General features: G+C 33.9%; 1 protein-coding gene and 1 non-coding gene across 2 annotated transcripts; one reads left to right on the forward strand and one right to left on the reverse strand.

The window, feature by feature from the left end:
• Positions 1 to 12,659: 12,659 nt before the first annotated feature.
• On the reverse strand, positions 12,660 to 29,184 carry LOC105785350 (insulin-degrading enzyme-like 1, peroxisomal). Its single transcript, XM_012611407.2, has 26 exons — positions 28,914 to 29,184; positions 28,725 to 28,800; positions 28,209 to 28,276; positions 27,397 to 27,488; positions 27,225 to 27,298; positions 27,094 to 27,137; positions 26,108 to 26,159; positions 25,172 to 25,294; positions 24,942 to 25,054; positions 24,622 to 24,784; positions 23,813 to 23,905; positions 23,561 to 23,646; positions 22,226 to 22,312; positions 19,793 to 19,896; positions 19,201 to 19,303; positions 18,977 to 19,072; positions 18,702 to 18,891; positions 18,425 to 18,486; positions 17,491 to 17,595; positions 15,794 to 15,995; positions 15,473 to 15,681; positions 14,273 to 14,397; positions 14,141 to 14,192; positions 13,977 to 14,063; positions 13,360 to 13,482; positions 12,660 to 13,255 (listed from the first exon to the last, which is right to left on the reverse strand). Exons 1-26 carry the CDS (start codon positions 29,034 to 29,036, stop codon positions 13,004 to 13,006), a joined length of 2,904 nt encoding a protein of 967 aa, XP_012466861.1. The 5' UTR covers positions 29,037 to 29,184; the 3' UTR covers positions 12,660 to 13,003.
• Positions 29,185 to 69,116: 39,932 nt separating this feature from the next.
• Positions 69,117 to 69,223, forward strand: LOC128033549 (small nucleolar RNA R71). The gene has a single exon (XR_008189564.1). It is a non-coding gene; the product is annotated as a small nucleolar RNA R71 (small nucleolar RNA).
• The last annotated feature ends 2,866 nt before the right edge of the window (positions 69,224 to 72,089 follow it).

A 72,089-nucleotide genomic window follows, 5' to 3' on the forward strand; every position in this document is an offset into this window, starting at 1 on the left:
TGGACCGTAACTGACATCCAATGAATTAGCCCAACTTTGTGTTTGCACAAGATCATATTAGAAGATGGCGAGAGAGGAACAATTAAAGGACAAAGAAGGTTGAACCCAATTATGAAGGAGGTGGTCAAAAAGGAAATTATAAAATGGTTAGATGAAGGTATCATTTACCCCATCTCGGATAGTTCATGCGTAATTCTGGTCCAGTGCGTGCCAAAATAAGGAGACATTAAGGCTATGGAGAATGAGAATAATGAATTGATACTGACTAGAATGGTTACAGGACGGAGATTTTCTGTGGACTATCCAAAGTTGAACAAGGAAACTTGGAAAGACCATATTTCGTTGTTGTTCTTAGACCAAATGCTAGATAGACTTGCAGGGCAAGATAATTATTGTTTCCTAGACAGATATTCGGGTTACAACCAAATCACAGTAGCCCTGAAAGATCAACACAAAACAATATTCACCTGCTTGTACGATATGTTTGCTTTTAGGCTTATGCCTTTTGATTTGTGTAATGCACTTGCTACTTTTCTATGATGTTTCAGGAGTTTCTTTAGACATGTTGAGTTTTATCAGAGGTTCATCAAGGACTTCTCCAAGATTTCCAAACCCTTATGCAAACTATTGGAGAAAGACACAACATTCAACTTTACTGAAGAATGCTTACAGGCTTTCGATGAGTTGAAGAGTCAATTAGTCTCAGCTCCAATTATCATCACACCAGATTGAGAGTCCCCTTTTGAGTTAATGTGCAACGGAACTTTACGGTAGGAGCCGTAATGGGACGGCGGAGGAACAAGATTTTTCATCTCATCTACTATACGAGACAGACCTTAAGAAGAGCACAACTGAATTATACAGTAATAGAAAAAGAATTACTTTCTATTTTTTTTTGTTTTTGACAAGTTTCATGCTATCTTATAGCTACTAAGGTGGGTTTATATGGATCATTCCAAAATCAAGTATTTCTTTCGAAGAAATATGCTAAGCTAAGGCTGATCGGTAGGTACTTTTACTTCAAGAATTCAATCTTGAGATCCAAGGTCGAAAAGGGGTAGAAAACCAAGTAGCAAATCACCTATCTAGATTGGAACATCAAGGACAAACTAACTCTCTTGCTCTCACTAACGAGAATTTTTTAGACGAACACCTTTTTAGTATAAGTCTTCATAATAATCTTTAGTTTGCTGATTATGGTGACTTTTTGGTTTGTGGTTTGATGCTGCCTAAGATGTCGTACCAACAAAGGAGGAAGTTCCTTCATGATGTAAGGTACTACTTTTGGGAGGAGCCATACCTATTCAAACAATGCGCAGACCAAATGATCAAGAGATGCATGACAGAAAATGAGGTAACTAATATTTTGTATCATTTTAATTCATCCCCAAGTGGGGGACATATTGGAGGTTCACATACTGCAGCCAAGGTATTACAAACCAAATTCTTTTGGCCAACCTTATTCAAAGACGCGCACGCCAACGTGAACAACAGTGATCCTTGCCAGCGGGTTGGAAACATATCAAGAAGGAATGAGATACCACTAATAAACATACTTAAGGTATAATTATTTAACATTTAGGGTATTGACTTTCTTGGTGCTTTTCCTCCTTATGGTAACAAGTATATATTAGTGGTGATTAACTACGTGTCTAAATGGGTGAAGGCCAAGGCATTTTTGACAAATGATGCCAAGGTGGTAATATGATTCTTACAGAAGCATATATTCATGAGGTTTGGGATTTCTAAGGCCGTCATCAGTGATGAAGGGTCTCATTTTGTGAATAAATGGTTAAAGTGGTTACTCGATAAGTATGGCGTGAGGCGTGGGATTGCCATAACTTACCATTCCCAAGCGAATGGGCAAGCTGAGTTGGAAAATAAAGAGATAAAAGGTGTACTTGAGAAGTTGGTCCATCCAAATCGGTGGGATTGGTCTAGGAGGTCTGATGATACGCTATGGGCCCACCGAATAACTTTTCAAAACTATTTTAGGGATGTCTCCCTATCAGCTAGTGTTTGGTAAAGCTTGTCATCTAGCTCTAAAGTTGGAGCATAAAGCTTATTGGGCTTTCAAGGAACTCAACTTGGATCTAGAGCTTGCTAGAGAGAAACAGATGCTACAGCTCATTGAGTTAGATTAATTTTGGATGTTTTTCTATGAGAATGCCAAGTTGTTTAAAGAGAAAACAAAAAGATGGAACGACAACCACATCCGACTCTATGAGTTCGAGACAGGTCAACAAGTATTACTGTTCAACTCCAGACTAAGGTTGTTTCCCAAAAAGTTAAAGGCTCGACTGGTATGGGTCATTTACTATTCACCAAGTCTTTCCTTATGAGGTGGTCAAACTTCAGGACGATAAGGGAAGTGAGTTCAAGGTAAATGGTCAACACCTTCAACATTATTGGCTAGTGTAGTCAAATGGAATAAATGGCTGTAATTTTTTGTAAATATTTTGAGTAGCCAATAAAAAATAAAATAAATAATTATATATCTATATACATATATACATTTATGCATATATTTACGTATATATATTTATTTTTATTTTTATAGTAAATAATAGTTTTTTTGTTTTAACCTAACTTCCTTTGTATTAAGTTGTGTTTCCTTAGGTTAAAATTTAACCTAGTTTCATCCTTATAAATTCACTACCTTTATGCCCTAACATATCATATACCACCAACCTTCCTCTCCTAAAATCACCCATCACTGCCGACCTTATCCTTTCAATAAACCTTTTTTCGTTTCCTCCTCCTTAAATAACCATCACTCTTGGCCAAACATCCCTCCACAACCAAAGTCGAACATTACCACACCACCTTACCTGTACCCTTCATTGTTGCAACCCTCCACTGCTAGTTACCTCTCACTGTCACACACCCTCGTTGTTGCACCACCAAATGCCACCCTTTGCAACCCCAAAGAACCACACTCCCAATCACCCTAACCAACGCCATCACACGACCACTTTGTCGTCACTACCACCATTATTGAACACCCTATTGACTCGAATCCCATCAATTTTCCACAACTCCCAACCCTGCACACTAATTATTCGTATGATGTCTCGAAAAAGAAAAAATTTATACATCCTAATCCGATAAGCTCCAAAGCTGATTCCATACCGAAGAAGCAAGGGAGAGGTTCGAATTTATCTTCAAAATTCAACCGATGCTTCTGGACAAAGGGTTTAGCTTGACGAATGTTGACTGCACAATAGTGCTACCAATCTTTGAAAGACAATATATGTATTGAGGTGGAATTTATTTTGTGATGTCAAACCACCTCCGAAAGAAGATTTAGTTTAGGAATTCTATGTGAACCTGACTTTATCCACTGCAACAAAGGTATATGTTCGAGGAGAGATGTAAGAGTATGCCCAAAGATCAATCATGAGATGGTTGTAATAACATACTTGATTTACCATGTTTATTAATATAAGGCGTTGCCATTATTATTTTAGTTTCTTTTCTATGTGTATAAATAAATTATTTTATAATAATGTCCTGAGAATAATATTATTATTCTTTAAAGATCCTTAGTCAAGTATTATTATTGACTAGGACAACAATAATGCATTAAGACTAACATGTAGTTGATTGATGATAAAGAGTTGTCATTGATATGGAGTGTCAAAATCAATGCATGAATATGTGTGTTAGAGAACAACATATCGGACTAACCCGCTATGAGTATGTTTCTTGGATTATTATGTAATTGTCACAACATTACTCATAGTGATTAATATGTATATGATCCTCAGACTTAAGATCATCATTATCCCAACATCGTGAGTTGTATATTTTGATATAGTCAAACGTACACCGTAACTGGTTGTTCTATAAAGGCTGATGTTGTATATACCACAACCTATGTAGAGGGATATGGTTGATCAATATAGGATAAGTCCCTCCTACATAATGGGAGTAATATCTTAGGCCACTTGATTGAGTGAGACTAGAAATGTATGACCATGCTCAAATAAGTTGATATAAGATGTCATACTTATTTATATATATCATAATCTACTCAAGATATCAAGGAACATGGGATGGACTATGCAAGTGTGACTATTCCATGACTTGTGTCCATTCCAGAGATAAAGAACTTAAGGATTAATGCATGAAAGGTTAATCACAAAAAGGTTATGTCGAATCATGACTTCTTGTAACTTAGGTAGCAATGATGCATTACTAGATGTCACTCATTGTTTGTAACATTAGAATTGTTCTAGAATTACTGCTAACGTTACAAGAACCTACAGGGTCACACCCTATAGTTGAAATGAATGGAATAAAACATAGTTGATATTGTGTTTGGTTGTCACATGAATTAAATTAATTATAGAATTAATTTAATTGGGCAATCAAATATCGAACATATTATATGTACAAGGATGTTGTACACATAATGAGAACATAGTTCTATTAATATATGAATTTGGTTCAGTATATAAATTTAAATAAATATAGTTTATCAAATCCTTATTATAATTAATGTAATTATAATTTTAGTTAAAACATTATTATATTTATTTATTTTTAATTATGATTATTATGTTCGGATAAAAATTTTATGAATTATGATTCATTATATATATATCAATTATAAAAGGGTGAGATATAGAGAGTTTTAAAAAAACCCTAAAAAATAAAAAAATTTTGCTTGTGAGGTCTAGCAGCCGTTAAGCAAAGAATTCTCCCAAAAATAGTTTTGGAGATTTCTTCCGTTCATTGTCAAACTGGGTGGATTATGTAGAGGTCGGAATCATAAAAGGTTGCGGCTTGGTTCGATAGTAGATCAGAATTCTCATTGCCGAGGTGTCGCTGTCTACTCAGATTGAAGTTTCAATAATTTTGAAACCATTATTTCACCCTGATTCGTTCCTCGCACATGGATCCATAGGTTGGATCGCCAAATTTTTTTTTATTAATTTTTGCTGCACCATAGGGGTACCGACATTTCAACAAAAGAAAGTAACCCTAACCTCGACTTATATTAATGATCTACTTGAACTACCTAACATCGATAATGATGATTATACTACTATGTTGAAAAATGTTGATTGGGAGATGCTTAGGGAAGTTCTAGAAGAAGTTTTCGTTCCTAGAACCAAATGGATAACTTCAAAATTTGGTAATAATATTTGCTGAAAGGAGTTCCTGAAACCAATAGTATGTAATGACCCAAAATTTACAAGCACCGGAAAAGTGAGTTATAGGGCTTCCGTCTTAGTAAACCGAGTTCATAAATAGTTATTAGGAGTAATCATGAGTCTAGTTGAGTGTTTAATTAGGTTCAAATTGGGTGAATTTAGCTTAGTTAATAGATATTAGGAAAAAGGATTGAATTGAATGAGGTGTGAAAGTCTAATTATAGATTAAAAGAAGATAAGGGGGACTAAATAGGCAATTAAGCCTATTCTAATGAATGCGGCGGCAAAGCATAAAAATCTTTGATTTTTATGATTGTTGAATTATAAAATATTTTATTATTTTATTATTTTATCATATTATAAATTAAATTGGTTATAGTATTATATTATGAAATAAATTAAGAAAAGACAAGTGTAAGGTAAAAATAAAATACAAGTGTATTAATTTAATTACTTTTGTATTATTTATAAATAATTAGTAAAAAAGAAGAAACAAGAAAAAATATTTTATTATTTATTACTAATTGGTAAAAGATTTTATATGATAAATAAATTGAAATTATGACAAGTGGATGGTGATGATAAAATAAAATGTAAAAATATATATCTGTACATTTGTAATATTTATATTGGTCATTAAATAAATATTTATTATTATAATAATAATTATTGTTATTATTATTTAATTGATATTATATTATTAAATTAATGAACAAATTAGTAAGTTGACAAATGTATGGTGATAGTAAAGTACAAGTGTAATAAATCATATACATACAATTGTAAAATACATATTTACTTAATATTTAAGAAATAATAATTATTATTATTAAGTTAATATAATAATATAATATACTAAAGTACAATAAAAGAAAAGAAAAAGGAATTGAAAAAGAAACAGAGAATAGAACGTAACAGAGAAGGGAAAGAAGAAAAGAAAGAAAATGGAGAAATAGGATTTTTAAAGCTTAGGGTTTAATTTGCTAACAAAAAACCCGAGACAACGGCACCGAAAGGAAAGGAAAAAGTTATCGAGGAGTAATTGCGAAATTCGGGTTTGTATTACTATAATTTAAGTTATTCATTATTAAATATTAATTTTAAATTTATTTAATTTATGGTAAGTAAATATTGAGGTAAGTAATTTTATTAAATTGAATTTAGAAAATTGAATTGAATGAGAAATATGTGTTAGTATTGAATTGAATTTTGATTAGTGAATGAAAAAGTGAATTTGATATTGAAAGTAAATTTTGAAATGAAAGTGAGTTTGAATTGAGAATTAGAAACCCTATTAACTAGTCGGGTTGAGTCGAATATAGTTGGCATGCCATAGGATTGGAAGAGTTCAGGGATACTTCGACCTCGAGTCGATGAAACACTGGGTGTCACTATTTTACTTCGGATAGATTCGATGAGATATTGGGTATCACTTTACTTCGGCTAGGTCGATGAGACACTGGGTGTCAACTTTGCTTCGAACTATCCGATGAGGCACTGTGTGCCAATCTGGTGTGTTTTGTTGGATCTGTGTATCCGCCAAAGTCCAAGTCTGTTAATAGGGGTAATTAATTGAAAAGTTAAATCGAATGAAATGAATCAATTGAGCCATTGAAAAGAAACGTGATTGTGGAATATAATTTGAAAATGTGAATTGAATATGAAAATGTGAATAGAAAGCATGAACTAAATGTTCATGAGATAAATAATGGCTCAATGTGATAGTATAAGATATTAACTAATGAAAGCCAAATTGAATTGTAGATATTGAAAAATGAAAGTTAAAAATGAATTAGTTTAGTAATTTTTTTAAAGTTTAATGATTAAATTTACTTGGTTATTATATTATAATTTGAATTATAGTAATACCATTGAGTATGATATACTCAGTGTACGATTGTTTTCATGTGCAGGTTAGTAGAAATTAAGGTTTTGGCTCAGCATTCAGAGCGATCCCGACTCCAGTGCAAAATTTGGTGATGTAATCTTTCTTTTGGTAAAATGGCATGTACTTAGGTGTTATATTGGTCACTTGAAAGTGTCTTATGCTTTTGGTTGGAAATGATACTAAAATAATATTTTGATACTTGATGTAATGAAATGGAAATAGAATTATCATAACATATTTGATATATTTGGTAACTAGTTGAAATAGAATGAATGAAGTTTATTAATTTAAACAATATATGCAAATATTTATTTAGTAAATTACTAAGTTGATGTTTAAGATATGTTTAGGTGTATTTGAATATGAAATTGTATGGATTGTGATTTGGTTTTGAATTGGTTGCGGTTTGAAATTGCAAGGAAGGTTAAATATTTATAAAGGGTTATATTGAATTTTTTTTAAGAAAAAAATGAAGTCAATTAGTAATAAATATATTTATATGAAATTATGATTATATTATAATAAGTTTATTATTTGTTCAAGAATTATTTGTAGATTGTCTGATATGTCTAGTAATGTCTCGTAACCCTATTCCGGCGACGATTTAGGGTTAGGGGGTGTTACATAGTAAATGTTTGGTTCTATTTCCTCTAACTTAGTTTTATGTTTGTCTCACATAGTTCTACTATCTCGATGGAACATATGCTCTTGTTGTATGTTATTATGACAGAAAGGTTCATTGATGTTGAAAGAATCATCCTCAAGGAAATTCAGAAGTGTACTGCAAAGCGAGCTAGTTCTGCATGTTTCCCATTATTAATCACTTTACTATGTCTACAATCTCACATCCCTCTGAAGATAGACCTTAAAGCAAGATACAACCAAGGATGCATAATGGATGCTGATATAGCCAGAATAGTAGGTGATGATGCTAGGTAGAAGCAAGCAGAACTAGTTGATGAACCAACCAGAGTAGAAACGCCCAATTATCCAGATGTGCCAGAATCAGTTCTTGAACTAGAACCAACTACCTATCTTGACTTTGCAACACCAACTGAACCTGTTAATCCTGGGTGGACCGAACTGACACCTACCTTTCCATCATTGAGCATTGTTGCATAGTTGGATCAATCTAGAATCATGGACATGCTACAACACATGCATCCACAACAATAAACATATTGGAGATATGCGAAAATACGGGATGACTCAATAAGGGGTGCATTTAGAATACTCTCACGTAACTCGTTTGACTTTATGCCTGATTTCCAGATTTTATCTTTGATCCTTGGACTCTAACTCCGGATACCAGGCGTGATGATTTCACCACTCTGGAAAGACGAACTAGGCACAAAGACGGTTGTGAAGAAATGGAAACAATATCGAAAAATGAGGATGCTACTAAATAAATAAAGTGGTTTTTTTTCTTTATTATTTTAGGATATTTTAGGTTTAATTAATTTTTAGATATTTTTATTTGTATTTTTCCGTTTTTTGCATAATAAAATTAAGTTAAATTCATGAATAATAAAGAGTTGGATTATAGTATGCTTATCATAAAATAAGAAGTGTGGCAATGTGAATGTGCATGTCTAGGATTGACTCTGTCAAGGAAAGTCTTGGCATTTAAGCAAACAAATAAGACTCACCTCTATTTCCTAGAACCTTACCTGGTGCACAGTTCTCATTCACTTCTTTATTTTTGCCCTTCCGATTGATGCTTTCAAACAATGAGTACATTTTCTCTTTAGTGGGGGGAGGAATATTGTAATATGAGTTAATTAAAATTTTTCATGAAAGTATGTTTTAAGTGAAATTTGCTCAAATTTTAAATTTTTGAACAATAATACTAGCTTTAGTGTATGCATAAGTCCTTATTATTTCAAGTATTTTTATTCTAATTAAAATTATCATATGTATGTTGGTCTTAGTGATTGTGTATAAGGGCTTCCATGAAAAATTTCAATTCCTTAGAAAAACTAAGCATGCATGAAAGTTTAAGTCTTTAGAATTGATTTAGTAATTTTCTTAAGGCGAAATCCTAAGAGGCATGGTAATTTAAAAATGATTAGGCAAATTTTGTTTGGCCCGTTTGAGCCTTTCAAGCTAACCTTAGTAAATATTTATCCATTGAACCCTACTTTGAGCTATATGGCCTGATTTTTCTTCTAAAGCTTAAATTAATGAGTCATCCATTCTTTAATATTTATCTCTATTTGTCCCAAACCTTAGATTTAGTTCATTTAGAATATTTTTGTGATTAAGTTAAAGTGAGTTAGAGAGAAGTACAGGATTCTCAAGATCAAAATGTTAAGTTGTATGCTCAAGAAAGCATCTGTTTATGTTTAAAAAAATCTAGTTGTTGAATAAAGATGTACAAAGAGCATGTGTATTCGAATTGAAAAGAAGTTGGTGCTTTTGGGGATAATTGCATTTAGAAGGTCCAAGGTAAGCTAAGTTTAAGGTTCTAGCCTAAACATTATCTATATTTTTCCTACCTTGACCTAAGCCAAATTACAACCATAATAAAAACCTATTGATTTAGATTTTTGTGCCTACTACATTACTGGAGAGGACTTATTGAACTTAACATATGAAGACATAATTTAAACTTTAGGATTGTTGCTTAACATTACCCGAGGGAAACAAAAATTAATTGGAAAGAACTTAGTGCACATTCATAAAGGGAAGGCATTCTATTCATAAATTTTATAGCACTCTAGTACTTGAGAAATTTTGGAAAATGTACATACTTGAGTTGCATATTTGTAAAATTTAATTCGAGTATGATTTCATTGATGCATTACCAAATGAAGAATTAATTATGCTTAGTGTGTTACAATTATGTGTTTTTGCCTTTTTAAAGTGTCATTACTCTGTACGAACAATGAATTAAGTTTGGGGGTGTGATAACTTAAAAATATAGAGTTATCTTCAACACTTTTAAACTAGTAATTTAAGCAAAATTTAAGTGTTTGATAACAAATTTTGGATTTTTTGTTATAATTTTGTCTTATTGGTTGATACTAAGATGTGTATTCTAATTTCATCATTTTATACACTAAAACACATTATTTTTGTAGTTTTTTAGTTAGCCAATACACTAGAAGAAAATGCAGTCTTGAAGCTCACGTTTTGATGCTCAATGCTGTAGCATTTTCAGAGCATAATCCATAAAGAAGAGGGTTGATTTATGATCAGCTTTGCACGCCCTATTAAAGAATTATTAGACGTTGAAATTTTTCTTGACCCAACTCAAGAATTGGGTCAGCAAAATAGACAGTCTGCTAATGAGATAGAAGCCCAACTGTCTATGGAGGTGCCCAAATTAGCCACCCAAGACTTGGTAAAATATTTAAAATCAGCCACAAAAATCCCACATGTGACTGTCCAAATCCCCTCCTATTTTCAAGCTTTCTCTTCCGTTGATAAAGAATTAATCAAGCTAAAATAGCAAAGTTATCCACCCACTTTCCTTAAAGCAAGGGCCAGCCATGTAAAGAGAGATTTTCAAGACTCTCATTTGCTAAAAATAGACAACCTCTACAAGTATAAATAGCCCCTAGCCATTCACTCATTTCACTCATCATCTCTTCTCTCATTCTCTCTTCTTTCACTTCCCATTTCAGAGAGCAACACAAGAGTTGTAAGGAACATTTCAGAAGTTCTTGTAAGTAGCAAAAATTTGACATCTTGAAGGCAATTGTGCGAAGGAGCAAAGCAAAAGGAAGGAGGAAAAACAATACACGTTGTGCAATGGAGAAACACCAAAATTTTCTTCTAGTTTCTTTCCCTCAATTGTTTTTTATTTTGTTCTAAATTTATGAACATGATTGTTAAATATATTTCTGATTTAGATTTAATTATAATGACTCAACTCTATATATGTTAGATTGATTGCATTCTTTTAACTTAGATTATTAAAATTATGTTAATGATGTTATGTTTTATTTTGTTCTAAATTTATGAACATGATTGTTAAATATATTTCTACTTTAGATTTAATTATAATGACTCAACACTATTTATGTTAGATTGATTGCATTCTTTTAACTTAGATTATTAAAATTATGTTAATGATGTTATTTTTGTGGTTGATTTAATTATAAATATGTTATTCATGCATTATAAATGTAGGGATGCAATTGATTTAATTATTAAATTAGAACCATATTGTAATTAATTGAATTAAAAACTATCTATCTTTTTCCCACCTTGACCTAATCTACATTACAACCATAATAAAGACCTATTGGTTTAGAATTTTGTGCCCACTACACTAGTGGAGAGGATTTACTGAGCTCAACATGTGAACATATAATTTAAACTTTAGGATTGTTACTTAGCATTACTCGAAGAAAACAAAAATTGATTGGAAAAAACTTAGTGCACATTCATGAGGAGAAGGCATTGAATCAATAAATTTTATAGCACTCTAGTGCTTCAAATTTTTTGGATAATGTACAACTTAAGTTACATATTTGCGAAATTTAATTTGAGTACGATTTCCCTGATGCATGACCAAATGAAGAATTAATTATGCTTAGTGTGTTACAATTATGTGTTTTTGCCTATATAGTGTCATTACTCGGGACGAGCAATGAATTAAGTTTGAGGTGTGATAACTTTAAAATATAGAGTTATCTTTAGCACTTTTAAATTAGTAATTCATGCAAATTTTGAATGTTTGATAACAAATTTTGGAGCTTTTGTTACAATTTTGTCTTATTAGTTGATACTAAGATGAATTTGTTAATTTGGTCATTTTATACACTAAAACAATCTTGAAGCTCGCCTTTTGATGCTCAATACTACAACAATCGAGTCAGTAAAAGGAAAAGATCGCTAAGGAGATAAAAGCCCAAACAGTCCACTAAGGAGGAAGAGACTCAACCATATGTTGAGGTGCCCAAATCAATCACCCAAGACCTGGTAAAATATTTAAAATCAACCACAAAAATCCCACGTGTGACCGTCCAACTCTCCTCTTTTCAAGTTTTCTCTTCCATGATTCAAACATGAATCAAGCTAAAAATAGAAAAGTTATCAACTCACCTTCCTTAAAGCAAAAGCCAATCATATAAAGAGATTTTCAAGGCTCTTATTTACTAAAAATAGTCAGCCTCTACAAGTATAAATAGCCCCTAGTAATTCACTCATTTCACTCATTTCACTCATCCTTCACTCACCAGGAAAAGAAAAGACAACTAATCTTAACTCTTTTGTGTCAGTAATTAAAACTAGCGAATTATTACTCATTACTCTTTGTTCACACTATCATTAAATTTTTAGCATACTTGGTTGATTTTTAGTTAAGTTAATTAGTTAGTTCAAACTTCTCTTTGTTTACACTGTGATAAATCTCACAATAATTATCTATACAATCCCGATACTTTTACTTACTACTTTATTGTGTACATTTACACGTCATTCAACATTTTCGTGACAATTATACCGAAATAAGGTGACTTTCCGATCCAAACACTACCTCGGTAGTCTTAATCATAGTCTATGCCATGCAAGCGCCATATAGAGGCGTTGCATTGCATCCATTTGTAATTTAGGCTAATGATAACTAATCCAATTTAAACAAAACTAATTCGCAAAAGTACAAAATGTATATGAACTTTTATTTTTATAAGAATAATTCGAATAAACCTTGCATCAGACGCATGTCCCTATGAGACACATTTTGTGAATCTGAAGCAACATAGAATTGCACGTTCAATTATATCAGTGGATTCGAACCAGAGCTTAAATTTGTTCAATATTCGGGCGACATGAATTCTGTTTCTGAACCAAGGGAATTATTTTTCATAACTAAGTGAGATACAACAATAAATTAACAGACAAGAGGGATTCTCTGTTTTTCTCCAATGTAGAACTTTTATATGAAAACTTACCGGAAAAATAAATGTTCCTCCGATTTTCCAACAAGAGATGAGCCTTTATGCTACAGCTTCACATGACCAATGCCTCCTCTAAATGAACCATAAAGAGGTTGAGATCTTCTAAAGCTGAAGATATCATTGATTTGGATGGTATTTGGTTGAACTGCTTCGCTTTTCTGCGAGTGGTATTCGGCCAAATGTTGGTTCCCATGCACTCGCACGCTAAGTGTTTTCTTTCGAGTTGCACCGACTTTCACATTTTCATTGAAGAATTCTATCAGTTCTTGTTGTGTAAGTTTCTTTAATGCTGCAACCTGTTAGAAACAGATAGTAAAACATTCATCATAGATTAATATTAAACTAAAATGTAGATGAATTTTCTTTCAGTGATTAGAAAATATCGGAAGGATTAACATACCTCAGCTTCTCTCCGATCAAACTTGAGCGTCCCGTCAGTGATCTCTCGCCAGTAAAACCGAGATTCTTCCCTTAAATTCTTGTGCTTCTCGAGCTTCATATCAATCAATGCATTTACATTGCTCTGTGTAACAGATTGGAAATTTACGGTTAGAGGACAAACTCTCACTCAAATCCAACCACAAATGAAAACAATCGAATCTTGAAAAGAAGAAAAAAAGGAAAACCCCAAAGTCATGAACGTACGAGCTAGCATCAAATGTTACAATGGAATTATAGGAAATAGTTTGAAATCCCTTCATCTACTAAATGCAAAAATATTATCAAATGATGTTCATCAGAAAGGGCTTCTGAATTGTCAAAAGAAGGGAGATCATGGATCACTCTATCACAAATTCTCCAGTAACTCAAACATTATCTAGCAATAAAAAGAAAAAACGAGGAAAAAACAATACTAACCATCTTTCTCAGACTAGGATACCAAAAATGGTAGAATTATGAAAAGATCAATATTATACTATGAAACACTACTACAAAACCCTACAATCTCAATTAAAAACAAAATACATAAAAACCAGAAAAAAAAATTACTTCCAGCAGAAGAACTCTCCATCTTACCTTAAATTCATCATTTGTCATTTCATATAGTTTATTCTCAAACATTTTAAGGAATGCCTCAACTCTCGAATCAATATGTGCAGGACCCTGTTAAGAGAGATTGCCTTCTTAAGTTACAGGTACAAGGCAGGAGGTATATACAAAAGAAAGAACCTGCTATTCACCTTTACTGTAGACTGGATAATGAACTGCACGCCGCAGATGCCAGAATCATTCCTAATGAGAAAAAAATTTAAAAACCCTTAGATTTGGCAGACCAATTGAAGAATAAATTAGGGAGAATTTTCCTTTCATACCTCTGCATGAGGACAGTAATGTATCCTAGTTGCTCTACGGATCTAAGCTGATGGAAGGCAGGTTGCTTTGCAACAAGAGCAAAAAGCTGAAGTTTCACATTCAGTATAAAATCATCCTGATGAACCTGACCATTCAAACGTGATATCATCAGAACCAAATAAAACCTAGATAATCAAGATGCAGCCATAAGCTCATCCACCACAAGCAAACAAGAGAAACAACCTCTAAAATAGAAAGAAAAGATATAAGAAGAAGGCTCTTTTTCTTATGTGGGGCAGGGAAGGGAATAACTACATTGTAGCAAAAATCTGGAGTTCCACCTTCCAAGTGCGCAGAAACCACTTTAACCCCTAGACATCCTTTCATTTACAAACAGAAAACACCCAACCATTTTACTTATTCAGAGATGCGTAAATGCAGCCAGAACATTCAACAGGTGCTTGAACAACCAGAGCCTTATGTCACGGGCCGCGGATGACACTTACAGTTACATCTTCTAGAAAGTTATAAAATTTTTAAAAATAAAAATCATGTTAGTGTCTTACTTTCAAAAGAACAAAAAAAATCATGTTAGTGTGATGAATGGAAAGACCATGTGTTTTTTCCTAACATGTTTCACTGGCTGCATATCACAGAATCAGCAGTAGAGGCCAACAGTATTTTCCATAAGAATAGCCTTAAAAGCATATCATCCTCCAGATAATCATACACTGCTTTGAGGAATATCAATGTTATTTCCAAAATAACAACATATATTTGTTTTCTATTCAACACAAATATGTTTCCTTTTAACGCCTATGTTCATGAAGTTTGACACCACCATAGGAGCCAATAGACAAACATACAAGATTTTTATTTCTTGTGTCCAGCACTTGGTCTCCGGAAAAGTTAAAAGTCATAACAGGTTGAGTTGAATAAATGAGCAATATAACATCTCAGAACAAAAAAAAAATCTTCATAAACAAGAAAAAGCTAAACATCAACACCATGTCATTTCAGAACAAGCTAATAGTTATCTGAACTAAAGCACCAATTATTTAGCAGCAAATATTTTCTTAAATCAAAATGGCATCAATTGGTTAATTCCGAACATGTGGCATTGGTTTCCGAATTTAAGGAAGATCATTGTCTTTATGGAAGATAAAGTGATTCCTGAATGAAAATGCATTAAAGATGGAGTCACCAACAAGCACAATTACCTGAATATAGTGGACTAAGGCAGAATTCTCATCACTTGGATTAAGTCCTTCCTTACTGTAGCAGTAATTCATGCCTCTTTCAAGTTTGACAACTCTATTTGTTAGAAACTGTGATGGAAACAGCGGTCGGCATATAGGGTTTGGACCCTTAAAGAACACATCTTCAACATGCTGAACCATTGATTCCGCCTCCTCGCGTTCAATGTTCCCTGGGGGAGAAATAAATAAAAGAAAAGAATGGCAATTTTTAGAACCAAGCAAGTATGGCTAGATGCAACAAAAATGCAACTGAGGTAGGGAGGGAAGAAAGATATGACAAACCTGCTATGTAACACTCTAGGAAGGCCTGTGAGAGCATCATTGGAGCAAAATTTGTAAGGTCTTCCACATTAAGACGAGGCAAAACATCAAGTCGTTCCACCCAAGGCCTTGTCTGGTCCTTTAGTATTAATGAGCAATAGTACATAGCCTGTTGATAGGGTTGCTGAAACTTGAAATTTTGATAGTCTTTAATTTCCATTTCCTGATAGAAAACAAACAGAATGCAAAGGCAGAACATATGGTTATTAGCAAATTTATTAATTAACAGGAGAAATATAAGAGGGAAAAAAAAAAGGTATTTCTAAGCCACATATGCTCAATTTGATGAAGCAATAAATTCAACTCCAAATAAAAAGGTTTAACTAAAAACATTTAGCAGTCCTATCTTGCAACTTGACAATTAACTACATGTCAGGAGCCTACTCATATACATTTTTTATTTCGATAGAGAGAAGCCAGGCTGCCAAATAAAATTTCTTCTCTTTTTTCTCGTCTTTTTTTCCCCAAAACTGACAGAAAATGATTAAATTTGGATGAACAATGCACCATAACATGGATTATACCTTTAGCTGCTCATTATTTTGGAACGTGAGTAAACTGATCAATGAAGTTCTATTTTAAAACAGAGGTCATAGGTACTAAAGAAACATAAAAAGCTGCAAAAGGACCTTAGGAAACCCTCATCTTCCCTTCAAAGGCATGCTTACAAAGCACCGCATTTGACAGACATGTAGTTGCCTAAGCTGTGGCTACATTTATGCCACTAGTAGCTGTGAAAATTACACAAGTGATACATTATTAAATTGTCCTCATCTATTCGTCAGGGAAAAAATCTTCTACCCTCCTAACACAAATAAAATTTATTGACAGTTAATGGTAAAGATTACAAAGCCCCTTGCCATGCTACTCACACTGCCTTCTCACTGGTGGCATAAGAATCCCACACGTCTTGAATATATCAAGCCTATGTCTATAAGAGGCTAACTGGAGACTTTCCCATCACCTATTGCTTTCAAAATGGAACCACAATCCAATGTTACAAAATTTTGGCATCTTCTAAGCAAAATTTTCTTCGATGGAAATTATTCCAAGAAATAAGCCTACACTGTAGCAAACAGAAATGTACTTTGAAACTCTACAGGTGATTCCAGGTCTAGGGGCATCAATGATGCCTTACTTTTTAATCATCTTCGAACATGGCTATATATATATTAAACTTAACCAAACAGTATGTAACAAATTCTTCTCCTGCCTATCAAATTTAGACACGACAATGTGATGAATGGACAATGGATGAAACAAATTGTAAACGGCCACAGGACATCTACACTAGATATAAACATCAGAATGATTGAGAGCTCGAAAGGACAAAGTCAAGAAAACCCAAAAACATACATAGCTAATTTGACAAGAGAGGAACAACAAAAGCATTCATTTGGACCTAAATTAAATTTGATTGTTAGTGCCAATTTAGAGGAGAAATAAAAGGTTGCAATATATAAATATCTTATGTAATTAATCTTCAGGCATATTCATTACTTTTTTTTTTTTAATTCTTATTTAAATCAATAAGTAACAAATGATTAAGGCATACAGGAAGGAGAAGAGCATGGAAAAGACAACAGCATACTGACAGTAAATGGCAGTTCTTATTTCTGAAGTGAAAATAGCAAATTATATTGTCTCTTAGTCATTACCTTGATTACTGAAAACCTGTCAGGTTTCACTTCAAATTTAACAATTTTGTCGATTATAGTTTCCAGCAAGATCCTCAGTTTATGATTATAACCAACCAACGTCACCTAAAAGTGAAAACAAAATAAAATGATACCATTTAATTGAGAAATAAAAGAAATGATAAATAAAATACACCACTATGAAGTGTGCACACATGCATATAGAGAAAATGGTTACCACGAAAGAAAAATTTTTTCCTAGGATCTTTCCAAATTATGTATTAGAGCATCCATATCAGGCCAATTACATCTTTAATCTAACTTTAGACAAGGCAAACTACAGAAAGGCAGAATTTAGGGTGTGGCACTGTAAATTAATGGTTTATTATGCATGTCAGTACACTTCTCAAGAGTAATAGCATAGAAGCATCTTTCACCAAACAAAGAGATAACAGAGTAGAGAAACATTTGGGTTTTCTTGAATTGGTAGTCCAATGATCTCAATTACCTACTAGCATTCAAAAATTATTTTGCTTCTTTGCCAAAAGAAGAAACATATAAATTTTTTTGGAAGCTAGAAGGTAACTGGTATCATTTTGTCCAAGACAATTTATAAACTGACCCACCAAACCAATTCAATGTGGACAAGTTAGGATCATGTCAGGCACAGGTTAAAATGACCCCAGCAACCCTCCTTAGAAAATTGGCCAAACTCGAGCAACATGGAGCTTTAACATAAAACCCCACCATTCAACTTCTTGGGATAGAAATCTAAATTCTGTCTCTGTTAATATTCTTCGCAAAGATATAATCTTTTTCAATAAGTAATACTTTTAAGACATGTATGTGTCATAAAAATTCATCACCTTATCCATAGATAATTCCCATTTAATTCAAAGAAAAAAAATTATCAGATAGAATCACATCAATGCCACAAAAAGAAAAGAACAAGTACCTCAAAACCACTATCTGTGTGGCTTATGCCATAAAGAAGACCAGCAACCTGAGCATAATAAGCTGAAGAATGCCACAAAAAAAAAAAAAAAAGAAGGCATCAAGAAAGAAGATAATCCTATTCAAAGGATAAGAACAATCTACTGTCACTATAGAAGGCTTTGCATATCAAATGCTCAACAAAGAGAAAAACAAAAGATGGGGAAGGAGGAAAGCGTAGAATCATACAGGCAAATCACATTAAACCACTATGGCAAAAGCATTGGCATTTGTCATACCATACTCATTCAAGTAATCCAGCAATAACCGTGCAAAAAGATCTCCAAGAACCTCAGTTTCGGGAGAGTTTCCAGCATGGGGACAGTTGAAGTCTATCTTAACATATGCCTTTGGAGTAGAGAACACTGTATCTGGCTTGTACCATAATTTGGAATAGGATGACTTTCTCAATAAAACAGGAAACTTGACCTGTTCCGAAGGATAATCATATGAGAAGTCAGAATGTCTGTAAAAAGAAGGTGATTATACTAAAATCAAATAAGACTCATCAAACCTCCTCTTGTGCATTCTTAATAGATAAGTCTTTTGGTATGAAGACATTAGGTGCAGGTAGATGCAGGTTCTCATTAGGAGCTGAGGACATCCATGCCTGCAGTCAAAGAAGGGTGATGAAGCACCTTTTTTTTTCAGTAGAATCAAATGACTAGTTCATCCATAGACAACAAACTTATTTTACAAATGTAATTAACATATCATCAGCAAGATCTGACTACAGACCTGAATTTTTGAGGAGCTAACTTTCTCAATGGAATATGCAGTACCATACCATGGCTCAACCTTGTCAGTCAGTCCCTCAAATTTCTTCGACTCCCAGAAGATTCTGTCAAAAAAAAAAGTAGGCTTATCAGAAATAAACTGTATCAGAGCAAAACAGTAACTTCTCGAAACTGATAAGATACAAAAACATTCCTTCTATTGAGAGGGAAAAAAAAGACCACTGGAAAAGTTTCCAGATAGCTCCCAGAAACAGTTTGTAATGAGATAAATAAGATTAATAGTAATTGTGTTTAGGAGGAGCTCAGATGACTTAAGGCAAATTCATTTGATAACTTGGTAACCCATTTATTTAGTAACATGTATAATATAATTCACACAAGCACAGAAAAGAAATTTTGGATGCCAAATTTAAGGAAAAGCCTCAAACTAATTAGAGAGAATGATCGTGTTTGAAAATTTATAAGAGTTACAAATGGAGGGCCAAACAAGTCAAGTAGATTTACTTGCATTAAAATGAAGGTAAATAGTGTTGTATCTAATGGGATAATTGAATGCTTCAAATCTTCCAGTTTAACCTTACTCAAACATATACCTGACATTCTCAGGAGAAAGCTCATTTAGTATCTTCTGTATGATGGCTGGATTGAAATCCGAAGGCAATAATGACCCAACCAACCAATCTTTTGGAGGATATATCTGAAAATCACTTTTCAAAATATCAGAGTCAAACCTTCAACAAGGGATCATCAATATTGAAGGAAATGCACGAACAGAGTGAACAACTTATAGATGGGGGCAGTTGAGGCATAGAATGACAGTTTAAAGCAAGTCCTAAAGGCCAAGCTAAACACATGCTAGTTAAATGATCAGCAATTTTCCTTAAAGAAAGCTCTAAAAGGAACTTGACAAGGAACTTAACAAGCATTTAAGAGAGCTACCAAATGAGCTTGAGAAAGATATTGCTTCTGAAACAATCCTTCAGTATCAGGTTTCACACATACAGAACCTCAGGAGTGTCCATCAAGTAATTTGAATTGGTGACCTTTCTATTTCCATAATTGCTTCTAGGTCAATCACAAGTTGCATTACACTTCTTCTAAGGGAAGACTAACATCATCTAGCATAAGGAAAAGCTGTTCCAAATAAGCATAACCATATAATAACATTGAATATCCAGCATATTTTGCCAAAATATACAACATAAGAACACTCAATGGAAAAATAGCCAACTCCTTTTAGCCAGAAGAGACAAGCATATATCTCTCCTAGAGCATGGTAAAACCTAATTATACATATTATGCAACTTCAGGACCAGAGGGATAAGTCACCATGGTCAAACACACGTTTAAGAAATCTCTCAGTAGTCAAACAGCTCTTTTCCATAGAAAACCCTCTCAAAACACCATACAAGTTAGGACATTCATGAACAGTTGTTTAGTTTTGCTCAGTAGGAATGACGTGAAGAGGAAAGATGGAATGATGGATTAATTTTTTTCTTTTGGATTGGAAAACTTCAAAGCTAAGGTCAAAATACCATAACCAGAGGTGTTTTACAGCATAGATCTGATTAAAAAAAACTTTCCCTTCCATCTCCCACCAAGTGAAGCCTAGAAGGGATATTTCTAGTTAATTGCCACGATCCAAGAAACATCTAAACAACTCAGCTTCATCCAGGTTTTCTCTATTTGGACAGAAGAGCTAGATTAAGTCTAATGTAGCATCCTTAACCCTACACCCAGTCCTTAGGCCACCAGCTATGGTTGAGTTACCTGATATTACACCATGCTAACCTTTAAAAGAAGAAATGTATTTGGAGAAGAAAAAAGTGTAAAACTGTATGATAAAAATGCAGAAATTTACTCCAAAATCTGAAGAACCCAAGTGAGAGAAAACTATAACATCATATGGCCAATGTGTTTTGGTGAATTTAAGGCAATTCAATAGGCCATACAAGTTTCGGACAAATAACTGGAACTTTCAAAACAGAAATGGTACAAAATAGTACCTTTATAATCCTAAACAGCTCCAAATGTTTAGTAAAACCACAAGGCAAAACTTTTGGGCCAATTTATACATCTGTTTTTACCAGAAAAAGATAACTACACGACACTTTGAATTTTCATAAGCTGAATTCTTCAAGTTTTGTGGAGTTTTTGAGCCAATTTATTATTCTATTTTTACCAGAAAAAGATGACTAAACATCATTTTGAATTTTCATAAGCTGAATTTTTCAAGTTTTGTGGGGTACATTATCAGCCTATCTGTCTTGTCTCTTCCATTTGATTCTTGACCACAGCCATATTCTTCTTTTGAAGGATAATAATGGTTTAATTCATAGAACAACATTTAAATAGTGCACTCTCTTCAGTCCTATGAAACTTTTAATAAAATCTCAGTATCTTGTAGTGTCTGTTTTCATTGTGTTCTTCCTAATTCCTCTACTTCCACGCTAAACACCTATTCCCGCATGTACCTCAAATGTGTATGTTATGGATTAAACAAAGTCCTCATGAATAGATTTGGATTTAACATACGACCACTTCAAGTTGCAATAGACTCTTCAATTCCATTTTGCAAGTGGTACATAAAATAGAAAGCTGTGATATTATTAGATGATCGTTATTCCAAGTTCCGTTAACATCAAGTGGTAAAAGCCATTCAAATAATCAAAGTAAATTTACCATTCAAAGACATTGAGTTGCCTCTGTTACCTCTATTACACACCAAATATATAACAGAACATGTAAAAACATGTTTCATTTCATGTCATCAAATATACAAAATAATCCTTTCTTTCCATTCATTGTAATTAAAGTAGCAAAACCAAGAGTAGCTTTAGTGGCTTATCCCTCGTGGAAAAGTTCTAATTTAGATAGGACTTTTCATAAAACTATGGCATGAAACAAAAGAATACAGAACTATATGTGAAAATGACATCAAAACACTAACGGTAAAACCCTTAAAGAAAAAATTTCAAGCAATAAATGGGGGTTAAAAAGAGATGAAAGGGATGTAATTGAATTACCTGCATGTTTGATGAAATATTTACAACATAGTCGATAGGAGAGATTTTGTCCTGATAGTGAAATCCTGTCTCGCAAACAGCTGATAGCTTCATTCACAAATTAAAGTATCTTAGAATCATTAATATAAAGAGATACCGCCCACCACTAAATCAAACCATTGGTGCACATAAACATAAATTGACACATTGAGCAAACTCTCCACATGAATTCTGAAATCACCTTGCCCAACGTGCCTATGGATATGAAAGCTGATCAAGTCTTCTTACACTTGTTCATATGTTTTTATAAAAAAGGGGGAGGGGGGTGGGTGGGAGAAAACCCCACAAAGAGATCCAAAATGATAAACATGAAAGTTTTCACTTCTATTACCCAAAAATTAACCAAATTAGTCATAGGGTAATCAACTGATTTTTGACTGCAAAAGAATTGCAATAGAATAAATTTCCCCCAAAAAGAGTGCCAATCTGATCTTGTATTATTATTTTATAAATTTAGGTTGCTTTCATGTCAAAGGCAAAACCGTAGTTCCTTAATTTTAGTGCACTAGGTTTAAGCTGTTGAGAGTAGATTATTTGAGTTACATTTATTTTCTTGGAGACCAAGCTGGTTACATGGTTCTTTTATCAGAAATGGTTTAAATTAGTTCAGAAATCATTGAAACACCACTCATTTAGATTTCACTGTGCTTTCAATTAGTAAAGTTATGATTCCTAGCTAAAGATACTTTCCCAATCTCAATCTTCATGGTCACAAACACATTTCCCCCATATTCTGATATTAACTCCCTCCCTTTCTCCTGACTTCTCTCCTTTTCTAGCTTACCCATATATTTAAATCAAATCCCATAGAAAAAAAAAAACCCCCACTCTCTCACTACAATCTTCTTGGGATACTGTTACTGCTCATAGCATAAAACCTCTGCCTCTAAACTGTAATTAACTTTCTTCTTAGTAGCCTTAGTCACGTTCCTTTCTATTGCCCATCAACCCTTATCCTTGCCATAGTTTAACATAATTCCCATAAGCCAAAAAGTCAATGACAAAATAAATCCAAATCTTCTTTTTCCCCCCTGCCAAACAAGTTAAATCTAAGACAGCAACATTTCCTCTAAAGAGGTTATAAACAAGCCAATAATCACAAATCAAGACATTTGTTTTTTACAAGATCTAATAAACAGCAGTATATTATCAATCAAAAAGCAGTCTTTGTGGGTAAGTTAAAATAGACATATGATCACACACAAGCAACAAAGACATATTCAAATGATGATAAACAGTCACAATGAATGGTCAACAACTCCTAAAAGAATTAATTTAAGTATAATATATGCATACCTCATCGAATATCCATTTACAAACGCCAGATTGCTGCAACAACTGAATATATTTAAATAGTAACCCAACTATGTCTTGCATGTTATCTGAAATTTACTCAATGGAAAACAATATTAGTCAAGTTAAAAGACATAATTTTTTCCCACACAAACTTTACAAGCCTTTGTAATATTTACCATTAAATAAGGCCCCAATGATCATATCAAACACCATATGATATAAGAGAGGATGTTTATGAAAATAAAAACTAACCCTGGCCAGCATCAGTAAGATCAATTACAACGTTGAAGAAAGAAAACTCTGAAGTCCATTCACCTTCACCAGCAGACAATCCAGTAGCCCATCCTAAAAGGTTCCATACATATGCATATACAAAATTCACTAAATATACACATGATAAAGACATATGATGTCCTTAGACATATATAAATAAATATGCATATGCAAATATACATTATGTATTCCTTCCTCAATCATCGAGATGAAATGAACCTTTAAAGAGAAGTGAAGCATATGGAATAAACTAAATATTCAAGTAAAGAAGCACATTACTTTTAGGAACAAGTAAAAGATAAACAAATACTCCGATAAAATTTGTCGTAATGATATAAGATCAAAAGGCCAGTCTAAGACTAATAACAAGGCCAATGATTGAGTTCGGTGTAACAAATGCAGTAACGCCAATGAATTGAAAACACAATCATAAAATGAAAAAAGAAATTGTACTAATAAAACCATTTATTATTTACTTTTCCTATGAAGTAGGGTCAGAGTCCATAAACCCATTTACATGACAACTTCTTCCGACTAGGTTCTTTTACACACGTGTACTCCATCAGACCGACTTCTATCTTTCACATTTTAAGATGCCTCAAATTCTTTAATATTTCATGTTGTTTAATATTATCTACTTTACCCATATAATGGATAAGCATGAACTGGGATTTTTGTATATGAGAACCAAACTGCATTTAACCTGGATTTTAAGAGGACGCATCCTAAATATTAGGGAGGCATGAATTTTGAGATTTCTAAAGCATATAATGACATGTGCAACCTACCCGATTTTTTCAAGACATAAAATAAAGATCCTTCTCCTTCATGGCCAATAAGATGACCAAGATACCTGCATGGTCCTTCTTTGTAATGAAGAATGCTGGGAGTTATTGGCCATACAATCCTTAATTTATGGCCTTGTTTTATTGGAACAGCTCTGACAAGAATCTGCAAATTGAAGAGAAAAAAAACAAACAGAAAAGAAACCAGCCAAAAAAAGAAGTCTCTTAGAACATTGAACCTTGCAGAAGAGTATTCTCTCTTTGCTTAAAACTGTGACAAACATAAGATGATGATGCATAGGCAACATCACAGCACTGTATACCTCAAGGTGTTCCGATGTGCAAGGCTGACCAGGAAACTGGAAACGGCTTCTATCAGAGTTTTGAATTTCCTGGAACTTGTCCTCCACCAGACACTGAATTTTATCAAGGCTTTCTGAAATTACAGAACAAAGAAATTATAATTTTGATGATTCAAAGAAAAATAGCAACAGCTTCTTTTCTTCTTACCAAAATCAGAGCCCTTAAGTTACTGGAAAATTTAGTTACCAACCTTTTGAATAAACAACCAGATGCATGAGGTTGGCTGAATATTTGTCTTCATAGAATTTAAGGAGTTCTTGCCTTGTGTCTACTCCCTTCGCTTTTGGTCTAACATCCAAAGTATCCCAATTCCCTATACAGGAACAAGTTACTGATAAGCATAAGAATATAGTTATAGAGTAGTATCAATTCTTTCTTTACAAGTTCAAAACACAAAGGAAGATGCCAAAAGGAGAAGAGGCAAACTGTGATAGAGATAAGGGAAATAAAATTCATACACACCCAATAGAATAAAAGAAGAAAGAAGAGAAAGCCAAAGAAATTATTTGAGAAAGAAACAGATGCATATGTATCTCAAAATTAAGATCCAGTACAAGAACCGATCCTTGCATATTTAAGGAATACTGAAAAACAGGAGCATACGCAAAAAGGAAGTAAAGTAAGTAAATTGAGCACTTAAATCTAATCCATCCAAGTCCAGATAAGAGTAGGAAGATATTAGCATCTGTCAGGGGAATAAGTATCTCAGAATCAAAGACATCCAGACAGAACTGTTGGCAAAATAAAAAATGTAGAAATGCTAAATTAAACATCATCAACTTCAGAATTGGGTTTTTATTGCAGAACTTCTCATTCAATTTTTTAATAATTAATATCCAATATCACCAGCCAACAAAGCCCCAGTTCTAGTGGCAAGGTTGTTGTTTTAATTGGTACCAATGGCCAGGGTTTAAAACTCCGCAACCCATCTCCCTCCCACAAAATTTGAAATGATCCAAAAGGAAATATATATCCAATATCCAATATCAGTAGGTTAATTGATTGACTATAAAGCAGAAAGTATGCCGTATAACCTGCTTAGGCAAGAATTCAATTTAACAGAAGAGGGGAGAGAGAAAAGATAAAGGGAAGAAGGAAGGAAGATCAACTAGGAAAGGTTTTTAACCTGTGCTGAATTTATGATATGGATGACTTTCCAAGCTTAGATGTTTCTGAAGCTGCATAGAAGGAAAAATTAAAACCAGATAGGAATACATCTAAAAGGTTCACCATTGAAGAATATTAACATGAACTCAAATGAGATGGATTAGGTAGTAAGTGCAAACTAGTACAAAATAAAAGTTCTGAATCAATTTGATCACCACCAATACCCATAATCCATCAAAATTTTCTTTTACTCAACTAAAAGCAAGAAACACATTCTCATTTATTTTCAAGAAAGACAAAGATTGGGAAGTTTCTAAAAGTTTGCTAATTTTTCCAACAATCATCAATTCTTAATTAATTTTAATAGCATAAATCAACCACTTGAGATGATTAGATTGCATTCAAACTCACAAACAATTGCTCAAATACGAACTGCAACCCAGTGTGCTTAGTAATCACAAGTCTCTCTCTCTCTCTCAAAATAGCAATGAAACCACAATAACCATGCACACCATAAACCCTTAACAGGACAAGAGGAAACAATTGATGAATAGCCCTTAATGACAGGGTATATCCAATCATCCTCATCTATCAATATCAAAGGATGAAAGAACACTTCCACACATAAGCTCAGTTCCCCACTTTGAGGAATCAATCATGTTAGTAAGTGACTTGTTTCTCTGTGAATTCCAGCCAAAGACCAAATTAGTATTAAATGAGAATCTAAACTTGACAAGCACATACAGATATGGAATTTTCAACAGTAATTTATGGAAAACATTACAAGATGTTCCTAAGACAATAGTTTTTGGGCTTTGGTTTTGATCATTAAAGCAAAAGTGATAAAAATTAACACCATAAAAAGCATTGACGGGAGAGGACTCACAAACAATATTAAAGTTGCAATTGAGGAATAGGGGATCAATTCCAGGTTCCATTTCTTCCAGAAAAAATTGATTAACATTTTTAAATAGCAAGGGTGATTCAAAAAAAAGAAAATAATACCTGGTTCATTCTCCATGCATCGGACAGTAAATTTTTCTGGTTCTCTAGAAAGAGAGAGAATAGTGTTGATTAATTATAGATTTAAATAGAGGAAATCCATGTGTAAAGTAAACCAAGAACCAAAAGCTAACCAGAATCGACAGCTTTAATTTCCCTCATGGTAGCATCAGCTGACATCAATGGTTTGATGAAGAACTGTGCAAACCTAGAGAGCAAGTGACAGGAAAACACCCAATCTCACATACATTAAATGAACATTGATGAAAATAAGAGCTAAAGAAAGACCGCACAAACAACATCTACCGGTCCAAAGCCTCTTCAAAGCAATCAGTGTTGACATCAAAATAATAGTTGGTCATCTCAGAAGCTGTGAAGGCGTTTGTGCTGCCTCCATGCTGTAAATCAGGAAAAAAGAACTTCGTAAATTTAAATCAAAGGAATACTATTGAAAACAAGTCATACAAATAATTTTACTTCACTATAAGCCTCTTGTTTTATGGCATCTCTTCAAAAATTTTGAAGTTAATTTTATTCAAAGTTAGCTAACAATAATCAGTTATTAGATCACATACATCTTACAGGAATCCTTTCAAATTTGATGTTCAATTGGTTTAAGATTAAGATTTCTGATCTATTATATGTATTTCTGTGATTATAGTATTATTGAAATATTTTGGCAAAAAAAGATACCAAGAATTTGTAATCACCCCTTTTATTTATGCTACAAAAATAATATTGATGCTTTTATAGTTTAAAAGGTTTGTATCAATAAAACATCTTTTGATGTGCTTATCTATTATACAGTTTTATACATCAATAACGCCCAATAACTGATCCAAATACCTGACCTAATAAAGGCACAGTAATTGTAATGGCATGACTATTTAGGTGTGATGCAAGGTGACTATGCACTTAGTAAGCAATACTAGAGATACTAAGAACCCTAACCCCTCTCAAACTTGGGATTTTTCTTTTTCCTTTCTTTACAATTTCAATCTACATACTTATATAGCAAGTTAGTAATAAAAACATGAAGAACTTTAACTTTATTAAAAGTAACCATTTAAACTGCACGCATCAATAGATGACCATACTGCATTTAAGAAGAGCAATACCTCTGTTATATACTTTGAGTAGCTATCTTCCAAGGGATACTTCTCACTAGCATAAAACAGCATGTGCTCTGCAAGGAAGGACGACATGTTAAACATAAAAAAACTAAGTAAAAATCATAACTATCCCACTACCATGCAATTCTTGTTCATTTGCTGGAGCAGAGTTATTTCAACAATTAAATCAATGCACAGAAACAATAATACCACCAAAAATAATCATAAATTCGATAAGATCATTTTGAATTATTTACGAAAAGGGAAGTTGAACCCAGAAATAATAAGCTTACTTTTACTGACCAAAAGAATTTTTGTAATCAGCATTAATGGCATATATTAGTGAGCTATACAGATTACAAAATTTTAGCCCGTTCAGATTATTTAATAACACTATGAGGAACAGAATTACTAAAGTCACATACTGTTAAAATTTAAACTATAAAAGGAACAAAAAATTTCCAGACAGTTCACAAATACAAATGGAAGATAAAATAAACGGATGAAAAGGATAAGCAATACCAAGAAAATGGGCAAGGCCTTCGAGGCCGTCAGGGTCACAAAAGGAACCGACACCCACATTCATAGAAGCAGCACACTGTAACATCAAAAAACAAAGAAATTAGAAAGAAAGAAAAAAAGAAAGGTTCATAATAGTAATGGAATTGCTAATGAAATGAAAGTGAAGAAGGAATTGAAAAATTAATTTGCCTTGTCGGTATCGAGATCGCTGATAAGAAGAACTTGAAGGGAATTTCTAAGGACGATCCTCCGATACTCTCTTTTGTCAATTCTGGGCTTTAAAATCTCCACATCTTCTCTCCCGACCGCCATTTCTCAGTTCTCTGCTTTTCTATGTTTGGATTTTTTTTGTTTTGGATGATTTTGAGTTTGGTTATGGAAAGTGGAAGAGAAGATAGACTTACTGTTTTGTTATTTCCAGGCTTGATAAAGACGTTTTTAAGGACAGAAAGAGGAAGATTCCTAGTTCCTTTCTATATATTTTTTCCGAGAAAATTAAAATATATCCAGTTCTTTTTTCGGCCATCAATATATCCAATTCTTTGTTCTTTTGGGCCTTCTATATATTTATCCTCCTTAAATTTGAGATGCTTTGTGTGATTGGGCCAAATTGAGTTTATGGATTAGGTTTTAGATTTGGTCCGGGCATATCAATCAATTCATTATTTTAATTATATTCGAATTTCAAATAGAGTTAGAAGCGTATACACTTGTTTTTGGTTACTAACTATTACGGCCACAATACTAGAATGTAGTAGCATTCCTAGCATCAATTTCTAAACGCGCTATTTTTATTACAATTACACTTTGAGAATAACATTCCATATTGAGAAAGTTATGGAGCTAATTTTGGGAACAACATTCCATGTTGTAAAGGTTGAGGAGTTAACCTTGGAAACGACCTTCCATGTTAGAAAGGTTGTAAAGTTCACATTAGGAACTACATTTCATATTGAGAATGTTGTGGTGCTAACCTTAGGAAGATTGATAGGATCTTTACGTTTGCTCCACCATTAGGATGTTGAAAAGCACATTTTGGAGGACTCAAATATGAACATTGTTAAGAAGCATGTTTCTTAACCTTTCAATGAAACATATGTGCTCCTCTCCCCTCTCATTGTTGAACAAATAGTGCTCTTGCACTTAATAGTGCAAGTAGCACTCTCCTTTTAACACTCCTTACCCAACTTGATCGCCTAGTCCAAACTACAGGATTCTAAAGTTGCCGTCGGAGTAACTACAATCATTTAACATTCAATCCAAAGCATAATACATGCAAACATAAGCATTTCAAGAAATAGATATGATATACAACCTTTCTCGAGTCTTATACAAGCCTATGTATGCTCTTAAAGTTAGCCCGAGATCGAACGAGGATCAATTTGTAAAAGTTACAAAACTTTGAGTCAACATGGCGACATGACATACTGACTTGGCCTCGTCATGACAATGAGGTTCCTCGTCACGTCATGACCTGAAGTCCAAAGCTCGTCACGACGACCATCACCTACATCGCAACGTGGACTTTGATTTAGGTAAGATTTAAAGCCATTTGGTACCTATTTCATAACTACCACACAATCTATAAATTTTGTGCACAAAACACTTAACTTTAAATGCACCAAAACATTCCAATTACATACCAAAACAATCCATTTAATCATTTACAAGTTTTGCAAGTTGGCAATCTACAAGGAAATGGGAGATAACGGAGTAAGCATATTGAATGCTTAGTAAGTCTATAGAAATTTACTTACCTTGTGTCGCAAAATTTTCGAATGATGTGCAAGTGTACACAGTCGTCAACAAGTAATAAAGTAGTAAGTAAAAGTATCGTCTCCACAAGGACTGTATAGACAATTATTGTGAAATTTATCACTTAACAAGTTGGTGATTAAAATTAATTAAGAGAAGTTTGAACTAACTAATTAACTTAACTAAAATCAACTATGTATGCTAAAAATTAACGACTAGTGTAAACATAGAGTAATAAGCAATAATCCACAAGTTTTAATTACTATGGCATAAAAGATTTGTCTTCTTTAACTTAGAATTACTTAAACAATGGTAATGATGTTACGAAAGAATTCCATGGCAACTCGGCTATTTATTAACCCATGAAGTCACACTTATTTAATTATTAAGTTTTTTAGCATATGTCTATGTTCAATCAACTTAGTAATTTTCATAAGTAGACATCAAATTATGTGAGGTAACAATAATATTTCTATCTTGAAACAATTTAATCACACTAATACTAAGGTTATACAAGGTAATAAATTTCATTCGGTATTATGACTAATTTTACCTAATTTTATCATAAAAGATCAAACATGCACCGTTCAAATATTGTGTAATTAATTACAATATGGTTTTTATTTAATAATGAATTCAATTGCATCCCTACATTTATAATTCATGAATAATATGTTCATGATTTTATCTGAATGAATAAGCAACTAAGCCACATAACATCATTAACAAAATTTTAATAATCTAAGCTAAAAGAATGCAATCAATCTAACATAAACAGAGTTAAGCCATTATAATCAAATCTAAAGTAGAAATATATTTAGCAATCATGTTCATAAATTTAGAACAAAATAAAAAGAATTGAGGGAAAGAAACTAGAAGAGAAATCCAGTGTTTCTCCGTTGCACAACTTGTATTACTTTTCCTCATTCCTTCTGCTTTGCTCTTTTGCACAAGTGCCTTTAAGATATCGAATTTTGCTGCTCACAAGAACTTCTGAAATACTCCTTATAACTATTGAGTTGCTTTCTCAAATGGGAAGTGAAAAAAGAGAATGGGAGAAGAGATGATGAGTGAGGGATGAGTGAAATGAGTGAATGACTAGAGGCTATTTATACTTGTAGAGGCTGGCTATTTTTAGCAAATGAAAGCCTTGAAAATCTCTCTTTACATGACTGGCCCTTGCTTTAAGGAAAGTGGGTAGATGACTTTTCTATTTTTAGCTTGATTCATTGGAAAGAAAACTTGAAAAGAGGAGGAGAGTTGGATGGTCACATGTGGGATTTCTGTGGCTGATTTTAAATATTCTACCAAATCTTGGCTGGTTGATTTGGGCACCTCTATGGACGATTGGGTCTTCTCCTCCTTAGTGGACAATTTGGGCTTCTATCTCCTTAGTAGGCTTTTCCTTTTGCTAACCCAATTTTAAGTTGGGTCAAGAAAATTTCCAATGTAACACCCCTTACCCGAGACTATTACCGGAGTTGAGCATGGGGCGTTACTTGACTTAACTTATTAGTTCGGGGCATAAAAATTTGCTTTTAAAATTTATTTACATTCACCATAATCTTGTGCACTGCTTGCAGATCACTAATTAACTATAACTCGAGTTACAAAACTCAAAATTTAGATCCGTAAATTTTCCCTGAACCTAGACTCATATATTATCTTACCATAAAATTTTTAGAATTTTTGGTTTAGCCAATTAGTACAGTTTATTCATTAAATTCTCCCCTGTTTCACTGCCTGATGGTTCTAACCTTTATTCACTAAAAATCAATTTTCTCATCGTATGATTTTCATATGGTGTTCTCACTTATTTCTACAGAAACTAGACTCACTAAGGAATCTATAAATATAAATTATAACTCATAATTATTTTTTATAATTTTTAATGATTTTCTAAAGTCAAAATAGGGGACTCCAAAAACCATTCTGACCCTGTCTATCCAAAATTCAAATATCTCAGAATATAAAACTCATTTACCCACACCGTTATTTTTCTATGAAAATAGACTCGATAAGATTAATCCTATATATTATTCACTTTCTAATTCATTTTATACTATCCCTGGTGATTTTTCAAAGTCACATCACTACTGCTGCCCCAAAACTGTTTCATTGCAAATTTTTACTCTTTCATAATTTCTAGGTATAAACTATCACCTAGGCATTCATAATACCAAACATATTCTTACTTAGCCATTTTAATAGCTAAACATTATCACATATTTACACATCATCCTTTAGCAATATCAAAAGGACATACATTCAAAATGACTAAGTCCCTATACATGCCATAGCTCAAACATTGATCATCATAAAATACCGAGTTGTTGTTGTTGATAGTGTGAGTGCTCTCCGACGTCTTTAAGATCCCCAAATTAGCTTTGAAATACTATAAAAGAAGGAAAATAAAAGAATAAGCATAAAGCTTAGTAAGTTTAAAAGAAAATAAATAACAACATTTAACACAAATAATTATACTCAAATGTCATGATCTTTAATTTCCTCTTTACTTACTCTCTTACTCGTTCACTTACTTGTTTACTTAGATAACTCATGATTATAACTTACTCTTCTCTTGCTGAAATGTTGGTACTCAATTGATAATATAATATGTTCTTAACTCTTATAACTCACCTGAATTTGCTATTTATGCTTTTACCTGAATTTTCATGGAGCATAATTTGTTTACTAGCTCGTTGAGCCACATTGGAATAATAAGGATACTTGGGTCTCTTTTCTGATAATAACATGCCAAATCCATGTCCCAAACATGGTCTTACATGGGATGTTTCTTGTACTGCCAATGCCATATCCCAGATATGGTCTTACATGGGAGTTCTCATATTGGTGCCCATGCCATGTCCCAGACATGGTCTTATGGGGGACCTCTCATCTCGGTGCAAATGCCATTTCCCAGAAATGGTATTACATGGGACCCTCTCATAACCTCAATGATGCCAATGCCATGTCCCAGACATGGTCTTACATGGGATCTCTTTACCCAAATGTCATGACATTTGTATTCGATACATTCCTAATGTTTCAACGGGACTTTTTAATACTAATTCTCTATCGTCTCATACTTGAGTCAACATTAAATAATTTCATAAAATAAATACATAATTGCTGGAAAATAGCAGCATTAATAATAATTATTGAAATATTGTATTTATTTACCGTAAACTTACCTCGGTACAAAATATGGCCAAATCTATCAACTTAGTCTTCAACCTTTTTTCTTTCCTCTATCTAACCCCGAATTTCGTTCTTCTTGATCTATAATATCAAATTTAGTTTATTTAATACTCACATTTATCAAAACAGCCCTTGACTCTAACTTTGGCAAAATTACGATTTTACCTCTAAACTTTTACATATTTACACTTTTTCCCCAAAGCTCGGAAATTAAACTTCATCCCGTATTCTTATGTTTTATAACATTCTGAACATTTTTCTCTTCTATGGTAACATCAAAATTCCCATTCTAACACTTACTTATGAACATTAGGTATTTTTACCGATTATGTCGTTTTACTTGTTTTCACTTAAAATCGCTTAGCACAAATCGTTTAACATAATTTAAGACTTCATATTCTACCATAAAACATCAAAATGAACACATTTCATCTATGGGTATTTTTCCAAATATGAGCCCTAGGTTAAATTATTGCTAGAATAAGCTAAATTAAGTGACCGGGGCTTCAAAAACGTAAAGAATATTAAAAACGGGGCTTGGAATCACTTACTATGGAGCTTAGAAGCTTGAAAACCCTAACTATCACTACACCAAAACAGGCTTTTAGCGGCACTTTTTAGGCCTTTAGCGGCGCTAAGTATTTGCAGCGCTTTCACTACAAACGCCATTAAAGACCAGGACCTTTAGCGGCGCTTTTCCTACAAACGCCGCTAAAGACCAGGACCTTTAGCGGCGCTTTTCCCACAAACGCCGCTAAAGACCAAGACCTTTAGCGGCGCTTTTCCCACAAATGCCGCTAAAAGATCATGACCTCTAGCGGCGCTTTTCCAACAACGCCGCTAAAAGACCATGACCTCTAGCGGCGCTTTTCCCTATATGGCTCCCCCTTGTGAAATTCGACCAAGGCTTGAAAATGAGCACAATTTGCCATCTTTTTCCCTTTTAATTCATTTTAATTACCAAATTACCAAAATACCCCTAATTTAAAAATTTCCTATTTCACTTATCTCATCTCCATTTTTGTCCATAACTTAACCAATAGTCTAATTACCATAAAAACACCTCCATTTAAAATTTCATAACAATTGGACACCTCTAACATGTAGAACTCAACTTTTGCACTTTTTACAATTTAGTCCTTTTGACTAAATTGAGTGCCCAAACGTCGGAATTTTTGAACCAAATTTTCACAAAATCATTCCGTGGAATTGTAGGCCATAAAAATATAGTAAAAATAAATTTTTCCTCATCAGATTTGTGGTCCCGAAACCACTGTTCTGGCTAGGCCCAAAATCAGGATGTTACATCCAAGGTCCAATATTTCTTTAATTGGGCATCCAAAGCTGATCATAAATCAACCCTCTTCTACATGGCTTATGTTGTGAAAATGGTGCAGCGTTGAGCATTAAAAGGTAAGCTTCAAGACCGACTTTTCTTCTAGTGTATCATCTAACTCAAAAATTGCAAAAATAATGTGTTTTGGTGTATAAAATGATCAAATTAGCAAATTCATCTTAGTATAAGCTAATAAGACAAAATTATAACAAAAACTCCAAAATTTGTTATCAAACACTGAAATTTGCATGAATTACTAGTTTAAAAGTGCTGAAGATAACTCTATATTTTAGAGTTATCACACCCCTAAACTTAATTCATTGCTTATCCCGGGTAATGGAACTTTATAGAGGCAAAAACACATAATTGTAACACACTAAGCATAATTAATTCTTCATTTGGTCATGCATCAGTGAAATCATACTCAAATTAAATTTCTCAAATATGCAACTCAAGTATGTACATTTTCCAAATTTTCTTAAGTATTCGAGTGTTATAAAATTTATGGATTGAATTCATTCTCCTCGTGAATGTACACTAATTTCTTTCCAATCAATTTTTGTTTCCTTCAAGTAATGTTAAGCAACAATGCTAAAGTTTAAATTATGTCTTCATATGTTGAGCTCAGTAAGTCCTCTCCACTAATGTAGTAGGCACAAAAATCTAAATCAATAGGTCATTATTATGGTTGTAATGTGGTTTAGGCCAAGGTAGGAAAAAGATATATAATTTTTAGACTAAAACCTTAGACTTAGCTTACCTCGGACCTTCCAAATGCAATTATCCACAAGAACACCAATTTCTTTTCAATTTGTGTACACATTCTCTTTGTACATCTTTTATCAACAACTGAATTTTTTAAACATATATATATTTTTGCTTAATCGATATAAAAATGACAAATATAGAAATACGTTAGAAAATACCAATCTCTTTCAATGACAAAAACATTACAAAAACTCTTAGAGTAATCTTTCACTTTGAAATACACTCGACCTGTGACAATCAACATCAACTCAAACCAAAACTAATTAACTCGGATTACAATATGGCCCCCCACTTAATATGTGACACCCCAAACCCAACCGAGACAGCCGTCCCAAATTCGAAGCGTTACATTAGTCATTGAAGTGAATCTCCAGCTAACAACCACCTGACGCACACCCCAACCTTATAACACCTCATTTATGACTAATTGACTATCATTTATTAATGCAGAAGAAATTTGTGAACCATTTTAAACTTTTTCTAAGTATTTAAACCTAAGGGTATTTTGGTCACTTTATCACCTAAGGTTAAACTATCCCAATTTTATTTCTAAATAGTTACCGACCTTCTTTGAGTCAAATTATTCAAACCCTAAAAATTTTAGCTTAACTCGAGTTCATTTACTATGTCTAATTCAAGTTTTATTATTAGGGACTAAATCGTAACTTTTACAAACTTTTAGTACATTTTCTAAATTAAAAAAATTAAAAGTGTTCCTACCAATATTAGCAATTTCAAGTTTAATACTAAAACATTACCAAGTTTTCCTATCATTAAAGGCTTCAATTAATCTAATCAAGTTTTATGACTAAATTATAAATTAAGCAAATTAGAATAATAGATTACAAAAACCAAAAATCAAACCCCTAAAAACCCGCACGCCCATGTGAAAAGACACACACCCATGTGCAAACCACTGTAACTTTTTTTGTCAAAAATTCGTTTTAATCATTCGATTTTACATAATTTACTTACCCATTAAACTTGAAATATCTACAATTAATTACCACAAACATCCACACATCTCCAATTTAATTTATTTACAACAAATATGCAACAATTAATCAAAATTTAACACCCAATTACACGCTTAGCAAACACCAATTAATTCACACAAGCTACATACCTTAGTTGCAAGCAATCCACTCCATGGTAAGCTTCAATTAAACATTGTTAGTATAAAATACATGCTTCATACATCGTATTATCAACCACCGCACGAACACTTATCAACATACCATAAATCAAAAATCAATTAGACATAAAATCATGTATTAAAGCAATTATAGAATCACCAAAATTAAAGTCCAAAATTTAATGTCCAAAGTCCATTACAAGTAAAATAACACTAGTCCCAAAAGCATTACAATGCCCCTATATAGTCTCTAAAGTAAATTTCTTAAGCCCCTACTGAGCCTTATTCTTGGATCGCCTTTGCAGTCGCTTCTCGACTCCTTACGCCCCAAAATTCTCTGCACGAAATGTGAAGGTGTGAGCATAAAAATCTCTTATGAATGATAGTAAAAACATCAAGTAATTTGCACCCAATCATGCATAAATCAAAGCAATTAAGCATTAAAATTTCAGTCACAACATGTTAACATTTCACCAAAACATCACATGCTATTTCAAGAATTAAGAATCAATTTTTCCATGGAATGTAAAATCATCTTTTAACACATAAACATTCAATTATATTGGCACAATCAATCAATTATATTGGCATAATACATCCATGGCAATAAGTAAACGTGTGATAAACATTAGATAAATGGATCTCCAAACTCCCACAAATCAAATACAATCCTCTGAATTGAGCGGGCCAAAGACATACGCTCCCTTATAAAGCCTCAAATAACCCAATGAGTAGAGACTCAAGCTCAACACTCCCTTATCTACTCCAAAAAAATCAGTCCACCAAGAGCCATATGCTCATAGTATCACAAATAATGGTGAGTACTCACAAATCCTATGGCATGCCAACTATATCCAATGAATCCACCATGCGATGTTGCCAATATAATCATACATACAAGGCATAAAATCTGTTGTTTAATCACTTAATTGAAGATGTTAAAATGCAAGCAAACGAAAGTTTCTAAGCAATTTTAACATCAATAAAATTAAGCATAGCAAATATCATTTTCCCAATATTCATATACAAATTAAAACATCTTTATCAAATGTTCAATAAATCAACAATTCATGCTCCAAATATCAATTTATTCCATACAATTTAATCATGCTAAAAGCATAATACACAACTTACCAAACCAATTGCCATTTTGCTCTTTTATAAAATAAAACCTACTTTTGCAAATCCAACCATCCAATATACAATTAAGTCATTAATAACAACAATTAAACCTTTAAAAACCTATTTTTGCAAATCCAACCATCCAATATACAATTAATTCATTAATAACAACAATTAAACCTTTAATTTAACACATAATCAGACCAATTTACCAAATTGCTCTTAATATCACCCACCTCCACTTAGCTCTTTAAGCAAAAACGTATTCAAACAAGAAAGTTTGAGCTTCAATTTTGATTTGCACGTTCCTCCTCTTGATGTGGAGCTTTAACAGAGATAAAGTATGCATTACAAACTAACAATATCAACAAGAAACATGAAATTTGATAGAGCATATGAATCTAAATCATTGCTCTAAACTACCTTACCAATGTTGTAAACTAAGCCGAAATATGAAATTCCTCAACTAAACTACCTTTTCAGCACCTCAAACCACTTCTAATCTTCATTCCTAGTCCAATAACATGAATTCTAAGTATTAATTTCATCATTTAATCCATTTCATAATTTTCCAGAAAAATCATCCATGTTCTTGATCAAATTTGAATTTCTTAAAATTGTTCCATAAAATGTGTTTGATCTTTTGGTTTAAGATTAAAAAACTCTTATTAGACCTATTTTGAGCTTAGATATCCATTAATATTTGGATTCCAACTCAAAATTAAAGATTCACCATTGTTGATTTGCAAGTTCAAGAAAAAAGAAATTAAAGTTGAAAATCCATTATAATCACTTTAATTAACAAATAATGATTGAAATCAACTTAAAAAGAAGTTCGGAGATGAGGATTACCTTCAATTGAACTCAAATAATTGATTTGGAAGTTTGAATCAAAATGCTTGAAGAAATTCAGATGACTTTTTGCCCAACTTTGAAAATTATTTCAAGAGATTTTAGAGAGAATTTTGGGAGAGAAAAGGTTTAGATCTATTCTCTTATATTTGGTTTATGAAAACAAGCAAGAGAGAGAGAGAGAGAGAGAGAGAGAGAGAGAAAGCTCTCAATTCGAGTGAAAAATGAGTGAAAAGTGAAGTAGTTGTAGAGTTTTTAAAACTGAAAACCCCCACCTGATTTTCAAAATTTGGAGAATTTGCCATCAGACCACTCCCCCTTTTCCCTTGTTTTATAATTTGCTCATTTTCCTCCAAAATTCTGAAAATATGGTTTATTTGATATAAAACCTTATACGCATTTCCCTTGCTTTTCAAATTAGTCCCATTTAATTAATATTTTAAATCACCAAATTAAACCCCCATTTTAAATTATTTTTAAATTCCAATTTAACCCAAAATATTTATTTTACCCAAAAATTATTTAAAATCATAAAATTAATTTTTCTAAAATATTTTTATTTTCTAGAATATTATTTACCGATTTTTAGATGAAATTAACCTAACTAATTAAGAATATAAATTGCTAATTAACCCGATTAATTCCCAATTTCACTTGAAACCCGATAAACTTACCCAAAACTACTAGACCTATTTTCGGGGCCTTACAAAAGAGAAACAATATCCTTATTGTTTAAAAGCATTAATCAGAAGGGCAAAAAAAAAGTTAATGAGAACTGTGCACTAGGTAGGGTCCTAGGGAAGGGAGGTGAGTCTTATTTGACTGCTTAAATACCAAGCTTTTCATTGGTAGAACCAATCCTATACATGCACATTCACATTGACAGAACCAATCTTATTTTTATTTTATTATGGGAAAAAGGGGAAAATAAAAATAAAATATTTAAAAAGTAATTAAACCTAAAATATCCTAAAACATTAAAGAAAAAGAAACCCCCTTATTTATTTGGTAGCATCCTCGCTATTCGATAGTCTCCACTTCTTCATGACCATATTTATGCCTAGTTCCTCTTTCTGGAGTGGTGAAATCATCGCACCTAGTATCTGAAGTTAGAGTCCAAGGATTGAAGATAAAATCTAGAAATTCAGGCACAAAGTCAAATGAGTTATGTGAGAGTTTTCTAAATGAACATCTTATTGAGTCATCTCGTATTTTGGTATATCTTCAATAAGCTTGCTGCTGTCAATGCATGTGTTGTAGCATGTCCATGAGTACCGATTGATCCAATTGTGCAACAATGCTAGATGATGAAAAGGTAGGTGTTAGTTCGGTCCACCCGGGGTTAATAGGCCAATTGGTGTTTCAAAGTCAGGATAGGTAGTTGGTTTTGGTTTAGGAATCGGTTCCAACATATCTAGATAATCGAGCAGTTCTACTCTAGTTGGTTCATTCATCAACTGGTTTTGTTTGCTTTTGTCTAGCAACATCACCCACTGTTCTGGCTATATCAACATCCATGATACATCCTTGTTTGTATCTTGCTCTAATGTCTATCTTTAGAGGGATGTGAGATTGTATACAGAGTAAAGTGATTAATGAGAGAAAATAGGTAAAACCAGCTCACTTTGCAGCACACTCTCGAATTTCCTTAAGGATGATGTTTCAGACATCAATGGACCTTTCTGTCATAATAGCATACAATAAGAGCTGGTTTTACCTATTTATTAAAGTAAATAAAATAAATAAACAATTCATGGGTCTAGTAAAGTGAGCGAAGTTTTATTCCTCTTGACTTCACTACCACAATAATGTTTAAGGCGTTGACCATTTACCTTGAACTTACCTCTCTTACCAAACTAAAGTTCAACTACTCCATATGGAAAGACTTGGTGAATAGTGAATGGATCGGACCATCGAGACTTTAACTTTTCGGGAAAAACTTTAGTCTAGAGTTGAATAGTAAGCTTGCCTATTTATTTGTGGATGGTAAGCTGTGGCAACCTTATGCCTCACGTCATGCTTGTCGAGACATTAACCATTTATTCACAAAGTGGAACCCCTCATCACTGATGATGGCCCTCGGAGTCCCAAACCTCGTGAATATATGCTTCTATAAGAATCACATAACTACCTTGGCATCATTTATTGGATATGCCTCGACTTCCCCCAATTTAGACACGTACTCAACCGCCACTAATGTATACATGTTACCATAAGAAGGGGAAAATGACAAAGAAATACAATACCCCAAACTTTAAATAATTCTACCTCAAGTATGTTCATCAGTGACATCTTGTTTCTTCTTGATATGTTTCCAACCCACGGTCACAATTTCTCAGATAGGCGTACACGTCTTTAAATAAGGTTGGACAAAATAATTCGACTTGCAATACCTTCGTTGCGGTACGAGAACCTCTAAAATGTCCCCACTTGGGGATGAATGACAATGATACAAAATATTAGCTACCTTATTTTCTGCCACACATCTCTTGATCATTTGGTTTGTGCATTGTTTGAATAGGTATGGCTCATTCCAAAAGTACTAACTTTCATCATGAAGGAACTTCATCCTTTGTTGGTACGTCATCTCAGGTGGCATCAAACTACAAACCAAAAAGTAAACATAATCAACAAATCAAGGAGTATTGTGAAGACTTACCCTAAAAATGTGCTCGTTTGGTTTAGTAAACTATCAATACCTGATCAACTTTCATTTCAAATACTCTGGAATCTAAGATATAAGTTAAAAATGCATCACAGCCATTTCAGATAAATTTCTATGCGGATATTGTTGAAATCATATTTGAAACACAATCAGACTTAATAGATTCAACAAAAATCAATTCACCCTTTTGGTAATCTAAAATCAATTCATTTTTATCAACAATTAACTACAGCATCGTGAACAGTCAGCCAATCCATTCTCAGAACAATATCAAATTCTTTAAATGGTAATAACATCTAATCAGCAAGAAAGTTATAGCCTTGAATTTTTAGTGAATAGTTTTTGCAAACCAGGTCAACTATGACACTATGGCCTAAAAAGTTCATTACTTTAACAACATAATCAGTTGACTTAATTGATAAACTCTTTTCCGTTACTAACGTAGTGCATATATATGAGTATGTTGACCCAGGGTTAATTAGTGATTATTCAGTAACATCAAAGATAGAAAATGTACCAACAATAACATCAGGACCTGAGGACTCCTCACGTGCATAGATCGGATAAGCTCTGGCATGAGCTCGAGCTTCAGATCGAACCACTGTATCCTTGGTCCCACTTTTGTTGACTCCAGCCATACCACTATTCCCTGGCTGTCTAGCTCTAGTAGTAGTAACAATTGGTTTTGCATTCTGATCTTATTTTTACTCAATTCGATTTGGGAAATCTTTCTAGAAATGATCAGAAGATCCATAATTAAAGCATAAATCGTCTTTCAACCTACACACTCCAAAGTGATACCAGCCACATTGACTGCATTCAGCTTGTTTACATTTCAAACACTACCTACGTTGGCTATTTAAGGTGTCGATGATCTTACGTTGTTCTATTTCGATTGATCTTTGCTTGAAAACCTAGATAACTCTGAAAAATGGCTACTCAATTCTTTTGTGGGGGAGCAAAAAAATGTTCCGATTGAGTTAAGTTTATTGAAGTCACGAGCTTTCATCTCATTTTGTTTCTTGTGGCTATAAACTTCATTCATTTTTTGAGTTTGGTTAGACAATACTAGAAATTCTCTAATTTCCATCGCACAAACTAACAACTTTATTTCGTCACTGAAGCCGTTTTCAAAACGAATACACATTTCTTCCTCAATAGACACAACTTCACAAGCATATTTACTGAGCTAAATAAACTCACACTCATACTTCGCAAATGATCTATTGCCCTATTTCAATTTGAGAAATTCCTTTTTCTTCTTATCAATATACTTTTTACTACGTATTTATTTCAAAACTCAATTTTGAAAAATTCCTAGTTAACCCGTTCTTTGGGTACAACTACAATCAAAGTCGTCCACCAGTAAAAAGCTTGCTCTATTAACAACGATACCACACATCTCAGACATTTTTCCGGAGGACACAACATTTCATCCAACACTCTGTGTGTGTGCTCTAACCAATATTTAGCCCTGGTCGAATCATCACCCACCTTACCATGGAGCTCTTCAGCTTCGTACTTTCAGACTTTATCAATTGAAATTCTATGAGTATTCGGTTGTATAGTGCTTTGAAGACCAGGGGGTGGAGGTTTTTGAGCCACGTATTTGGTTATCATATACGTGTTAAACATGTCGTACATCATATTGAAAAAGGTATTGAGAGCCTCTTCTTTAGGCTCTTGAAATTGGGGTATGTTATTAGTAGCCCATTGATCGATGGTTGGAGTATTACTCTAAGCATCATCAGAATTTGATCGATTAGAATCAGTTGACATCTTTAATTCATAAGCAAACAAGTCAAACTGATTAGGAGTCATCACACTATTATAGGTTATTAAGTGGCATGTATTTCTAAACTCAATACATGCTACGTTCAGTCCTAAAATTGACTAAACCGTAGCTTTGATACCACTAAATGTAACACATATACCCGGTCCGATCACCCAACCCAAGCTATAAGGTATTATAACTGTATAACATTAACGTTGTTTACTATCCTATTATAAATAACCAAATAATTTATTTCATAATTCAATTACAATCATTTCCATATTAATAAATCATATTCAGACCTAAATCGAACATACGAAGCATTTAAAACAAATCGGGAACAATTCTAGACTAAACTGTAGCTTTATAAAAATTTGGGTAAAAAGTGAAAATAGGGATCACACGGCCGTGTAACTCACTGTAGCTTTGTGGAAAAACTTGCACCAAAAATCAAATAGGCCACGTGGTTGTGCCAAGTAATCATGTGGATCACACGGTCGTGTGGTAAACCGCGTCACAGGCTTTGTGTACCCAAAAACACCTTCAAACACTAGCTAAGTGACATACCAATTCTTAGGTTCGAAACCATGCATTAACCAACATTCAAACCTATTCAAAATGTGCCGAAACATGCCAAAATATACCAACTCGCAATCAACCTATGTGCCTAACCAATATGCCCTCATTAGCACTGGAACGAGGAAAATGTGCAAGTGTACACAATCGCAACAAGTAATAAAGTGACAAGTAAATGTCGAGTTATCGTACCCATAGGGACTGTGAAAAGAATTATTTATGAATGCTATTTAAAACACTTTGGTGAAGAAAAATATTTTGTTTGAAGAGGGTGATTAAAAACTAAGATTTTAAACTAAGTGAACTAAATAAATAAATCTCAAATGCACGATTTCAAAATACAATTTTAATTAAGATGATATAATTGTGTTAGATTAATTACATTTCTTAACTTAGAATTATTAAACTCATGTTTATATTGTTACAAATAAGTTCACGACAACTCGAGAATTTTCTAACTTATGAGCATACTCACCTACCAAAATCCATTTATCTCTTGACTATATCCCTATGTCAATTCAATTGATTAAACAAATCTTAATAGGTAAATATGTTATTGCACATACATACTTATTAAATCGAAATAATCTCTTGTACATATCCCTATGTCAATTCAAAGAATTAACTCCATTTAATAAGCACATAAAAGACTATGTGAGGTAACAAAGTATCCTTACCTTGAAACAGTTTAATCACAATAATCTTGCAAGTTATGCAAGGAAAATGTATCGTTAGATACCGTTGCTAATCTAACCCTCATCTAGATGATTAAACATGTACTGATTAAGTACTGTGTCCATTAATTACAATTTCAATCCGTTTAAATAATTAATTCATTAGTTATCTAACAATTGTAATGCAAGAATAACTTAGTCATGATTTTACGTAATCAAACATCTTACCGAGGCCTATAACAACATAACAAAATTTTAATAATTTTAACAAACAAAATGCTAAATTGATTAAATTATCCATTCCAACAACATAAATATTCATAGATATGTTTAGCATAACAACAACAAAAATTAAAAAGATAGGGAACAAGAATCAAATCCGGTGTTTTTTCGTGGCCTGACTAGTTGCTCCGTTCTTCCTTCTCCATTGTCCTTGTCGACCAAGGCTGCTATGAAAACTTAATTGCTACTCCAAATATCTGATGAATGCCTCTTTCCCAAGAGGAGAAATCGACAAGAGAGCAAGGGAATTTTGGAATGGAAAAGAAGAGAGGAAAGATGTGAATGCTTGAGGTGTGTTTCTAAAATGACCAGCCTAAGGGGGTTTTTATAGCTGAGGAAGGCTGCTAAAAATAGTTAAAATTATCAGCCAAAGAGCCCTCCCTTGGCTGGCCACACATGTGGCAAGGTTGATAGTTTCAACTTTGCTAATTTAGGCTTAGGGCAAATATATAAAGCCACCAATTGTGGAGGGGTTTGAATGCAACTTGAACAAGTATTCAAGGGCCTCTTTGCAAGCTTAAATAATCAGCTAATAAGCTGATTTGGGTCAGCTCTTAGGACGGTTTTTGGGCTATCCATTTCTTGGTCGGTTTGGTTCACTCAGTTCAGTTTAACTGGACCACTTTTTCATAATTAATTAATAATGAGTTATTAACCCAAATTAAATTGGATATAAATTAAAATTAATTATATTATGAATTAATACATATAATTTTGGACCATCTTAGGCTGAAATTTAGTTCACCTCGATACTTCAAATTGCTTCTCGATTTTGTGCTTCTAGCAGTGTCTGCCGAGCCATTTTTTCCCCTTTGCGCAAATCTATCAAAAATAACCAAAATTCATTAGAATTAATTATAAAATTAACTAAAATTCAACATGCTCATATTTTAAGTACACTTTAATTATTTTGTAAAAATTAATTATTTTTTCGACAAGAATTTTATCAAAACTGTTTGATTTTAAGTTAAAAAAGGGTATGTAAAAATGTGTAAATTTCCGTGTTCCACACCCCCAAACTTAATTCATTGCTCGTCCCAAATAGTGCACAAATTAAAAAGAATTACTCAGAAAACACCTTTGAAAAATTCCTTCAGAATAACATTCTTCCCAGAATTATGAATTCAATATACTTATGCTCAAAAATAAGAAATTTGATAGTTATGCTACTTAAGTATACATATCGTTCAAATTAATCTCAACAACTATTATGATAGCACAATTAGACTAACTGCTTCCTTAACAAGAAATGTTAACGCTTACCAATTTGATTTTATTTCCTTATTCAAGATTAGGCTGCAATCATTAAGTTTAACTTATGCCTTCATATGTTAAACATAGCAATTTCTCTCCACTAATGTAGGTAGCATAGAAAACTTGAATCAATAGGTCTTTAAAAATGTTGTAACGTAGCTAGGCCAGAGGTAGGTAAAAGATAGATAAATTTAGGCTTTTAAACCCTAGACTCAGCTTCAATCGGACCTTTGGAATAGTTTCTCTCAATACACCAACTTACTTTTCTTTCACATGCTCCTTTGTACATCTATTTTCTTTCAAGTACATGTGCTCTTTTTTTGAGCATTTTACTGTATGTACTACAATTTTTAAAGCATTTGATACTTCTTTCAACTCCCCAAACTTATTTTCAAAAAATATTTTGAATAGTACTGAGTCTAGTGTTTGGGACAATTTAAAGATAATTAAGAGAGAAGTGATGACTAAATATTGCAAGGGTTCAAATAAAATTAGGCCATATAGTCTCAAAGTTGGGTTTCAAAGGATAAAATTTCATCAAGTTTGGCTTGAAAGGCTCAACCTATAACATCCCAAACCTGGTCTGGACGTTATGACCGAATCTAGTGATGTCACATGGAAGTTCGGTTGAAAACCGTATCATTGCTAAAATCATTATTCGTTTAGAACTTATCATTATCTTTCATTAATTCTCAAATCGTGATTCATTTCCAAAACACTATACTTTGCGGAAGCTTTTAAAATAGTTTGCGTGTGCGTGGTATTTTGATAAAACATTCATCTCTTTTGAAAACCTGAGTTTTACGTACTTCTAGTATATATAAACACAAAACAATATAAAGTCCAAATTTTAGGTAAAAATCCATAGAGGCCATTATTATAGAAAAATACCCCAAAATAAAACTTAAAATCGTAAATAAGTATCAAATAACAAAAAGGAGTCGTGTGACCACTGCTGAGTCCTCCGTCGCACCGATCCGCTTATGTCTGGGGATTACCTGTACAGATTAAACAGAAAGGGTGAGTTTACGTAAACTCAGTGTGTAATCCCCATGCAAACAAACAGACAATAACAGATAATCTCAATTTGGGCTTAAGCCCTTTTCAGCATCAGTAAGCATTAGGGCCTTAGCCTATCATAGTACAGTAACAGTGACAGTTATGTGGTTATAAAATCCTACCCAACCAGCCTCTACACTCCATCTCTGTCTAACCCTACACTCCATGTAGGGATATAATCAACCCATCCATCCCTATACTCTAAATAGTACCAAATGCGACATTAGACAGTAGTGGCAGCTGAGCTGCCAGTAAGTTAGGCTTAAAGCCTTTCAGTACACATTCTCTAATCATTATCAATTCCCAACCCAATGCAATGCATCATATACAGACATGCCATGGTATCATGTATAATTAGTATAGTGTATATAGCATGCTCAACATACAAACATACATATCTATCTCATATAGACATATAATAGTCTTTCAATCATTCTAGTCAATTAGAGGTCTAAGTAAACTTACCCACCCTACAGTAGGTTCACAGTCAACTTGGGTGACCCGTGTAACCTTAGCAGTCAATCAATGAAAATGGGCCCACAGGCCCATGTTGCATGCCCATGTATGCCCACATGCTCGTGTGGCCCACACGGCCCAAAATGGCATTGACCGTGTAGATCACACGGCCTAGCCCAATATTCCCACACGCTCGTGTGGTTCATCTGTGTGGGGTCTACACTCACGTGTGGCCCATACAGCCCAATTCGGCTCGGCCCATGAATCGCACATGCCCAACCTCGTTGATCACATGCCCACGTTCAATCATGCGGCCTACCACACGAGCGCCCGCTCGCCCTTGTGGCGTCAACCATCACATTCTTCGGGTTTTCATCGATATCTATTTCTAGAGTTGTGTTTACACACCTGGTTCGTTCATGACATAAATGCACTTCCGAGATCACCAGCACCTATGGTCGACAAACAAACCCCATAATCAGTCTTAATTCGCAGTTAATTTGAAACTAAAACATTGATAATGATTCGTTCAATCCATTCGTTACTTACCTTCAAAACCAAGCAACCCCCTATTGCGAAACTGAACAAGACAGGTCACCACTCCCATAATTCACTGCTACCAATTCTGAAAGACCCAATGTTAACAATAAATTACATTTTCATAATCAAAAGAAAGGAAAAGCTTCCTGTAATTCACAAACACAACCACCTTACCTACTAAGCGAGTTACACCAGAACCATACCGCTCCAACACTAACCGAATCTCTCCAACCTTGAACCTTCATCAATGAAATAGTCAACCGATTACCAAGAATCCATTAATCAAAATACACCACAGTTACGAAACTTACCACCAACGCATGAAAGCACAATAAAGATGACAAGTTGCGGCAACACGAAAAAGGTTAGGAAACAAGAGAAATCGGCAGCAAAAAGGAAAGGAGGGAATCGACAGAACCAAGAGAAAAATAAAAAGAAGAAAGAAGAGGGAAAAAGAAAATAGCCTAAAAATCACAGCAATATTTGGCACCACGGAAGAAGAATAGTCGACAGGAAAAATTAAGAGAAAACCAATGCCAAAGCCGAAATTTTCCCCTAAAATGATTAGATTTTAGATAGTCTCCCCCTAAAATCTCTAAATTTTCTCCCCCTTATCCCTAAATTCGCTCCCAACTTCCCCACACCCCTCAAACACTCCAAACCATCCACACTCATCCCACTCTATTTAGAATTTTGACTCCACTCAAACACCTCCATGACATCTAACAAAAATAAATCCTTCGCTTGCGCAGAGACTCGAACTCCTAACCCCCAGCATACGAACACACCTCTTAGCCACCAGACCAGCAGACCCATTCTATCATATTTTACCAATATTTTCTTATAAGCCTACTGGTTAGAGATAGAGGTTTATTCATTTAAGAACAAAAAATTTGCCCAAGCTAATGCTCGAGCTTGGGACCTCCCAAACACTCCCAGAACACCTAACCACTAAAGCTAACAAATATTTGTATCATAAACATACAAAAATAACTATATAAGGGATTTTTTGGGGCGTTACACAACCGATCCAAAAAAGGGTTGCCTAAATCATTTTCACCATTCAATGCTTCCTAGGATTTCGCCTCAAGAAACTACTAAGTCAATTTAAGAGACTTAAACTTTCATGCATGCCCCTTTCTTAAGGAACTAAAAATTTTATGGTACGATTTGCATGCTTTATTAAAAATACATTTATATCATTATTCAACTAACATAACAATTTATTGAAATAATAGAGCTTTATTTATACCAAAATTTAGCATACTTAACAAAATTTCAAATTATTGAACAAAATATATCCTAATCATAATTAAAAGAACTATTTATTCTGAGTGGAAATAATTTCAATTTTTCGGTCCCCCTACTTAAAATGAACAATGTTCTCATTGTTTAAAGTGAATAGATACTATACACTAGGTAGGATTCTAGAAAAGAGGATGTGAGTCAAATTGACTGCTTAAGTACCAAGCTCTATCTAAATCCAATCCTATACATGTATATATCTATTTCCACACTTTATATTTCGCGAATTGATCAATTTTATTAATGATTTCCATCTCTTGTTTTATTTTGCAAAAATTCCTAATTAACTTTATCCTAAAATAACCTAAGAATAGAAATAAAATGAAGTCGAGATCACCCATTTATTTATTTGCAGATCCTTTTGAATTCGATTCATCTTTTGCTCCATCATTATTGTCTTTGCATGAATCACTTCGCTCTTTTTCGATAATGGGCTCCATGGTTCAAATATGTAATTTGGAAACTCAGGCACAAAAATAAATGGGTCGTTGTAAATTTTCATAAGAGCACTTCTCATCGAGTCATTCCTTATTTTTTAGTATTTCCAACAAGCTTGTTGCTGCCACTGCATATGTTGCATTATGTCCATCAACTTTGACTACTCATCTCGAAGATCTAGACGAGGCGATTGAGCTCTGAACATTGAAGTCTTGTTATCAGTTCAGCTTCTGGTTCCATTGGTTACACCTTATTAGGGACTTTAGTCGATTGCACTAGCTCGATCTCTGAGGGATCTTCTTCTTCTTCTTTTTCGAAATCCTCACTTTCTTCAACTCGTTACTGTAGAACAGAGTATCCAGCTATTCGATAGAGGTCCCAATCTGTGATTGTGCCCTGGCAATAGCCTGTCTTCTTTACGTTTGTAAGAATTTTAACTTTCAAGCACAAATCTGTTAAAATTGAGTATAATAAGACCATTCGCTCTAATAAGATTGTAGTCCCATGTGATCTAGCCATAAGATTGAATCGGATGAAGTAGAACCATACCTTTGCGAGTGGTGTCAAATATTCTCTTCGACAAGTGTGGATTCCTTGCTTTGACACAGTCCACTTAGAAACTAAAACTGTAAGTTCCTCAAGAATTTCTTGCAAATTTTTAGGCTTTATATTGCTCATCAAGGAGGAATATTCATCGTTTTCAAAATCAGGCAATTCAAAGAACTCATTAATTGCGTTTGAAGTTATTGGTACCTTGATTCCGTGAACTAGAACTTCCGTCAACTCGCTTAAGGTTAAATTCACATAGTATTCGCGCACTAACTCCTCATCCACACTAGGTCTCTTCTCACAAAACAACTCCCAATTAAGAGTTTCAGCAACCTGACGAATACGCGCCATAAAACCAATACAGTTGCTTTCTTTCAATGTGAAACCTTTCTCTGGATGCATCTGTTGATTCTTGAAGATACTCTCATAGCTTGCTTTGACTTCTTCAAAGTGGAACTTGTTTTGTGATTCGTCAATTTAGGCAGATGCACGAGTTCTCTTGCGAGGCATGATTAACCTGATCATAAAATGGTAACAATTATTTTCTTAAAAATTTATAAAATATTAATAATTCAATAAATAGAAAAATTAGATAATAAAATTAAAATTTAGGAGAAAAATTGGTCTTACCATATTTTTTTGTAAAAATTAAGAGCTCTTAAGAAAAATAATTTTGAATCAAAAGATGGAAAATTAAAATAGGTTGAGGTGTTTTTGGCTAAGAATGGGTGAAAAGGTGGTGTGCCGCTCGAGTATGCAAGGCAGCAGCGTGCAGCAAGGGATGGATGTGAGCAGCGTGCAGATCGTTGAGCAAGCTTGGTGTGGGCATGCGCGGGGTGCTGCTGATCGATCAGCTGGGCGATATTGTGGCTAGGGAATTGTTAGGAGGTTTCAACACTTAAGGGTTTTGGTGTTTTTGGAGGGAATGGTGTACGAATGAGAAAAAATAAGAATAGATAGGCGGAATTTATAGTGAAAGGAGTAGGAGCTAGAGTAGAATTCTTAAAAATTCTAAGTTCTAATTCTACTGAAAGTAAATAACAATTAATAATTAATTTAATGAATATTAATTTATTATTTGCTATTAATTTATTAAGACAAAAATTATCGAATAAAATATGATTAAATTAAAACTAATCCTAACTCTAAATAAAGTGATAATAATTAAAATATATTATAACGGATATAATTACATATTAATAATTGTCATCTTTTCTTTTTCTTTTTATTGAACTAAAATATTTATTCTAGATGCTTTTGAAAATATTTACAAAGAGGCATCTAATGTTTAATATTTACAAAAGAGCAACCAAATTTTTAAAAATAATTCAATTAAGTTCCTAAACTTAATGAAAATTCAAAATTGAGTTGTAACATAAAACTTGGATCAAAATTGACCTTTTTATTTGAAAAACTAAAAATTTATTTTGTAATTTAGGGAATAATTTCTTTGGAAATTATGTTAAAATCAATTTCTAGGAAAGATTGGAGAGGTCACAAGCAGTCCCGCTTAAGTTCCAATCTCCTAGACAGAATTTATCCAAACAGAAGAACAAGAAAAATTAAATATATGATAAAATGAACGAATTTGATTCTGTTCAGTTTTTCTCCCCAGTAATGTTTCAAGCGTTGAGCATTAACTCGAAAATTACCTCCCTTACCTTGAAGTTCAACAACTCCGTATGGATAGACTCGATGAATCATAAATGGACTGGACCAACGTGATTTTAACTTACCTGGAAAGAACCTTAATCTGGAATTGAATAACAAGGCTAGCTGACCTGCTTCAAATCCTCGAACTCGAATGTGCTTGTCATGCCATTTCTTGAGTCTCTCCTTAAGTAATTTGGCATTCTTGTATGAAGACATTCGGAATTCTTCTAACTCATTAAGTTGAAGCATCCGTTTCTTTTTGGCACTTTTAAGATCCAAGTTGAGTCATTGGAGAGCCCAATAAGCTTTTTGTTCTAACTCCAAGGTAGATGGCAGGCTTTCCCAAAGACTAACCTATAGGGTGACATCTCTAAAGGTGTTTTGTATGCTATCCTGTAAGCCCATAAAGCATCATCCAGACTTTTGGACCAATCTTGTCGGTTCGGGCAAACTACCTTCTCAAGTATGCTTTTGATCTTCTTGTTTGCCAGTTCAGCTTGCCCATTCATTTCCAGATGGTAAGCTGTAGCGACCTTGTATTTTGATCCATGTTTATCTAATAACCATTTCAACCCTTGTTCACAATATGGGACCCTTCATCATTGATGATGGCTCTTGGGGTTCCAAACCTTGTGAACACATGTTTCTGTAAAAAAAATTATTACAAACTTGGCATCGTTTGTCAGATATGCCTCTGCCTCAACCTACTTAGACACATAGGCTACTGCTACTAATATGTACTTGTGACCAAAAGATGGAGGGAAAGGACCGAGAAAGTCAATACCCCAAAAATCAAATAATTCTACCTCAATGATATTTGTTTGAGGCATCTCATTTCTGTTGGTGACATTTCCGTCCCTTTGACATCGATCACAACTCTTTATGTAAGCATATGCATCTTTAAATAGTGATGGCCAAAAGAATCCAACTTGCAATACCTTGGCTACAGTACGTGTACCTCCGAAGTGTCCCCCACTCGGAGCTGAGTGACAATGGTATAAAATATTATGTACTTCATCTTCTGCCACACATCTCCTGATCATTTGATCTGCATACTTTTTAAACAAATACGGTTCTTCCCAGAAATAGTAATTCACATCGTGAAGAAACTTTTTCTTTTGATGATACGTCTTATCAATCAGCATCAAACCACAAGCTAAAAAGTTAGCAATATCAGCAAACTAATGGGTATTATGGACATGATTTACCTTCAGTATGTGTTAATCTGGAAACGTCTCTCGAATTGGTATAAGAGGAGAGTTCCTTTCTTGCGGCTCCAATCTGGACAAGTGGTCTGCTACTTGGTTTTCTACACCATTTCGATCTTGAATTTCTAGATTGAACTCTTGAAGTAGAAGTACCCATCGGATCAGTCTCGGCTTAGTGTCTTTCTTGGCGAGGAAATACTTAATTGCCGAATGGTCCGTATAAACAGTCACTTTGGTACCAATAAAATAAGATTGAAACTTGTCAAAAACAAACACAATAGCAAGTAACTTTTTTTCTGTTACCGTATAATTTAGTTGAGCTCCCGTCAGAGTCCGACTCGCATAGTAGATGGGATGAAAAACTTTGTTCCTTCGCTGACCCATGATAACTCTGATCGTGAAGTCACTTGCATCACAATCAATTCAGATGGCAAACCCCAATCTGGTGTGACTATTATGTGTGCCGAGACTAACTGACTATTCAAATCGTTGAAAGCTCTTAAGCACTACTCATCAAATTTAAACGCCGTGTCCTTCTCCAATAATTTGGATAAGGGTTTAGCAACTTCGGAGAAGTCCGTGATGAATCTTCGATAGAAACCGATATGGCCCAAAAAGCTCCTAACACCCTTTACAGATATTGGAGGTGGGAGTTTCTCAATAACATCTACCTTTGTTTTATCTACCTTGATCCCATGTCTTGTTATCCGATGCCCTAGAACAATACCTTTTTGTACCATGAAATGACACTTTTCCCAGTTAAGTGCAAGGTTTGTTTCTTCACATCGCCTTAGTACCTTGGCTAGATTGGCTAGGCAATCATCATATGTATCTCCGAATACTAAAAAATCATCCATAAGAACTTCCAAATATTTCTCAACCATGTCAGTAAAAATAGACATCATACATCTTTGAAATGTAGCAGGTGCATTACATAAACCGAATGGCATGCGCCTTAATATAAATGTACCACACGGGGCAGGTGAATGTTATCTTGTGCTGATCTTACAGTGCTACTGTAATCTGATTATACCCCGAGTATCTATCGAGAAAATAGTAATAGTCTTGCCCTACGAGTCTATCTAGCATCTGGTTAAAAACGATAAAGGAAAGTGATCTTTCCTAGTTTCCTTATTCAGCTTCCGGTAATCAATGCAAATTCTCCATCCCGTAACCATTCTAGTCGGTATCAACTCATTTTTTTCATTTTCAATGACCGTGATACCTCATTTCCTTGGCACGTACTGGATCGGACTTACCCATGAACCATCTAAGATGGGGTAAATTATACCCACATCTAACCACTTGATGATTTCGTTCTTGACTATGTCCTTCATGATGGGGTCAAGTCTTTGTTGTCCATCAATCGTCCCTTTTTTGCTATCTTCTAAGATAATCTTGTGCATGCATACAGATGGACGAATTCCACGAATATCGGCTATGGTCCATCTGATAGCCTTCTTGAATTGTTTCAACACCAGGATGAGTTTCTCTTATTGCTCAATAGTTAATTTTACTGAAACAATCACAGGTATAGTAGAAGAGTTACCTAAATAAATATATTTTAAATGTGAGGGAAGTACCTTTAGTTATAATTTAGGTGGCTCCTCGATTGATGCTTTTGGTTGGGCATAATCCCTTTTCTCTAACTCCAAAGATTCAAAGCGGGATTGCAGATTAAATCCCCTTTGATTAGCTTCTAACAAAGCTAAGTATTCATCCTCCTATTCATCATTTGGAGGATCTGATGTCAAAATTTGTTCCAATGGTTCCTCAACATAATTGAGTTCCTTCTCCATGATTAAATCCTCTAAATCGGACACTACAGAATAATCATTAATTGTGTCAGGAAATCGCATGGGCTTAAAGACTACCTGATCATCCTGAACATACATAGTAAGCTCGCCCTTCTGCACATCAATAAGGGTCGTTCCGGTTGCTAAGAATGGTCTTCCTAGGATGATTGACACCCTTTGTCTGCTTCAAAGTCTAGAATCACAAAGTCAGTAGGAAAGATAAATTTGTCTACATGTACCAATACGTCGTTGATTTTTTCTTCAGGATGTGCTAAGGATCGATCCGCTAATTGAAGTGTAACTGTAGTCGGTCTAACTTTACCTATCCCCAACTTCCTAAATATTGACATGGGCATCAAGTTGATACTTGCACCCAAGTCACAGTGCCTTACCACAATATGTTGTCAAATATTGCAAGGTATGGTAAAACATCCAGGATCTTTCAATTTTGGGGGTAGTTTGTCTTGAAGATATGCACTGCATTCCTTCGTTAGTGCAACTATCATAAATCCTCCAAGCCTTCATTTTTTAGACAGGATATCCTTCATGAATTTGACATAGTTCAGAATTTGTTCAAGGGCTTAAACCAATGGGATGTTGATATGAAGCTGCTTGAGTGCGTCTAGAAACTTCTTGAATTGAATTTCCTACTTCTGCTTCTAAAGTCTTTGAGGGTAGGGTGGTAGAGGTTTCTTTACTGGATCTGGTTGATTAATTTTCTGTGGCAATTCTGCATCTAACGGAGTTATTAGTTAATCAGAATTAGCTGGTTCAAAAGTTACCTTGTCGAATTTTTCAGATTCAATTTCCGGTGAAACTAGAATTTCAATACTCTGTTGAACTTCCTCTAAGTCTTGAGTGTCGACTGGCTCTGGTTGAAGATAAGATTCGACCACTGCCATATCTTCAACGATTCCAAAAGTAGCAACAAGATACTTAGTTAAAAGAAATTTCTTATGACGAGGAGACTTTTAATGACTTCAATGATGATAAATCCCTAGATGTAGTTGAAGACTGCTCTACTATTTCCAAGATGGAATCCCTGGCTTCTAAAGAATTAGTGCTCAATTCTCTAGGTGATCTGTTAGAATATATTCTGCTAGAGGATTCGTCAAGTGATGATGAAGACGAGGAATGTTTGGCTTTGTTAGAATCTAAAACAAAGGGATTCACTCAGGAAGTTCCACTAGAATTATTAAAGTTATTATCTCGGGAGTACACACAACCAAAAGCGTTGATTGAAGAGCCAATTGAGTTGAAACTGAAGATTTTGCCTCCTCATTTGAAATATGATTATTTTGCTCTACCTTCTACTTTACCTATCATGATTTCAGTTAAGTTTAGCAAGAATCAAGAAGAAAAGTCACTTCTGGTTTTGGAAAACCACAAGAAGGGTACCAGATGGATTAGTACAGATATTCGAGTCACAAGTTGAAGGATTTGCATGGATTACAGGAAGTTAAAACATGGCAACACAAAATATCATTTCCAATTTTTTTCCCAAAACAGATGTTGGACAAATTTGCTTGGCAAGGGTATGATTACTTCCTAAATGAGTATGGTTGGTATGATAGATGGCCCTTGACACTGTCTCGATTAGTGATGATTTTGAATAAAATGGAGGGAGTTTTGTTCACTTTCTCTATCGTTATTTTATATTTTTAGTTTTTTTCATTTAAATAAAATGGTAGACTTAGATAAAATTTTCTTTGGGTCATTACATGTACTAAAATTCTGTCTAGGAGATTGGGACTTAAGTGGGACCATCTGTGACCCTTCTAGTCTTTCCTGAGAGTTAATTTAATTATAGGAGCTTAGGATCCAGAAAGGAGATGCCATTGGGCTTAAGACATTACTATGAAGGGAAATATTCAACCCTTTTTCTCACAAACTAGTATCCCTCATCTTACTCCACCGCCACTACCAAGTAGCCCCATAGTGCATCTCTCTTAACCCCTTAATTTTGTAGCGCTTTACTCCCTAAATCACCATCTCTAACACCTTCTTTCAAAGCCATAAACTATCCTTAAAACTGCCACCCCTCGAACTCTAAGCCTTACCATCGACTACTCACCTAGCTGCCCAAAATAGAAACCACCCTTAACATAATTTCTAACCCTGACACAAAGAGTCCCTTCGTCTAGCACCATTCCATGAAGTGAATAGTCAACTATAAAGGCTATTATGCAACATAAGCAGTGGCAGCAACAATCTTATTGGAGATACTAAAAAATACAGGATGACTGAATACTTTTAAGAAAATCTTTCACAACCCGTTTGTTTTTGTGCCTAAATTTCCAGACTTTATATTCAATCCATGGTATCTAATGTTGAAGAAGGAATGAGGTGATTCAAGCAAAAACAACGACGATGAAGCAAAAGATAGGCCGAATTCTGAGGGGTCTGCAAATAAATAAAAAGGGGGGGATCTTGTCTTTACTTTTATTTTATTTTATTTCTTAGGATATTTTAATTTTTTAGATTTATATTCTTTAAGATATTTTTATTTCTTGCATAATAAAATAAAAGGTGGAAATCATCAATAAAATTGAAAAAATGGCAAAATAAGAAGTGTGGAAATAGATCTGTACATATCTAAGATTGGATTTGCTTTGGAAAAGCTTGGTATTTAAGCAGTCAAACTTGACTCACCTCCTTTCCCTTAGGTCCTACTTGGTTTACAGTATCTATTCACTTCTATATTTTCATTCTTTCTATTATTTTTAAGAATGGAGACATTATTCATCTTAAGTAGGGGGACCAAAAATTGAAATTGTTTTTTCTTTTTTAGAATACATTTTTCTTATAATTACGATTAAGTTATATGTTGTTCAAAATTTTGAATTTTTATTAATTATGCTAAAATTTAGTATAAATAAAGTTCTATTATCTCAATAATTGCTATGTTAGCTAAACTATGACATAAATGTACTCTTAATAAAGTTTGCAGGTCATACCATAAAATTTTTAATTCCTTAGGAGAGCTAGGCATGCATGAATGTTTAAGTCTCTAGAATTGACTTAGTAATTTCTTGATTTAAAATTTTAGACAGCATGGAATTTTAAAAAAGACTTAGGCAAACTTTTGTTTGGATCGTTTGAGCTTTTCAAGCCAACCTCAACGAATATTTATCCCTTGAAACCCAACTTTGAGACTATATGGCCTGGTTCTATTTGAACTATCACAATATTAAGCCATCACTTCTCTCATAATTTTTTCTAAAGAGTCCTAAACACTAGACTCAGTCTATCCAGAATATTCTCTGAAAATAAGTTTGGGGGAGTTGAAAAAGTATCAAATGTTCAAAAAAAATTTAGTAGGTATAGTAATATGCTCGAAAAGAAGAAGAAGAAGAAGAAGAAGAAGAAGAAGAAGAAGAAGAAGAAGAAGAAGAAGAAGAAGAAGAAGTAAAAAAAAGGAAAGAAAAGAAAGAGCATATGCACTTAAAAGAAATAGATGTACAAAGAGCATGTGTGAACTCAAATGCAAAATGAGTTGCTGAATTTGAAGGTATTTATTCCAAATTTTCGATGCAAGCTGAGTCTAGGATTTTTAGCTTCAATTTATCTATCTTTTACCTACCCCTAGCCTAGCCACGTTATAACATATTTAAATGACCTATTGATTCAAATTTCTATGATGCCTACATTAGTGGAGAGAAATTGCTAAGTTCAACATATGAATGCATAAATTAAACTTAGTGATTGCAATTTAGTCTTAAATAAGGGAATAAAAATTAATTGGTAAGAATTTAGAATATTTTTATTGAGAAAACATATAATCTATTCTTGCTATCATGATAATAATAGAGAATAATTTGAACAATATGCCTACTTGAGGTGCATAATTTCAAAATTCTTCTTCGTGAGCATGATTACACTAAACTCATAATTATGGGAGGAATGTTTTCTGAAGAAATTTTTCAAAGGTTATCTCAAGTAACTCCTTTTACAATTTGTGCATTTCTCAGGATGAGTAATGAATTAATTTTGGGGGATGTGGAAACACAAAAATATATAGACTTTTTCAGCACCTTTTGAGCTCTAATTCATGCAGTTTCGTAGTAATTTCTGTCAAAATTCATACTTTAATTATAAAATAATTAATTTTCACTAAAATTATTAACATATTGAATTTTAATTATTTTTATAATAAGTTTATGCAAATTAGATTTATTTTCAACATTTTTTCACAAAGGGTGAAAATCGGCTCGATAGTCACCTCAAGAGGCTAGAACCATTGGGGCCATTCTTGCATCAAGTGAATCAAGAGCATGACTAATTAATTTTCCAGCCATGGACGGTCCAAAAATATTTATTGGAAATACTTTATACTTAATTTTTATCCAACATTAATTGGGTTAAAAATTAATTATAAGCTTGAAGAAGAGAAAGTGACCCAATTGTGCTAAGTGAAGAGGACTAATCCAGCAAGGATTGGGCAGCCCAAAACCGTCTATATAGCTAACCCAATCAGCTTATTTTTAATAATTGCAAAACAAACCTTGAAATTTCCCTTAATTCTGTTCAAACCCCTCCTCTTTCCATGCATTTTTAACCCAAGCTAAAAATAGCAAGTTTGAAGCAAACAACCCTTGCTCAAAGCATGGCCGGCCAAGGGAGAGGTAGTGGCTGATATTTATTTGCTACTTTTAGAATCCATTCTTACCTATAAATACCCCTCTTCCCTTCCTAATTTCACACAACAAATTTCACACATATCTCTTCATTTCTCTCTTCCATTTCCTTTATTTTTTCCCATTTCCTTTGTCCCCTTCCCTTGTTGATTTCCACTCTTGAAAGAGAGCTTGCATCCCCCTTGGAGTAGCAACATTCAAGTTTTGGTGAAGGCCTTGAATCGACTGAACGAGTGGAGAATAAGAGGAGCACACTAGTCTGGCTTCGAAGAAAGTGACCCAATTGTGCTAAGTGAAGAGGACTAATCCAGCAAGGATTGGGCAGCCCAAAACCGTCTATATAGCTAACCCAATTAGCTTATTTTTAATAATTGCAAAACAAACCTTGAAATTTCCCTTAATTCTGTTCAAACCCCCCCTCTTTCCATGCATTTTTAACCCAAGCTAAAAATAGCAAGTTTGAAGCAAACAACCCTTGCTCAAAGCATGGCCGGCCAAGGGAGAGGTAGTGGCTGATATTTATTTGCTACTTTTAGAATCCATTCTTACCTATAAATACCCCTCTTCCTTTCCTAAATTCACACAACTAATTTCACACATATCTCTTCATTTCTCTCTTCCATTTCCTTTATTTTTTCCCATTTCCTTTGTCCCCTTCCCTTGTCGATTTCCACTCTTGAAAGAGAGCTTGCATCCCCCTTGGAGTAGCAACATTCAAGTGTTGGTGAAGGCCTTAAATTGACTGAACGAGCGGAGAATAAGAGGAGCACACTAGTCTGGCTTCGAAGAAAGTGACCCAATTGTGCTAAGTGAAGAGGACTAATCCAACAAGGATTGGGCAGCCCAAAACCGTCTATATAGCTAACCCAATTAGCTTATTTTTAATAATTGCAAAACAAACCTTGAAATTTCCCTTAATTCTGTTCAAACCCCTCCTCTTTCCATGCATTTTTAACCCAAGCTAAAAATAGCAAGTTTGAAGCAAACAACCCTTGCTCAAAGCATGGCCGGCCAAGGGAGAGGTAGTGGCTGATATTTATTTGCTACTTTTAGAATCCATTCTTACCTATAAATAACCCTCTTCCCTTCCTAATTTCACACAACTAATTTCACACATATCTCTTCATTTCTCTCTTCCATTTCCTTTATTTTTTCCCATTTCCTTTGTCCCCTTCCCTTGTCGATTTCCACTCTTGAAAGAGAGCTTGCATCCCCCTTGGAGTAGCAACATTCAAGTGTTGGTGAAGGCCTTGAATCGACTGAACGAGCGGAGAATAAGAGGAGCACACTAGTTTGGCTTCGAAGAAACATTGAGATTTGTTTCCTAGTTCCTTTCTCTTTAATTTTTCTTGTTTATGTTGTGATTTTGAACATGAATATTTGTTGTGTTTATATTCTTAATTTAATTAAAATGGCTTGAATTTAATTTGTGTTAGATTGATTGCATTCTATTCGCTTAAATTATTAAAATCATGTTTGTGTTGTTATTAGGCATTGGTAGATTGTTTAATTAAATAAAACCATGCTTAGGTTATACTTGCATTATAATTGTAAGGTAACAAATGAAATAATTGTTAATCATATTGAAATTGTAATTAGTTGACATAGTATTTAATTGGTGCACGTTTAATCTTCTAAGATAGTTGAAGGTTAAATTAGCGACGAATTAAATGGTACATTAACTGGCATAACTTGCAAGAATATTGTGATTAAATTGTTTCAATGTAGGAATATGTTGTTACTTCACTTAAACGAATACTTGCTTATGAAAATTGATTAATTGTTTGAATTGACATTGGAATATGTTCAAGAGATTAATTGGTTTAGTAAGTATGTATGTGTATTAGTTAACAAAATACCAAGTTGCCATGAAAATATTCATAACAACATGAGCATGAGTTTAGTAATTCTATGTTAAGGAATGTAATTGATCTAACAAATTTATGTCATATTGATTAAACTCATTTTAGAAATCGTGTATTGGAATTTTTACTTTTATTTTTCTTAGTTTAGTTACTTAATTAATTTTAGTTTTTAAATCACTCCTTCAAGTCAACATATTTTTGCTTCACCAAATTGTTTAAAATTGCATTTCATAAATATTTTTCTTTCACAGTCCTTGTGGGTACGATAAATTGACATTTACTTGTCACTTTATTACTTGTTAACGATTGTGTATACTTGCACATTTCCATCGTTCCACTACTTTGATGTAGTTTTGCTTCAATAGGGGTCATGGGGTAGGATTCTGCACTATAGGAACTTCCTTCTGATTGTGGACAATAATAGGCTCATTTTTAGATTCAAAAAATTTTGTTTCCAAAATATTTTTGCTCTTCAAAGTGATAGTTTTACACTGCTTTTTGCATGTACTTCTTAGATTCTCCATATCATTTGGCAAAGCACCTTGGGGTCTACGTCTTAGCTCGTTGGCTAGCTATCCCATTTGGTTCTCTAGATTTCTTAGCGATTCATCGTTCTTTGCCATATATGCTTTCAATAAGTTCTCCAGACTACTTGAAGACTTGGCTGGCTGAGGTTTCTGCGTTTGTTGAGAAAAACCTGGAAAATGATTTGATCGTGAAGGCATATAGGAATTACCTGGACCAGTCCTTTTATTACTCTAGGAGAAATTTTGATGATTTTTCCATAAAGGGTTGTAATAATTTGATTGTGGACCTGGACCATTCCTATTTTGATGTTGGTTTCCTACATAGTTAATAGATTCTGGGTTTGATGGACAATTTTCAAACATATGACCATCTCCATAGTACACATGTAACACTCCCTACCTGACCCAACCGTAGAATCCGAGTAGAGAATGCCAAAACTGAACACATACAAATTTAACAAATAATGGTCAAATTTTACAAAATAAAAATTAAGGACTGGGTATGAACTCTAATAATAAAACAAAACAATCTAACCAATGATACGCATGGAAAATGTTTTTTTAAAACAACACATGGTAGAAGCCTTATACGATTTATAGGTTTAAAAAATATATAACATAAGACACATTATTTCCATACAATAGTTTCAATGTACATCATTGGTGGTTTAAACAACATTTAAAATCATTTGGCGTATATGTTCAAAAAGGCTATCTCATAGAACTAGATATATTAGACTAAATACAAGCATCAGAAGTTTGTTAAGATTCTCATAAAATGTTATCTAGACAAAAGCAGTAGATATTTAAACAAGTCGATTTCAAAATATAATTACATGCCACCCCCAGAAGGTCATGTATGATACAAAACAAATAAGATGGCTCACAATCGACAATTCTCTGGCGTAGTCCCTCCAACAAAATTTGTTCCTTCAATTAGCACGCCTGAGAAGGAAAAGGTAACAGAGTAAGTTCATACAAACTTAGTGAGTTCCAAAGATAAAGAGAGCAGATATAAGCCATTCATAGTAGTACTCCAAATAGCACCAAACCTTTCAGAAGGGTCTGAATCGTATGATCATAATATGCTCGATGGCGTTCATGGAATACAAGCAGACTCGATACGCCAACTTACATAACTCATGGGTGGTTACTATCCGCCAACTTAACACGACACATACAACCCATCCTTATTCTAGCCTCGTACCCAGATTTTAGAATCAGAAGCATATCAGATAGTCATATTTGTATACAGACTCCCTCTTAACTCCCCAAATCATTTTGGTTCATCCAAGTATGTTTTCTTGTGATCTTCCAATTTGATTTGCAATATAGTTGATCTACCAGAGACATTATAAACATAATCCCCTTCTTCATCATTGTAGCGCTGCGGTTTGTGCAAGTATACATAGTCGTTATCAAGTAATAAGTAAGTATAAGAGTTATCGTCTCCACAGAGGCTGCATATGTTAATCAAATAATTGTAAAATTAAATATTACAAATTGGTGAGAAAAACACAATAATTTCAAGTGTTTGATGTAAAGTTGAATAACTAGATTGTAAATTATTTGAAATGCAAAATTAACCTAAATGTGATGAATAATTAAAATGTATGAGGAGAGTTTAGCAGCAAATTTGCAAGCTTTAACAACAATAGCATGAATAGGCTAGAATAATTACAACATTTGACTTGGTTCATTTTCAACATGTTCACAATGTTCCAAAAACTGTTTCATGGCAACTCGATCTTTCATTAACTGTGAAACCAATACTAAGTCATTTTGGAATCTTTTACTTAGAAAAACATGCATACTACCATGATCATATGTATCTAAGAGTTTCTTAGAGTTTATGTGAAGTAACAGGGATGGATCAAGTTTGAAATAATTTTATCAAACAACCCTAAAAGTTATGCAAGGTAATAGAGTTCTCTCAAGTTATTACGAGCCTTTAATTTAATTAGATCAAGATCTACATTAAGAATACACCTTCCAATTATTGCTGTAATACCTCAAACCCGGCCTAGACGTTATGGCCGAATTTGGCGTGTCACATTGAAGTGTCATTTGCAAATTTGTCTTATTGGGAAAAAAACGTTTCTAAGCTTAAAACCTCTTTAGTATTATTTAACAATCATCTAGTTAAAATCTTTTCCTTATTATCTACTACTGTTATAATAGTTGTTTTTAAAATGCGGAAGCATTTGAAAAATCCAATCGTTTAAAGTTCGAGACTTTGAAAACAATTATTATTTTGAAAATTCGTCTTCCCTAAACTAGAAATTTAAAGTAAATAAGCAAAAGCCTAATTAAAAACTTAAAAGAACCTTATTACATTAACAAACCCAACACAAACTTTAAATTTAAATAAAAACTAGTAATAAATAGCTGCAGTAGTGTGGCCACCTCCGAGTCCCTCGCAGCACCGAATCGCCAAAGACAGAGGATTACCTGCACAGTTAAGAGGAGAGGGTGAGTTTACCAAAACTCAGTGTGTAATCCTCTACAAAACAGTCAGCATATAACATGCAGTAACAGTCTGGGCCTGAGCCCTATTCAGTAATAGTACAGTGTGGGCCTTAGCTCAATACAGTAACAATGTGGGCCTTAGCCCAATACAGAATTAGTGTGGGCCTTAGTCCAATATAGAATCAGTGTGGGCCTTAGCTCAATACAGTAACAATGCAGTGCAATAATGCAACCTATCCCAATCTAGCCAACACACGACTTCGTACCACCAACACACCATGTGGGGATAAAATCGACACACCAATATCGTAGCAAAGCTGCCAGTAATAGTATCACAGCAAAACTGCCAGTAACAGTATATGTAGCAAAGCCACCAATAGGTCCATAGTCTTCTTGGACGACCCATGCGGCCTTATCAGTACCGTACACTTCCTCCAAATATAACAACCCAACCCCATGCAACATGTCGTGACATAATATCATACATGGATGCAAAATGTCATTCTCAATCATAGTCATACATATCATAGAGCTATTCAGTCATACAAAACATAAGGCCATAACAATTATTTTATCTCCTAGGGGTATAACAGTCATTTTACCCTATGAGGGTATTTCGATCATTCTACCCTATGGGGGTATTTCGGTCATTTTACCCTATAGGGGTATTTCAATCATTTAACCCTATGAGGGTATTTCAGTCAATTTACCCTATGGGGGTATTTCAGTCATTTTATTCTATGGTATTTCGGTCAATTTACCCTATAGAGGTATTTCGGTCATTTATTGACCTCTCGAAAGGTCTGCAGTCGCCTCGAGCGACTCAGGTAACCTAAATGATCATAACAGTGTAAATGGGCCCAAGGCCCATTACTCGACCCAAGTGGGCCCACACGCTCGTGCGGCTCGTTTAGCCCAAATTTCGCCACAGCTATGAGATCTACCTAGCCCAGTCCAATATTTGCCACAAATCGTGGATTTCAAATACGTGGGGCCCACAAGCTCATTGAGCCTACACGGCCCATTTCGGCCCAACGTGGCCCATTATGGCTTAAGCCCATGGAAATGCTCATGGAGGCCTCTACCGTTTATCGCCTATGATTCGCAGGTTTGGCTTTCCACACGAGCGATCGCACACTTGTGTGGTCTCAACGCCGTATTTCGGCTTTTGTCGTTCTATAGTTATAGTGGGGTGGTTACACACCTAATGCGATTTGTAAATTCCCTTTGTTCTGAACACTATTATTCCAAAAAACAATGATCATCACACCCTTGGTTCCCAGGCAATGTGCCAATCAACCTTGACCTCCACCAGTTAGGAATGGAAGCAATGTAGGTTGGAGAAAGCAACGAAAACCTTGAAAACCTCGTTGATCTCCCATCAAGAACAAGGAACAAATGAGAGATATATAGCTCTCCACAACAACAATCTCCCCAAATATCCCCCTTCAATTCTTTCTATGACCAGTTCAAACTCTATTTAGCAGTATTTCAATCTAACTCTACCACCCATGCGAATTAGGCAGCAAAATAAATACTCCGTTTTTGATGCGCCACCATTCGAACCTTAGACCCCATATACACTCCACACGCCCCTTACCACTAGAACAACAACTCCTTTGTATCATATTTTAACCACAATAATTTAAGAACCTACTATCTAGATCCAAGGATTTTATTCACTTAAAAAAAAATTTTGCATAAGCCAAGGCTTGAACCCTTGACTTCTTAGACACTTCCAAACACTCCTAAATCACTTAACCATTGAAGCAGACATTCATTTATGTCACTTCCTTACACAACTAAATATTTATGTGCAGTCTCTTAACGGTTCCCTTATTCAAAACCTATTTCTTCTAGGCCCAAAATTCAGGGTGTTACAATTGCATCCATTAATTTTTCTTCTGGTCAAGATCGATCAACTAATTCTAATGCATTCAATCACATTTTAATGAATGAAATACATGCATGATTTTAATTAGAAGCATGAATTATTGAGGCACAAAACATCATGAACATAAATCAAATGAACTTTATCAAATTGATGTAATCATTCTAACTAAACAAAATTAAGCTATCATTTTTAATGAAAAACCAACAAAGAAAATTGCAAACATGTTGAACAACAATAAAGATTAAGGAAGAAGAAACTCTGAAATAATTTTGGCAATCCTCCAAAAATTGATTGCGGTGGCTTCTTCCAATCCTCGTAATTGCTACTTCGCAAGATGCTCCTCAAGGTGGCCCACCAAGGGAGAATTTTCTCAAGGAATTGCTAGCTAAATTGAGGGGAAAATGGATGGTTTATACGTGAAAGGGGAATGAAAGATGATAGAATGTGAAGTGAGTGATTGAAGGATTATTCAATGATCCATGAATGGGAAGTAAGGGATGATATTTATAGTAGAGGAATGGCTAAGGAGTTTACTAAAAATAGGTTGAATATCCCTTAGGTTTCTCCTTTCCTTGCCCGGCCATGAATTGTGGAGAGGGGAGGTTGTTGGTTGCTTAATTCATGCTTCATTTTATGCATGAATCAAGTAAGGGTTGGATGGTTTCTTGGGTGACTGCTGGGAGCTAATTTTTAATTGTTTTACAAGTGTAAGGACGTTTGAATAAATATTCAAAAAGCTGATTTTGGGTTGCTCATATGCCTTTGCTGAATTGGGCTTCTTTCCCCCTTTCTTGGACAATTTTGTAACCTAATTAATTGTCAGACTTGCTCTTCAATTAAATCAACTTTAACTGGATCAAAGTGACTTTCTCTGGACCCAATTTGCTTGCCTTTGCCTTACAACTAAGGTGAAATAGAGCTCGTGTCCATGTATAGTTAAAATAAGCTTCTCAACTTATTAACTTCACCGTCCCATTGCAACAATTAAATTAAGTAAATTATTATGTCACATGAAATAATTAAATTATGCACAAATTTAATACATAAAAGCATAAAATTGCATACTTTACTAAATCATGCCCATTATCTCAATGTAAACAAAAGTCACCCAATTAACTATCAAATACTTAGTATTAACATAAATTTTTAAGTTAAAAGGTTCCATAAACAAGTATAAAAAATATATATAATTTAGAGTTTACAATCATCACATCTCACATATCACATATTGGTGGTACTGGCTTGAGCATGAACGATGGTGTTTACTTCATAGCACAGACGGACTAAATTCACATTGTTGACGCTGGATCACCATTACTGATAAAGACACCATTCAAATGTTGTTGAGAGATTACTTACCTTACACAACATTTATATATAACAATGGAATTTACAACACATGGAAGTAAGAAGGAACTCACTAGAAACTTTAATACAGTGATCTACATAGCAGGTCATTTGCCCTTGTCGTCGGGACCTTCGTTGGTTTCTTTAGCTCAAAGAAAGATAAACATTTCTATCAGATCATTAAACTATAGAAACTTAACATGCATGCAAGATTTAGTATCAAATAACCCAGAATCAGGAAGTTTCCTTCCTCACGAACACGTCCATGGTCTAAGCATGCAACACTATAAACATGTGAATTTCTTCTATAATAAACTAAGGGTTTACCCTTAAGCTTGTACAATTACAGGTTTTAACTAAACTCTGTGAACCCTCTCGAAGAACCTTTCTATGCTAAGGCTTTTCAAAAACTTACAAACTAATTCAGGGATGAAGAAGATGTAAAGGTAATTCCTGATGGCCAACACTATCCTTATATACTCTTGCAACGGAGATAAAGTTTAATGAGAAAATCAGGTTATTCCACTGACACCTTTGATTCCCATGATTAAATGTACTTAACAAGTTTTAAGTCTAATCATCTACAGTATTCTAGTTCAGTTCTAACTAGGCCTTAACTAAACCCTATCATGACTAAGTAAGTCATCATAATGTGTAGTAAAAATAGAAATAAATCTATTAAAATTGTAAACTAGACAAGTTCGCCCAAAACATCTAGGGTGGGCGGATACTTAACAGAAGAGTTTGTCAAACCCTAGAGTTTGGTGATTCATAGAGTTCACCAGATTTGTAATACACCGAATGGCAGATCCTATAGAGTATACTACCCCGCCAAAACAAATACTTTACTTAATCAATTCTACCAATGACTTATCCAACTTATACGCCAAATAGTAACTTGGTATTGAGTCTCCACCTGGCGGGCTGTTATAACACACATGAGATGTTCTCAAACTGACTTGGTTGGTGACTTGTCATGTTAGCATTGCAACAATTTCTTAAGCATGGAAGTCATAACAATACTTGAGTAGCTAAATATGTAAGAGCATCGACTTTATGAACTCCTACCACTCTTCTTCCTGTGGGTACTCTATTGGTCGACCACTAATAATTGTTGCTTGAAATTCTTTCAAGGATCTCATATGCTTCATTGTATGACTTTGAAAGAAAAGATCTATTAGTTGAAGCGTCTACCACCATTCTTGTGTGAGCATTGAGACCATTGTAAAAAGTCTCCAATTGGATGCAGTGAGAAATTCTATGATGAGGGCATTTTCATAATAATTCCATGAATCGTTCCCATGCCTCATATAACAATTCATCTTCATACTGTTGAAATGTAGTAATTTCATTTCTGAGCTTAGCATTCTTACTTGGTGGAAAATACTTCATCAGAAAGCGTTCCACCTACTCTTGCCATATGGATACAGAATTGGGCAGTAAGGAATTCAACCATGCTTATGCTCAATCTCACGACGAATATGGGAATAACTTCAATATTAAAGCATCTTTAGATACTCAAACTAGCTAGAAAAAAAATTGTTTACTTCCATAAATAAGAGAAGGTGCAGATGTGGATCTTTAGTAGGCATCCCACTAAATTGTCCCACTGTTTGCAACATCAAGAACATCATCGGCTTTAATTCAAATCGAGAGGCCTCAATTTTGTGTCTTATAATCCTTGGATTGAGCTCACTAAATAAGGGCACATCGTATTGTCGAATAGCTCGATATCTGTCATCAGCAGTAAGGATTGGATTACAAGTATTACTAGTTGTGTCTTCTCTTGGGTCTTGATTCATTTCTTCAACTTGTATTTGGGCTAAGCGTTCCCTTCTTTTTCTAAAAGTACGTACAATTTTTGGGTCAATTAGCAATAGATCGATAATTTGGTCTATGTTCATAAACCGTGAAAATCACAAAATAATAAAAAGAATAATGAAAAAGAATAAAAATAAACCAAATTGCAAAAAAAATTATCTTCACAAATAATGACAAAATATAGTCCCCAAAAATGATACCAAAAACTTGTATCAGGGTCACATACAAGTGTACACAGTCGTTATAAGTAATAAGTAGTAAGTAGAGTTATCGTCTCCACTGGGACTAAATCTGCAGATAATTTACAAAGTTAACTAGAAAACAATTTGGAAAGTAACAAGTAAGGATAATTTTTATGAGAGATCGAAATAAAAATGTGAATATAATAATACATAATGTAGAAGAAAAATTGAACACAAGATTTAGCAACCACAACATGAATAGACTAGAATAAATATTTCACTATAATAAGGTTTTATTGACAATTATATTAAGAATGTTACAAAAGATTGTGGCAATGTGAAAATTCATTAAACTTAAAGCATAGGCTTCTCTCGAAGTCTTATTATGCCTTTTAGTTACCTCGCATATGTCTATGTCAAAGTAACCTTGAGATCACCCTTTCGGGCATCATATGCAGTTTATGCATGCAACAATCATCTTTCGATATCAACATGACATGCACTATCTAGCTCTTTTGTTTATTAACTATTGCCTCTTCACAAATTAAATAGCTCATTCGTTAACCTAAAAAATGTTGGCCTTATACTCATAAGTATTAATAGTAATTAAAACTAAATGAATGAAACAATTGTTTGCCTAGAACAATTAAAACTAAATGAATGAAACAATTGTTTACCCAGAACATTCATAACGTAAAAAACAATCAACTCAAATAAAAGATTCATACTCACTTTAACTAAACAAAACTAAGATTCATACTCACTTTAACTAAACAAAACTAAGTCATGCTTATTGAATTAAAAACATACAAATGAGATGCAAAGATGTTTGTCAACATAAATAGAAACAATTAACAACAAATAGAAAGGGAAGAAGGAAAGCCGAGGAGGGTTATCCACGACCACTACATAATAAGCAGATAAAACAGCTGAATGCAGGGGGTTATCTGTGATTGCTTCTTGCGGCTTCTCATGGTAGCTCTCCTCCCCTTCTTCATGTCAAATTTACTTTATTGCTCTCAAGTTCATACCTACTAGTTTCTCTCCCTCTTGGAAAAGGGTTTTCCCTATTTTGTGGCGTGCAAACTCTTAGCAAGCCATAAGTAAAACAACAGACACTTTTAAGTTTTTTTCTTTGAAATCTGATGCCTCTATAGATGAATGAAGGTACCTATTTATCATTGTTGAAGTCCTAATGTCCCGTGCTATTTTTAGCATAGGAATCCTTGATTCTCCCTCATTTGGTTGTCGTCCCTTGATATGTGGAAAGTGGGTGGCGGTAATGGCTATTTTAAAGGGTGGTTGTCGTGCTTGATAGGTGGAAGGTGGGTGGTCGAGTGACTGCTATTATTAGGAGAGGTTGTTGTCATCCCTTGATTGGTGGAAAAGTGGGTGGTTGACTGCTATTTTTAGTAGAGGTGAAGTTGGTCCCCTTAATTCCCTACTTGATTCAAGGAGCATACTGGTGGAGGATGAGTCTTTGCAGACGGTTGGACTTTCCAATGGACGTTTCTAGGCCTCAATGTGGTTGCGTCTAGGCTGAGGTTGTTGGAAAAAAAATCTTTGTTTAAAAATGGTTTTCTTGCACAACGAAAAATTAAAATTTTGAAAACTGACTTGGTCTGAGATATAGCAATAAACCCTAAATGAATTCATACCTGTGATTTTGGCTTAACAAAAAACATTCATTGTTCCCGTCTTTCAACAAAATGATCTTCTCTACTATTCCTATACCACGAATTGCTTCAAGTGTGGGCTCGAAAAAATTAAATTGAAATGCAAAACTAGAAAAAGTTTTCTCTTTTATTTGGGGTGAAGACTAAAATTCTCTCTTCTTAATAGAAACGGGTAGAATTGTTATTCTAGAAAAATATATTTGATAGTTGAGAATAAATTCTCTCTATTTTCGGTAGAGTAACAATCTCTTTATGTTGTGTTAATATCTTTACCGGTACCATCTATTTATATGAAGAAAAGGTAGGACCCTTATTGAGTTGTAGTTGTTTATTTCAAATAGAAAAACAACTTCCTACTTAGAATAAGAGTGGGGTGGATGATACACCCTAGTAATCCTTCTAAGGTTGTCACCCCCTTCATGTTAGATGAGGGGTTTTGGGTCTCTCTCACATCGGGTGTAATTAAGAGTATTTCTTAGGCCTTTTGACCCTGTATTCTGTAATATGATCCAACTCGATTCGATTTTTCTATTTCCCAAAATAAACTTT

The sequence above is a fragment of the Gossypium raimondii genome, chromosome 1, assembly GCF_025698545.1.
Source record: "Gossypium raimondii isolate GPD5lz chromosome 1, ASM2569854v1, whole genome shotgun sequence".
NCBI lineage: Eukaryota > Viridiplantae > Streptophyta > Magnoliopsida > Malvales > Malvaceae > Gossypium > Gossypium raimondii.

Excerpts from the sequence above, each read along its gene's own strand:
- LOC105785350 (XM_012611407.2), bottom strand. The coding sequence starts at position 29,036 with ATGGCGGTCGGGAGAGAAGATGTGGAGATTTTAAAGCCCAGAATTGAC. Across the intron at positions 24,785-24,941 it reads GCACATCGGAACACCTTGAG|ATTCTTGTCAGAGCTGTTCC; the intron begins GTATACAGTGCT and ends TTCAATTTGCAG. Across the intron at positions 18,487-18,701 it reads GGATTACTTGAATGAGTATG|CTTATTATGCTCAGGTTGCT; the intron begins GTATGACAAATG and ends GGCATTCTTCAG.